The 72,089-nt window shown below is 39.5% G+C and overlaps 2 protein-coding genes across 2 annotated transcripts; one reads left to right on the top strand and one right to left on the bottom strand.

The window, feature by feature from the left end:
- Nucleotides 1–13,776: 13,776 nt before the first annotated feature.
- thoc1 (THO complex 1) lies at nt 13,777–44,798 on the top strand. Its single transcript, XM_079820039.1, has 21 exons — nt 13,777–13,860; nt 14,583–14,656; nt 14,813–14,873; nt 14,977–15,046; nt 15,141–15,259; nt 17,479–17,527; nt 20,932–21,027; nt 21,111–21,193; nt 22,791–22,864; nt 23,469–23,577; nt 23,977–24,111; nt 24,219–24,319; nt 24,420–24,486; nt 26,533–26,583; nt 26,713–26,783; nt 32,288–32,383; nt 32,476–32,541; nt 32,617–32,700; nt 32,804–32,951; nt 39,096–39,180; nt 44,424–44,798. Exons 1-21 carry the CDS (start codon nt 13,810–13,812, stop codon nt 44,699–44,701), a joined length of 1,968 nt encoding a protein of 655 aa, XP_079676165.1. The 5' UTR covers nt 13,777–13,809; the 3' UTR covers nt 44,702–44,798.
- usp14 (ubiquitin specific peptidase 14 (tRNA-guanine transglycosylase)) lies at nt 44,797–68,117 on the bottom strand. Its single transcript, XM_079820040.1, has 16 exons — nt 67,576–68,117; nt 64,481–64,626; nt 64,354–64,386; nt 54,761–54,865; nt 54,532–54,635; nt 54,376–54,434; nt 51,185–51,315; nt 51,011–51,091; nt 49,950–50,032; nt 47,242–47,356; nt 47,093–47,158; nt 46,893–46,985; nt 46,659–46,790; nt 46,496–46,556; nt 46,274–46,381; nt 44,797–45,605 (listed from the first exon to the last, which is right to left on the bottom strand). Exons 1-16 carry the CDS (start codon nt 67,589–67,591, stop codon nt 45,469–45,471), a joined length of 1,470 nt encoding a protein of 489 aa, XP_079676166.1. The 5' UTR covers nt 67,592–68,117; the 3' UTR covers nt 44,797–45,468.
- Nucleotides 68,118–72,089: the final 3,972 nt, after the last annotated feature.

Raw genomic sequence — 72,089 nt, 5'->3', positions numbered from 1 at the left:
TGTATCTTTACTGGATTTTAAGATGCCTGTCGTTGAACACACATCAAGGTGCTGGAAAACGTAATTGAGTACTTTTTTTGCTCCACACAGAGATAAGGTAAGGCTTCTGTAATTTTTGTAGTTAATACAAAATTAATAAAGAAAACAATGCAAATGATATACTAATACTATGTTTTGTTTCTACAGATGCCTCAATTTAAGGTGTCACTTCAGCCCGAATCAGAGGCTTCTGGAAAAGAGGACACACAACACATTTAATTAGTTGTTTTACACACAAAGTATCTCGTTATACGATTTGGAATGTTTCAGTTTGTGGAATGTTTGAGGATGTAAAATGTGAAAGCAACATAAGATATCAGTAATGATATTGTTTTCATTTAGATGTACTGTATGTTACAATGCACTTATCCTTGGCAAAAGGTTGACAAATAAAATGTGAAAATATTTTAAAATATGAAAAATGTTTGTGTAGTGTCTTACAGTTTTTGGTGTTGACAAATATAAGTAGTAATGTTTTATCAAATGTTATTGTTTGAATTGATATTTCTTTAAAAAAAATTCCCAGGGCAGTGTTTGTAGGAAAGTTTATACGTTTTTCCTTGCATTCTCAAGATGACAGAATTAAATGTTCCTTTAACGTTCACATTAACCTAGAAAAACACATTAATACATGAAAAAAACGCACATTTTAAACATTTAAAGAACATTAACTAATAACATTTTCATAATGTTTTCAAGATGATAGATTGGAATGTTTCTGTAACTTTCACATAAACCAAGAAAAAAGTTCTTAATACATGAAGAAAACGCACATTTTAAACATTTAAAGAACATTAACCAATAACATTTTCATAACGTTTTCAAGATCATAGAATGGAATGTTTCTGTAACGTTCACATTAACCAAGAAAAAACGTTCTTAATACATGAAGAAAACGCGCATTTTAAACATTTAAAGAACATTAACCAATAACATTTTCATAACGTTTTCAAGATGATAGAATGGAATGTTTCTGTAACTTTCACATAAACCAAGAAAAAACGTTCTTAATACATGAAGAAAACGCACATTTTAAACATTTAAAGAACATTAACCAATAACATTTGCATAACGTTTTCAAGATGATAGAATGGAATGTTTCTGTAACGTTCACATAAACCAAGAGAAAACGTTCTTAATACATAAAAAAACGGACATTTTAAACATTTAAAGAACATTCCGTAATAACGTTTTCAAGATGATAGAATGGAATGTTTCCGCAACGTTCACATAAACCAAGAAAAAACTTTCTTAATACATGAAGAAAACGCACATTTGAAACATTTAAAGAACATTCCGTAATAACGTTTTCGTAATATTTTCAAAATAATTGAATGGAATGTTCCTGTAACGTTCGCAGAGACCCCACAAAAAATGTTCTTAATACATTAAAAAAACTGGACGTTTTCAACGTGTACAAAACATTCCCAAATAACGTTTTCATAACTTAAAGGGAATGTTAACAAAACGTTCTGACAACAACTTTTTGTTAGCTGGGTACTTTCTTCATTCCAAATGCCTCATGTCGTTATGAAAATATTTGTGTATTGGAATGCTCAGGTAAGATGACGTAAAATTAGAACATCCTTCTGTCTGTGTCGACTTGTCTTCTTTGCTGGCTTCTATCACTTTCACTTTTATTCTTGTGCACTGACCTGTTTGCTGAACTGCAGATTCAACATGCTGAATCGGGCAAACGGCCGCCGAGGTGAGCCTGACTAGAGCCGACGTGTAGAAGAAACCGTAGAATCTAGCCATCGGCTTGGTTTGTCAAGGCCCTTAAAGTGGGACTTGGCAGTGTGCCGTACCGACTCTTATTCTGCCTGCCAGAATTGAGACCGCACTGAAGAGGGAACTGTTTGACCAATCAGATGAAAGGTGCATTTCAGCGTTGCCCATTTGCGAATGAAATAACCGATTTAAAAATAACCTATAAACCGATTTGTTTTGACAGGTGCGCTGTTTGAAAGAGGCTGATGCATCTGTGTATAATTAATGCATGGCGTGTGTGTTTCACCAGCTCCGTTTCCATGGGTACATTTGATTGATCTAATTCTGGATATTTCCAGTTGATAACTTAGCCTAAGACGTGTGATTAATAATAAGACCACACCAAGAAAAAAACATTATATTCAGTGATGCTGTGACTGTCCACTCGTGAAGTGACGCCACACAACAAAATGTTATACTGTAACCGACGCCTCGCTCTATTTTGGATCTTTGAAATATGTGTTCCCTTTCAGTCGGTCACGTTCGACGTACGTCGGAACTGACCGACGAATTGGGATCTGATCTCAGAGACCAATCTACTTCTAGTGTATTAAAAACGAGCCAATGGAGATTGGCATGCGATCCACGCATTCCACGCACCGCCCCGCAGCGCGGGTATAAATAAGGAAGTGGAATGCTTGATCATTGCTTTTTACTTCGGAGCCGAACAGTGAATGCTTCCTGTTTCTACGAAGAGTGTTTTACAAGAAAACGAGTCTCGTGAGAGGATCTGCTGCTTCCAGTGCGGGTGTGACGGCGCGTCAGCGAGTGCCGCTTCAGACGGAGATCAGCTGTTGGTTCGCTGGGCGTTTTCCACTCTGAGTGCACACACAGGCTTGCACCTTTGTACTGTGTGGTGCCGCGGTCATCTCCCTGAGTGCTTCAGCACATAAAAGAGCAGTTTCCTTTCTAAAAGAGCAACACGGTTTGACCCTGCGTCTTTTTCAAGATGTCATTCAAACCGTGTGTTTCTGGATGCGGTCGATATCTGTCCCCAGCTGACGGTCACGTTCGTTGTCTCACGTGTTTGGGCGTTCAGCACGCTGAGGCTGCGTTCGTGAATGACTCATGTTCCCATTGCGGGAACATGACCATCGCAGTTTTACGGTCCAGACTCCATTACCTCGAAAGAGGCGGAGCACCTTTGCGCATCCCCCGATCTAGTGGTCCTCCCGCTGCAAAGCAGAGGGCTGCTACTTTGGCTGATGGCCTTGGTGGGGACCTGAGGGTTACTGTGAGGGCTTCCCCGACGGGTCAAATGGCTCCTCGGGCCCCTCCCCCCTCCGCTGCGCCGGTGGAGCTTCCAGAAGAGCGCGCTGGCCCCTTCGGGTGTGACAGCGTTGCCCGAGTCCGACCCAGAGCTTACGGCTATGCTTTCCCGGGCCGCCGCGAGTGTCGGGCTCGAGTGGAACCCTCCACCGTGTCCCGAACCCTCGCGGTTGGACGATTGGTTTCTCGGGACGGCCCGTGCTGGTTCTCAGCGCCCCGCCCCGCTTCCTTTCTTCCCGGAAGTGCATCAGGAGATCACGAAATCGTGGGTAGCGCCTTACAACGCTCGCTCACGGTCGACTGACTCCTCCGTCCTCACTACCCTCGATGGTGGTGCGGCTAAGGGCTACGTGGGAATCCCCCCAGTCGAGCGGTCTGTGGCGATGCAACTGTGTCCCAAGACCGCTGCAGACTGGCGGGGTGCCCCGCGTCTCCCCTCCCGGGCGTGTAAGTTCTCGTCCGGTCTCACGGGCAGGGCTTACACCGCCTGCGGGGAAGCCGCATCATCTCTGCATGCCATGGCGCTCCTGCAGGTCCACCAGGCCAAGGCGCTAAAGGAATTGCACGAGGGTAGTTCCGACCAGGGTGTTATGCAGGAACTGCGTGCGGCGACTGACCTCGCTCTCCGGGCGACGAAAGTCACTGCACGCTCCCTGGGTCGGGCGATGTCCACACTAGTGGTCCAGGAACGCCACCTGTGGCTGAACCTGGCAGACATGCGTGATTCCGACAAGGTCCGGTTTCTCAACGCCCCTGTCTGTCAGGCCGGCCTCTTCGGCGACGCCATCAAGAGCTTCGCCCAGCAGTTCTCGGTGGCCCAGAAGCAGACGGAGGCCATCAAAAACATCCTGCCCCGACGACCCGCTGCTGCCTCCACCCAGTCGTCGTCGGCAGCACCTCCGCCTGCTCGTCGCCGAGGGCGTCCCCCTGCGTCCGCCTCCGCCCCTGCGAAGCCCAAGCAGCAGCCTCCACCGGGAAAGCAGGGTGCCGGACGTAAGGGAGGCGCCCAACCCGCTCAGGGCTCCGCTAAACCAGCCGGCAAGCGCAAGGGGAAGCGGCCCTGAGACGGGCAGCCCAGGGAAGACGGGAGCTGCTCTGAGGGAGATGATGTCCGCATCCTTCTCCCACCCCCCGGAGGAGGACCGAGGGGCTCTGACTGGTATTACATCTCTGCCGCTGGCTCTCCGGAGTCCAGCGGCACCCACATTTTCAATAAAAGAGCAGTTTCTATTTTCCCTGGGCCCCAAGAGGGCCAGGTTGGCAGTGCGCGACGCCCCCGGGCCTTGCCACTCCTTTCCTCCCCTCTCCCCCTCGCCAGGGGGCAGCAGTGTGGGCACCGAGAACGCCCCCGGGCCTTCTCACCCACACTCTGCCCCACCCTGGAATATTCGGACAACACTCCGGGCCGCCTCCGGGCCTCCCGAGTCGGGTCTGTCTATTCCACTTCGCTGCCCCACCCCGGGTACGTCTGTGGTGCCGTTGGTCCCGCTTGTACGGTCTCTGGGGGCTTTGGCTTCAGCTCCCCAGGCCGTCTCGCTGGCTCATCCGTACCATCAGACTCGGCTACGCGATTCAGTTCGCTCGCCGGCCTCCCAAGTACAGGGGCATCCTCTTCACCTCCGTGCGGAGCAGCGATGCCCAGGTCTTGCGGTCAGAGATCGATGTCCTACTGGCGAAGGACGCGGTCGAGCCGGTTCCTCCAGCCGATATGAAGGCGGGGTTCTACAGCCCCTACTTCATTGTACCCAAGAAAGGGGGTGGGTTACGGCCAATCTTGGACCTGCGTATCCTGAATCGGGCCCTGCACAAGCTCCCGTTCCGGATGCTAACGCAGAAACGCATTTTCGAATGCATCGGTCCCCAAGATTGGTTTGCAGCGATCAACCTGAAGGACGCGTACTTTCATGTCTCTATCCTTCCTCGACACAGACCGTTCCTACGTTTTGCGTTCGAGGGGAAGGCATATCAGTACAAAGTCTTGCCCTTCGGGCTGTCCCTGTCGCCTCGCGTCTTCACGAAAGTCGCAGAGGCAGCCATTGTTCCGCTCAGAGAACGCGGCGTTCGCGTCCTCAACTATCTCGACGACTGGCTTATACTCGCCCAGTCTCGGGAGCAGTTGTGCGAACACAGGGACATGGTGCTCAGTCACCTCAGCCTGTTGGGCCTTCGGGTCAACCGAGAGAAGAGCAAACTCTGTCCCGCGCAGAGGATCTCTTATCTCGGTATGGAGCTGGATTCGGTCAGCCAGACTGCGCGCCTCACGGAAGAGCGGGTCCGGTCGGTGTTGAACTGCTTGAATTCGTTCAAGAACAGGACGGCGGTCCCACTGAAATTTTTTCAGAGGCTCCTGGGGCATATGGCATCTGCAGCCGCGGTAACGCCGCTCGGATTGCTTCATATGAGACCGCTTCAACAATGGCTCCATGGCCGAGTCCCGAGGTGGGCGTGGCAGAGCGGCCAGTACCGGGTCCCAGTGACTCCTTACTGCCGCCAAACTTTCAGCCCATGGTCCGACGCTTCGTTTCTCCGGGCCGGGGTGCCCTTAGAACAAGTGTCCAGGCATGCTGTGCTCTTCACGGATGCCTCCTCCACGGGCTGGGGGGCCACGTACAACGGGCATGCAGTTTCAGGTCTGTGGACGGGACCTCAATTGCATTGGCATATCAATTGCCTCGAGTTGTTAGCGGTACACTTGGCACTGCGCCGCCTCAAGGGGCCGCTACGTGGCAAGCATGTACTGGTCCGTACGGACAGCACTGCGGCCGTTGCGTACATCAACCGTCAGGGTGGTCTGCGCTCCCGTTGCATGTTCCAACTCGCCCGCCACCTCCTCCTTTGGAGTCAGAAGCATCTGAGGTCGCTTCGTGCCATTCACATCCCAGGTGCGCTGAACCAGACAGCCGACGAGCTCTCTCGCCAGTCGACAACTCCGGGGGAGTGGCGACTCCATCCCCAGGCGGTCCAGCTGATATGGGACCTCTTCGGAGCCGCACAGGTAGACCTGTTTGCCTCTCCGGACTCGACCCATTGCCAGTGGTACTATTCCCTGACCGGGGGCACCCTCGGCACGGATGCACTGGCGCACAGCTGGCCCCGGGACCTGCGCAAATATGCGTTTCCCCCAGTGAACCTTCTTGCACAGACCCTGTGCAAGGTCAGGGAGGACGAGGAGCAGGTCTTGTTAGTTGCGCCCTACTGGCCCAACCGGACCTGGTTTCCAGAACTAACTCTCCTCGCGACAGCCCCTCCTTGGCCGATCCCCCTGAGGAGGGACCTTCTTTCTCAGGGACGGGGCACTCTATGGCACCCGCGTCCAGACCTCTGGAAACTCCATGTCTGGTCCCTGGACGGGACGCGGAGGTTCTAGGTGGTCTACCACAGGCAGTGGTGGACACCATCTCTTCGGCTAGAGCCCCCTCTACGAGGCGCCTCTACGCTTTTAAGTGGAACCTGTTCGTTGAATGGTGCTCTTCCCACCGGGAAGACCCCCGAAGGTGTTCGGTTAGTGTCGTGCTTTCTTTCCTGCAAGATGGGCTGGAGCGAAGGCTGTCTCCCTCCACCCTCAAAGTGTACGTCGCAGCAATAGCGGCGTATCACGACGCAGTCGAAGGTAAGTCCGTAGGAAAGCACGACTTAATCGTCAGGTTCCTCAGAGGTGCGAGGAAGCTAAATCCTCCTCGTCCAAACTCGTTACCCTCTTGGGACTTAGCTCTAGTGCTCAGAGCACTTCAGAGCCCTCCCTTTGAGCCTTTGCAGTCTGTGGAGCTTAAAATCCTGTCAATGAAGACAGTGCTTCTGACGGCATTGGCCTCCATCAAGAGGGTAGGGGACCTGCATGCACTTTCGGTCAACGAATCGTGCCTAGAATTCGGGCCGGCCAACTCTCACGTTGTCCTGAGACCCCGGCCTGGATACGTGCCCAAGGTTCCTACCACTCCCTTCAGGGACCAGGTAGTGAACCTGCAAGCGCTGCCCTCGGAGGAGGCAGACCCAGCCCAGGCTTTGTTATGTCCCGTCCGCGCTCTCCGCGCTTACGTCGACCGGACTCAAAGCTTTCGGACCTCAGAGCAACTCTTTGTCTGTTACGGAGGCCAGCAGAAGGGAAAGGCTGTCTCCAAGCAGAGGTTAGCCCACTGGATAGTGGATGCTATCGTCTTGGCTTACCAGTCCCAAGACGTGCCTTGCCCGTTTGGGTTGCGAGCACACTCAACTAGGAGTGTTGCTTCTTCCTGGGCGCTGGCTCAAGGCGCCTCGCTGACAGATATATGTAGAGCTGCGGGCTGGGCGACACCTAACACGTTCGCTAGATTCTATAGCCTCCGTGTAGAGCCGGTATCTTCCCGCATCCTCGCCCCCAGTGGCCAGTAGCGCTAAGTGCCCATTCTAAGTGTCGGCTTGCAACGCCACTCCCACCCTCTGGGCCGGATACGTGCGTCTATTTTCTCAAGTTGTGTTCCCCGGAAACGGCTAACCCTGTCGAGCTCCTCCGTCACCCCTGCGGTGCCAGACGTTGCGGCCGTCTGACGCCAGGCCTGCACCCGTATGCTTGTGAAACGTGTGTGTAGGCTGGGTTCCATATGTAGCGGTCCCCTCACGGCTACCCCATATGTGTATTCTTCCACGGTACCAGCTACCCTACTCGGCTAGCCCCGTGTCTTTCCCTTGACAGAGCCCGCTCTGTCGTCTCTGGGCGTGTTCTTTCCCCCCTGGGACCAGGCTGGAACCACCCCAGAGACTGCCATATGTTGCTCTACCCTGCCAGGTTAGTCCTTATGTGTATTCTGCCACCTAGCCTTCTACGAAGGACGTGGCTCCGCAGCGTACCATCTCCCGAGACGGGCACGCTTTCCCAGCGTTATCCAATAGTCACACTGAGTGGGTCTTGCAGAAACAGCAGTGACTGACCTCCCTGCTTGGAGCCCTGACTTACGTACCATCTAAGACGGTCCAGTGCGCTCAAGCAGGACGCTGGAAGGGCCAGCGCCCTGGCGTTTTGGTAGGGATCCCAATTCGTCGGTCAGTTCCGACGTACGTCGAACGTGACCGACTGAAAGGGAACGTCTCGGTTACGTATGTAACCCTCGTTCCCTGAAGGAGGGAACGGAGACGTACGTCCCGTCGCCAGGTGCTGTGCTTCCGCTAGGGGGCCGAGTCACTAGTTCGGCTCCTCAGCAGAAAAAAGCAATGATCAAGCATTCCACTTCCTTATTTATACCCGCGCTGCGGGGCGGTGCGTGGAATGCGTGGATCGCATGCCAATCTCCATTGGCTCGTTTTTAATACACTCGAAGTAGATTGGTCTCTGAGATCAGATCCCAATTCGTCGGTCAGTTCCGACGTACGTCTCCGTTCCCTCCTTCAGGGAACGAGGGATACATACGTAACCGAGACGTTTTATTTTAAGCGTTTGTCACATGTTGTCGATATACAAATAGGAATTATGAATGTGAAGTGAATTTGTGGTCTCGTTTCAAATGCATTGGTCAAAATGCTTGCATCGACTTCACTGTAGCCTATGTGCGCTGCTTCCTTTCTGTGTGTTCTGACCGGTAATGGAAAATATCAACTGCTTCCATTTCAGATCTGTTGAAGATGTTGCTGTTCATGTTTTTTAGCCCAGGACATTTTACAAATCCAGACCAGACGATGTTCTACGGTCATGATCGGAATAAAGAGTAGCCTATCAATGTCACACAGTACAGTTAGGGTGATATGACTTAACCCGTGATATAAGATTTTGGCCATATACCTATCCAAGTCACTCATCACAGACAGTATCAATGTCAGTAGGCTATACTTATTGTATTTCGGCCACACCACAAAGTGTCACTGTGGCCTCAACGCTTCGCCCTCGCCTACTCTAAGCTCGATTGCTATGTCTGAGGTAAACCACGCCCTCCTCATTACCCTACGGACAAAGAAATGTACAAATAAATAAATGCATAAATAAATAAGTGAAAAAATAAATAAAAAATAAATGTAGAAATGAATACATTTGGAAATAAAATAAGAAATTAATAAATGTAGAAATAAATAAAATAAATGAATAAATGTGGAAAAAAAAATATATATACATAAATAAGGACATTTTATTTTTTGCTTTTCTATGTATATTTATATATATATATATATATATATATATATATATACTCACCTAAAGGATTATTAGGAACACCATACTAATACTGTGTTTGACCCCCTTTTGCCTTCAGAACTGCCTTAATTCTATGTGGCATTGATTCAACAAGGTGCTGAAAGCATTCTTTAGAAATGTTGGCCCATATTGATAGGATAGCATCTTGCAGTTGATGGAGATTTGTGGGATGCACATCCAGGGCACGAAGCTCCCGTTCTACCACATCCAAAAGATGCTCTATTGGATTGATATCTGGTGACTGTGGGGGCCATTTTAGTACAGTGAACTCATTGTCATGTTCAAGAAACCAATTTGAAATGATTCGAGCTTTGTGACATGGTGCATTAAGGCCAATTTATACTTCTGCGTTGAGTGTACGGCGTAGTGTACGCCGTAGGCTACACGCGTAGCCGACGCCGTCATGAGCATTTATACTTCTGCGCTGTTGTCCGCGTCAATGTGCAATTACACATGTAGACGCTAGTTGGCAGTGTCCTCGGGCATGTTGGTGTAATCAAGACAACAGCCGAAGAAGAAGCAGCTTGTTGTGTTGAATCATGTGTTGAATTTGTACATTCATGTCGGAATATCAGCAGCAGTGAGAGAGCAGATTTTCTTGCAGCTTGAGTTGTTGTATCTAATACAAATTAAGCATCTCTTGTTGATTAGTAAAGTTAAATAAGGTGATCTGGCGCTGGAATGTGTTTGTGAAATCATGCAGAGCTCGTGGCCGCTGTTTTCAGTAGCGGTGGCTCGAGCAATCGATTGCTGTTGCGGAGACTTCATTCACGAAATGTACCCTAAGGTGTCCCTGTTCATATACAATAGATATACAATTACTGATTAACATCTTTGGTTTTAATGAGAAAATAAATAAACTATACTCAGCGGATCTATGTATTTATTTACTAGCATAAAGAATCGCTGAGAATATTACAAAATTACTACAAAATATTGTGTTATAGCAGACGTAAGGAACTATCATCCCATTTCTGGACACACACACACACACTCCTATCGCAGATTTTTTATTTATTTATTGACCTGAGGGAGGGGTTCTGGCAGACCAATCACAGCACTTGCGGTCCGCGTAGAATTGAGGCGTTGTTACATTTTTGGAGAGGTGCGCATCAGGGTACGCCGTATCCAACGCGTCTATGCGTATGGTACGCCGTACCTTCTGCGTGCACTCGACGCAGAAGAATAAATTGGCCTTTATCCTGCTGGAAGTAGCCATCAGAGGATGGGTACATGGTGGTCATAAAGGGATGGACATGGTCAGAAACAATGCTCAGGTAGGCAGTGGCATTTAAACAATGCCCAATTGGCACTAAGGGGCCTAAAGTGTGCTGAGAAAACATCCCCCACACCATTACACCACCACCACCAGCCTGCACAGTGGTAACAAGGCATGATGGATCCATGTTCTCATTCTGTTTACGCCAAATTCTGACTCTACCATCTGAATGTCTCAACAGAAATCGAGACTCATCAGACCAGGCAACATTTTTCCAGTCTTCAACTGTCTAATTTTGGTGAGCTCGTGCAAATTGTAGCCTCTTTTTCCTATTTGTCGTGGAGATGAGTGGTACCCGGTGGGGTCTTCTGCTGTTGTAGCCCATCTGCCTCAAGGTTGTGCATGTTGTGGCTTCACAGATGCTTTGCTGCATACCTCGGTTGTAACAAGTGGTTATTTCAGTCAAAGTTGCTCTTCTATCAGCTTGAATCAGTCGGCCCATTCTCCTCTGACCTCTAGCATCAACAAGGCATTTTCGACCCACAGGACTGCCGTATACTGGATGTTTTTCCCTTTTCACACCATTCTTTGTAAACCCTAGAAATGGTTGTGTGTGAAAATCCCAGTAACTGAGGAGATTGTGAAATACTCGGACCGGCCCGTCTGGCACCAACAACCATGCCACGCTCAAATTTGCTTAAATCACCTTTCTTTCCCATTCTGACATTCAGTTTGGAGTTCAGGAGATTGTCTTGACCAGGACCACACCCCTAAATGCATTGAAGCAACTGCCATGTGATTGGTTGATTAGATAATTGCATTAATGAGAAATTGAACAGGTGTTCCTAATAATTTTTTAGGTGAGTGTATTATACTATAAAATTTGTACATAAAAATATTAAGTCTTTATTTTTTTAATTAAATGCTTATTAGTTACTTTATTATTCATTACCCTTTCCAAGTAAGTTCAGTGCCACACAAGTAAAGAGCTATAGGGTTAACTTTAAGCTTGACCTATTTAAGGGTATAGGGGGCGATTTTGAACACAGCCCAGGCTTTTATAGGGTGAGCAAACGAGGTAAATGAGACACAGGTGGATGTAATCAGGAATGACGTGTCCGGGCAGTGAGTATTCTGGGTAATGTAGTCTGTGGTGATATGGCAATAGTCTGAGGTGGAGTGCCCTCTCGTGGACTACACGGGCACTCTCACTGGTGATCATGACAATATCATTGAATCAATGTTGAAAGTTAACACAAATGATTTTACATCTGGTTTGCATCCTGAAATAATGTTATTTCAATTATGAAAAATAGATCAAAATGGACATAAAATCAATATTATTTCAACCTTAATTAAATCACTTGTTTAACATTGAATCAAAATAAAAACAATATCAAATCAATCTTGCTTTATGTAGTACTCTTTGATGTAGTCTTAAGGTTTTTCTCTCAGGAAAAAGATAAGGGCCTTCAGGACACACTCTCTTCCCAAGTGAATGTTCTCAGTCTGTGACAAAGCAATGGTAGGCTAATTTGCCTATTTGTCTTATTTTACAAATTATCTGAATAAGGAATCAGATTTTGCAGATATGTGAAAGGGCATGGAAAATATAAACATTTACAAAACTAAAATAATTTGTATTAATTACTGACCAGCTTTGCAATTACAAAATGCATCTGAACTGTCATTGGTTGCCTTTTTAATTTAGTCTGAAAATAAAACATGCATCGACAAATTATAAGTTATCTTTATACCCATATTTAATTATTCTATATAAAAGGGATAGTTCACCCCAAAAATTAAAATGTGATGTTAATTTACTCACCTTCAGGCCATCCAAGATGCAGGTGTCTTTTTTTCCTTCAGTAGAAATGTAAAGAATATTTTTAGTTGATAGTCTATCCAAGTCTAAAGTTTGTTAATGAGGAAAACATCCAAGTCATAGGACAACATGGATTTTACTCAGACAGTATCCAACAGTGGTCATTCATATTATATATTATATATTACATATATGAGTGTGTGTGTGTGTGTGTGTGTGTGTGTGTGTGTGTGTGTGTGTGTGTGTGTGTGTGTGTGTGTGTGTGTGTGTGTGTGTGTGTGTGTGTGTGTGTGTGTGTGTGTGTGTGTGTGTGTGTGTGTGTGTGTGTGTGTCCCTTGATTAGCTGACATGAGACGCATCCACACAGACAGGACACTGACACACACACACACACACACACACACACACACACACACACACACACACACACACACACACACAGGACATTGGCATACAGCGCGTTCTCTTGTGTCTTGTCGCTTGGAAGCATTTACATGAATAAGAGCGTGATGATCATGTAACGCTAAGCAAAAATGGATATAAAAACGGACGCTGCGTTATTTGCGTTAAATATTGTAATTGCGTTAAGCTGAAAAAATTAATCGCCCGCGTTAACGCGTTAATTTGCCCAGCCCTAATATTTGTATTTGCATTTTTAATGTAATATGGCAATTGAATGCACTAAATTGGTTTAGTTTTAACAGATATTAATGTATGCAATTTTAGCAATAAAACAAAATCATTTCTAAAAAGGAAACAAATTAGTTGTTCATTTTCAGATACCTGTCTAATTTTCTCTTGTATATTTAGTATTGATCTTTAATAAAGAAAAAGTACTTATCTGATTACTCAATTAATTGATGGAATAATTGGTAGAATACTCCTAAAATAATCAACAGCTGCAGCCCTTGTACAATACAGTAATGAGTTACAATTCGGAAAGCAGAAAGACAAATTAAATAGACTCAAATAGTTAGTCTAGTAATAGTTAGTAATATATAGTATAGTAGGTTTCCTATATAGTTATAGTAATAATATAGCCTACTACTAGTTAGTAGTAATATTACATTTTACAGTGTAGCTAGCCAAACCTGTAGATGGTGGAGACGTGTTCTGGTTGGAGGCTATATTTTTGAGTTGTAATCACATCGAAAACAATTGCACAAAGCCATATTTAAGTATCTAGATTATTTTAGAGCTTAATGGGGCATAGCAATTGATGAAAAAAAAAATTATGGAAGTTCCTCAATAGCTGGAAAAGTGTAATGGAAAGAATGAAGAGATGAAATAACCTCATTGTTAATGATCTGTCAAGCTCTTATATTATATATTAAAATGATGTGAGTCATATTGAATCAGATTGCAGGGAAAGAAAAGGGGAAATAAAAAGAAGAATAGAAGAAAAATCTAATGAAATAATCAATCATTCAGTCCAGTAGGTGGAGATATCCACATTAAATGCGTATAGCCAATAAACGAAGAAGAAGGCGAACCGGAAGTAGAACGGGTCAGACACACAAAGCGCCAGTAAAGATGTCTCCTCCGGCTCACTTCGACTTCACCGAAGCTAGAGATAAATTTACGGTAAATTATTAGAGTAGTGTAATCACAACTAGTAACCGATAGATGTGTTTTGACATTACCAGACAGTTTTAAAATAAAAATGTGTTGTTTCTGTCTTGGGCAAAGTCGAAGCTTTATGTAATATTAGATTACCATAATCATGATATATGTTTATAATGCATTAGGCCTATTGTGTATTTACACATGTATGTACAGTAATTAGTTAGTGAATGCTTTAAAAACGATGATGATGATTGTAGAGGGCATGGTAATGCCGTGTTACTAATTGAAAAACATGATATATATATATACACACACTATATGTAAAAAACTGTTTTATATTTGACTATATTTAAAAATGTAATTTATTTCTGGGATCAAAGCCGAATTTTCTGCATCATTACTCTCTTCATTCATCCTTCAGAAATCATTCTTAATATGATGATTTTCTGCTCAAGAAATATTTATGATTATTATCAATGTTGAAAACGGTTTTGTGTACATTTTTTTCAGTATTCTTTGATGAATAGAAAGTTCAAAAAAACATTTATTTTAAAAGGAATATTTTGCAGTCTGAAAGATCATGTGATTTTATATATATATATATATATATATATATATATATATATATATATATATATATATATATATATATATATATATATATATATAATATGAAGTCATCATACTTTTAGTGCTTCTGTCATAGTAGTAGTTTTGTTTGTTTGTTTGTTTGTTTGCAGGCTGCCACTAAAAGTGCTGTGGATCTCAGGAACTGTAAACCCCTGACCACCACGTTCAGTCATCTGCCTGGAAAGTAATAATTGCACTTTATCAATATTACCATGGTTTTATTCCTAATTGTGCTGCAGGGAGTTAAAGTTAAACGTCAAAGATGTATTTGAATGGATAATAATTTTAGATGTGTTGCTGCTGATATGTTCTGTGTGATTCTTTGAATGATTCTTCACAGTGAAACTGAGAAGAAGGCCACTCTTGATCAAGCTCTGCGTGGAGTTCTTGAAGAGCAAATAGTGAGTCCACGGCTTCCTCCCTGGGCACTTTTAATATCACGTTCATCTTAGAACATTTGTGTTATTTTGTGTATGGGTCCAATGATTGCATTTTATTTTGCAGGTAAAGCAGAAAGTGAAAGTTGAAGATTTCCTTTCTCTGATCTACATCAGTATAGATGGCGTGACTGAAGGTGTGTGTGTGTATGCGCTACCACCTTTTTTTTGCTCTCTGTTAGTTTGTATGAAAAATGATATGCAGATCATGAATCTCTCATGTTAATACAGGCATCTGCTCTGCAACCACTCCTTTTCTTCTGTTGGGAGATGTTCTTGACTGTCTTCCTCTGGATCAGTGTGACAAAATCTTCTCCTTTGTTGAAGAAAATGTCTCTACATGGAAGTCTGTAAGTTTGGAACGTTTAGTTGATAGTGCTTACTTTTTGTTAGCTATAGATATAAATTAGTCAAATATTTAGAGGCCAAATACCAAAGAAGTGTAGAAACCTGTTGTCTTAGTTAGTTTTCTTATTCTTCTTCCACCATTGAAGTCTTTGGCGGCCAGTGGTGTAAAGTAACGAATTACAAATACTCTCGTTACTGTAATTGAGTAGTTTTTCTCAGGAATTGTACTTTATTAAGTAGTTTAAAAACAGTGTACTTTTACTTGAGTACATTTTAAGTGCTGTATCGGTACTTTTACTGTGCTATTTTCCCTAAACCTGCAGTCGCTACATTGTTTATTTTTGTCCTGTCAACGTGATTGGCCAAGGTGAATAATAAGTCCTGTCTCCATGCGTCACGTGTGTGACTCCCGTCATATCAACCATAGCGCAGGGAGGCGCGACCAGCCTAGAGTGAGAGGCACGCGCGCTTTATGAAAGGGGGTTGTTGCTAGTTCCTGTATGATGACTTAAACCGTGAAATTGCTCCGTGAGCCAACATACATCTTCATATCAGCGTAGTTTATCAACTGAGCGAGGAGAGAACGCGTCCAAAGTTAACTGTTTCTTAAAGGGGCGGTAAACTTCATTACAAATCATATATAAAACTCCAAAAATATACATACCAGCATAATAAAATCAAATGAAAATCAAAAAATATATTCAAAATAAGAGTTTTTAATTAATAATAAAGAAAAGATTTTGAGTAAAAATTATAATGTTGATTTTACACTCATTACAAGTGCATATTTTAATGTAATGTGTTCTCATGGCGATTTAAAATTGTAGTCCTTGTATATAGCAAATAACTTTCATAAAACATCAGGTTTATGTTTTTAATTACAAGCAAAAATAATCAGTGGTGAAAATTGTGAGTTACTCGATTCTGATTTCTGAAGTGTAGCCTATTCTTTTAACAGAGAAAACATCCATTGAAATTAAAGCAGTACAATGAATGCGTCTTGAAAAGAAAGGACTGCCTTTTTAACATAAAATTGTTAATGTACAACGCTTTGCAACCTTTTTTAATTAACCACAAGAAAACCTCTACAGTTGTCATAAATATTACCAGATTATTGGTTGCTTTCTCAAATATTACATGGCTGTATTTTTAGTGCTAGCAGTCAGAAATAAAACTTGGAGAAATATTGAAATACTGTTGATCTCATGTTTTTTTGTTCTTACTGAGAATCATCTTTAAAAGAGTAAGCTACATTTTTAATTTGCAGGGTATAAGGTGGAATAACATCCATAGCATAATACTCACTACTCTTGAGTACTTTTAAAAGGGCTACTTTTTGCTCCTACTTTGAGTAGTATTTAGGACAGGTACTTTTACTCTACTTGCACTACATTTTTTGACAAGTAACAGTACTTTTACTTGAGTATGCTTTTTCAGTACTCTTTCCACCACTGATGGCGGCCCATAGAAGCGCAAAAGTTGTGAAAATTTGCACACAGAAAGTGGACAGTTGTCCCATAACAAATTTGTATTCTCTATTCAAACCCTCTAAATTTGTTTTCGGAAAACCCTATGTTTTCAAATCTGTGCAAGATGTTTCAGGCAGTCTTCATTACATTTGGCTAATATCATCATTAGGAAATGCTGACAAAAAAAGTTATGTTTTTACATCAGCCTTTCTCACATTTGACAAAATTGACGAAAAACTTCTCACAAGCAAGACCATTAGGGTAGTCAACAGTTTCAGCAAAGTTGCTTAAAATAAACAATGTGTCCAAAAATCAGGAGACTTGTCTATTTGGATTCAGTGTGGCAATTTAAGCAGTATATAAATCTTTGGAGTTATACATAATTTTCCCATGTTGGCCATTTTGGGTATCAACAATTTAGAATTTTATAGTAAAATGCATTATTTACAATCTCATCAGTGGTTTATTTTCTGATTGGGCAAATATAATAACCTGACTGGTTGAGTTTTTGTGTATTTTGGGAAATATGTTAAAACGTAGAGTCTATGTTCTAAAAAGGGATGCTAACAAAAGTAGGAGTAATGGTACTTTTTGTATATGGATATGGCCATCTTAAACAAAATGAGATATTTACAACATTATTCATAATAATGGATTCTTTAACCAGCTGTAAATAATCATCAGAATGGTTTGTTCAGTGTATTTGTTTTGCAACTATATTTATGTGTTTGCTCTTTCTTTCATGTTCACAGAATACATTTTACTCTGCTGGAAAAAATTACCTATTAAGAATGTGCAATGGTGAGTTTCAAGTTTATTTATACTGTACTTTATCTAGTCCTAATTTCTCTAAACTGAATTTTAGCAACTAAGTGGAGAATAAAGTCAGTGAATGAGTTATTCCTGGCTTTACAGTATACTGTAAAAAATTATATGATTAATAAATTATAACATATGTTTTTACATTGCTTTTAACTCATCAAAAGAAATTAAGCAACTTTCAACTTTTCATGTTAAACAATATTCAACTCATTTAAGTCTGTTTAATATAATTTTATATATATATATATATATACACTTTATAAATTGGTAGTATTTATCTTTAAAAGGTGAATACTAAAGATTCAAACAGCTCCTTTATCTTGGATACAGATGTGGGCAGTGTTGGAACTAGGGGTGTGCGATATTGACAAAAAAATATCTCTATATTCTGGTATTTTTATCAATAATGGTAATTAGATTATATTTTGCTGAGTGTGTTATTGTGCTGGTACCTTGGCAGCTTTAGGACTGCCTTGGTCAGCTGACTCCTAAAGTTTTTGATATTCTTCATTTTCTGTGTGGTGGTCAGTTCGCAGCAATGACATAAATAATATTTTCAAAAAAACTTTTAAATTGATTTTTATCTTTCATGGGCATTTTTACCTTTTATTTAAAAAAAAAAGTGTTTAAACCCAATTATATGCATGCATCATCTTTTGTGTCAATTTCATACATTTTTATCCAATTTAAAGGGTTAGTTCACCCAAAAATGAAAATTCTGTCATTAATTACTCACCCTCATGTCGTTGGACACCCGTAAGACCTCCGTTCATATTCGGAACACAAATGAAGATATTTTAGTTGAAAGCTGATGGCTGAGAAAGGCTTCACACAGGCCTCCATTGGCATTCAGTACATTGACACTTCCAAGATCCATGAAAGGCACTTAAAACGTCGTTACAAAGTCTATCTCACCACAGTGGCTCTACAATAATCATACAATGCGACGACAATAGTTTTTGTGCGCAAAAAAAAATCAAAATAACACCTTTATCCAACTTGTTCTCGACTTCCGTGTATGCCTCCACGACGCATGCGCGAGAATATGACGCAGATCCGGCGTTCGGACGTATGACCCAGAAGCGATTTGTTTACGAGCAGAGGAAGACGCGCGTGTCTAAGCTGTTGGATTCTACATTGATCGTGCTTTAGGTCTCGGCGTAGTGCTCAAAATGGGGCTTAAGTGTGTATTTCATCGATTCCCGAACACCGGCGCTACGTCATATTCTCGCGCATGCGTCGTGGAGGCACACACGGAAGTCGAGAACAAGTTGGATAAAGGTGTTATTTTGATTTTTTTTTGCGCACAAAAACTATTGTCGTCGCATTGTATGATTATTGTAGAGCCACTGTGGTGAGATAGACTTTGTAACGACGTTTTAAGTGCCTTTCATGGATCTTGGAAGTGTCAATGTACTGAATGCCAATGGAGGCCTGTGTGAAGCCTTTCTCAGCCATCAGCTTTCAACTAAAATATCTTCATTTGTGTTCCGAATATGAACGGAGGTCTTACGGGTGTCCAACGACATGAGGGTGAGTAATTAATGACAGAATTTTCATTTTTGGGTGAACTAACCCTTTAATAAGAATAAGACACAATAGGGCTATTAATGCATTTAGATGTATTTACACATAATGTTTAATGCAGCTCAGAGGGACATTAATTCATTTAACCTGCAGTTACAAATGCATAAATGTTTTGATATTTTAAACATAAAACATTGAATATTGATATTTGATATTTTAAAACATGAAACTGTTGATGAGGGAGTCATTGAGATTCAACCGATTCATTCAAACGGCTGGTTCATTCAGGAATGAAGCTTTTGATTTTCTTAATTTATCTCAGTCATTGAATCATTGATTAGTAAAAAATGCTGAATCTTTAATTAATGAAATGCCCCTGTGTGTTGTTCAGAGACGCAATTACAGTGCTGAGGCTTTGTTTTGAACTATTTTCGTAATAGAATTTCGAAATAGGCAATATACAGGTGCATCTTAATAAATTAGAATGTTGTGGAAAAGTTAATTTATTTCAGTAATTCAACTTAAAAGGTGAAACTAATATATTTTATAGACTCATTACATGCAAAGTGAGATATTTCAAGCCGTTTGGCTGAATTTTGATGATTATGGCTTACAGCTTATGAAAATCTCAGAAAATTGGAATATTGTGAAAAGGTTCAGTATTGTAGGCTCAAAGTCTGACTCTAATACGCTAATTAATCCAAAACGCCTGCAAAGGGTTCCTGAGCCTTTAAATGGTCTCTCAGTCTGGTTCAGTACAATTCACAATCATGGGGAAGACTGCTGACCTGATAGTTGTGCAGAAAAGCATCATTGACACCCTCCACAAGGAGGGAAAGCCTCAAAAGGTAATTGCAAAAGAAGTTGGATGTTCTCAAAGTGCTGTATCAAAGCACAATAATAGAAATTTAAGTGGAAGGGAAAAGTGGAAGAAAAAGGTGCACAAGCAGCAGGGATGACCGCAGCCTGGAGAGGATTGCCAGGAAAAGACGATTCAAATGTGTGGGGGAGCTTCACCAGGAGTGGACTGAGGCTGGAGTTACTGCATCAAGAGCCACCACACACAGACGGATCCTGGACAGGAGCTTCAAATTACGTTAGAAGCGTTTTACCTGTGCTAAAGTAAAAAAGAACTGGTCTGTTGCTCAGTGGTCCAGCCCTCTCTTCTGTTGAGAGCAAATTTTGCATCTCATTTGGAAACCAAGGTCCCAGAGTTTGGAAGAAGAATGGAGAGGCACACAGTCCAAGATGCTTGAATTCCAGTGTGAAGTTTCCAAAGTCTGTGTTGGTTTGGGGAGCCATGTCATCGGCTGGTGTTGGTCCACTGTGCTTTTTTAAGTCCAGAGTTAATGCACCCGTCTACCAGGACATTTTAGAGCACTTCACGCTTCCTTCAGCAGACAAGCTTTATGGAGATGCTGAATCTAATCTACTTGACTACATCATGTAGTGTATGCATGCACTCTCTGGGTGTGTGTGAGGGATATACTCGATAATGTCAGCACGCAAATCGTTAAAACAACAATTACAATATTATCGCAGACAATATATATTGCACACCCCTAGTTGGAACAGGCTGAAATCATAGAAAGGAGTTGTAGTTTATCTGGAAATGGAAGTCTGTTTGATTGTCTGGGTTGAAAAGAAGGGTCTTTAATCTAGATTTAAACTGGCAGATTTCCTGCTTGCGAGCTCTAGGAAGACTTCCAGAGTTTATTTGCTAAATGCCTCCCACAGACGAATTTTCTGTTTTTGAGCCTTATTAACTGGCCATGTGCAGACACTGGAGTATATCTTCAGCAGTATTCTTTGAGAATGTGCTGCTGTATCCTGACATTACCACTGTTTGCCTACAGACCTCCTCAGAAGACTCTCGAAGTCTCAGAATACAGTGTTTTGTGGACGAATCCAACTGTTTTTAGCACGTCTCTTCCCTTTGTCTGAGAAATCAGGTATACTTTTGTTATACATTTGTTGTTTGTCTTAGTTCTTTGTTCAGTGGTTGTTTTTGACTGATGTTTTCCCCATGTTACAGGACTGAACTTACAGAGTCAGTTCAACCTTGATAACATCACAGTGTTCAACAAAAATGAGCAGGATAGCACACTTGGACTGCAGGTAAAGTAATGCTGACACATGTTGGCCTTGATTCACATAATAGCTTATTTTTGAATTCTCATGTGAGAAGAAACTGTTTAAGGATTAGTTCACTTTAAAATGAAAATTACCCCATGAGTTACTCACTCTCAAGCCATCCTAGGTGTATATAACTTTCTTCTTTCTGATGAACACAATCAGAGTTGTATTAATAAATATTATGACGCTTTATAATGGCAGGGACAGGTTTCATTGAGTTTGAAGCACATCCATCCATCATAAACGTAATCCACACAGCTCTGGGGGGTTAATAAAGGCCTTCTAAAGGAATCAATTGAGTTTTGTAAGGAAAATATCCATATTTAAAACTTTATAAAGTAAAATATCTAGCTTCCGGCAGACCACTTCAGTATTCAACTTACGAATAAAAGCGCAACTGGCGTGTCGTAGCGTAAGCGTTTTGGACTGCGAGAGGTGCTACACTTTCTTCGTAAGTAGTATACAGTAGAATATGGTAGGCGGTCTGGCGGAAGCTAGATAATTTACTTTATAAAGTTTCAAATATGGATATTTTTCTTACACATACGCACTGCTTCGCTTCAGAAGGCCTTTATTAACCACCCAGAGTCGTGTGGAGTATATTTATGAAGGATGGATATGCTTTTTTTGAGCTTCAAACTCAATGGACCCCGTCACTGCCATTATAAAGCTTGGAAGCGTCAGGATATTTATTAATATAACTCTGTTCATCAGAAAGAAGAAAGTCATATACACCTAGGATGACTAGACTAGAGGGTGAGTAAATCATGGGGTAATATTCATTGTAAACTGAACTAATCCCTGTGGTGAAAATGTAGTTTATATGTCTATGTGGTGTTTTTAATATGCTTTAAGACAAACCATGTGCAAATTCATCATTCAACACTATTGCTGAGTATTTTCTTCTTAAAACTGCAGTGAACCAAAGACATTCTCAAAAAAACGTTTTGAAATTGCCGGTGTTCCTTGTGTCACAAATATGTAAAAAAATCCCGCCAACGTGCAGTGGGGCTTTTCTCCACTGGCATTCTGTGATGTTCAAAGTGTTTCTATGGATGCTGATTATTTTTTATCCTGTAAGAATATGTGCATAAACTTGATGCGCAGCAAAAAGCCTCAAGGATGTGATTGGATAACTGGACTAACCAACCAACCAATCGCATTGCATCACATCTCCAATGTTGGTTTGATCATTCTGAAATGCCTGAGCCAAAGTCTGTCTTCAAAATTGTTAGCGTCTCGCATGATTGCATTCCCAAATACCATCATTCGAATGCAAGATAACATGACAGCGTTTATTGTGTTTCTTCTGCGTGCTCTGGGACCACAGTGTCTTCCCCGATTGCAGCAACTTCCATTTTATTACAGATATTTGTGCCAATTTCCCTATTTTGTTCTCTTGAAAACATGGGATGGAAACGCTGCTTCATTCGCAAATGTTTTATGGATATTCCAGTTTTGCGCATAAGTTAAATTAGCAACTTTGAATGGAAACATAGCTAGTTAGACACCTATAGCAACACTGCTCATTAGATGTGAGATTACTTTACGTGTTTTTTTTTTTGTTTTTTTTTTCAAGCATGCAGAGGTTAAGGAGGATGGGATGGAGGTGGAGGAGGGAGAGATGGGTGATGAAGATGCACCTGCTCCGTGGTAAAAGATATTTGTATTTTCACACCCTCTACGTTACAAAGTCAGTGGCTGCACCTGAAATCATTACTTCGTTACTATATAGTAGGGGAAAAACAGTATGAGACAAAATAATTATGTCTGAATTCAGTACTATAAAAAAGTACCCGGAATGACATATTCATATAGTAGGGGAAAAACAGTATGAGACAAAATAATTATGTCTGAATTCAATACTATAAAAAAGTACCCGGAATGACCTTATACTTCAGGTGAGATTCTAAAGTGTGCATACGATGGACACTTAACTATCCCATGAGGCCACGGGAGAGGATTTATGAATGGCTGAAGTGACGCAACTGATGCTGGTAGATCACATGAATGATAATGACAACATGTGAAGAATATAGTATGTCCATAATGGTGACTGTAGTATGTCTGGATTACATTCATACTTTGCGAGCACTAAAAAAGTATGATCCATATAGTAAGTAGCACTAATTCGAAATAAGTACCTACACAAGATAGTATGCGATTTCGGATGCAGTCCAGGTCTTGCTTTTGCTTTATTTTGCTTGTTATCAGACTCTTATTTATTAGTCTAATTCAGGCGGCTTTTGTTTTGTAGCTCCATTCCCATTGACTACAACTTGTACAGAAAGTTCTGGACCCTGCAAGACTATTTCAGAAACCCTGTACAATGCTATGACAAGTTCTCATGGATGACTTTCCTTAAGGTATATTTTATCATTTTTTATTATTAAAATCCATACCAAAATAAAAAAATCTTCCTCAAAAGCAGTTAATTTGAGGTAAATATTTTTATTAAGGGCAAAGTGCTGATAGTTCATGAATCAACTCTTGAAGGGTTTGTACTTAATTTTTTTTCTGGTCAAGCTCCTCTAAAAATATGGTTTTTAAATGTAATTCTAAGTCATTTGGTCTTAAATGGTTAAAGTTCTAAATGTAGACAAAGTATATGGACACTGGTTGTCCATTGTTAATGTAATTAACTACATTTGTGGTTACTCTGATAGGACACCTTTGTGAACATGAGGGGAACTGACTAGAATTGAAAAAGGATTGGTCCACATGTATCTTGTTTTAATGTCCCCTTAATGGTATTCTCTGTGCAGTATTCAGATGAGACACTAGCTGTGTTCAAGAGTTATAAACTGGATGACATGCAAGCGTCGAAGAGAAAGCTGAAGGAGATGAGGACCGCTGCTGGAGACCATGTCTACTTTGCCAAGTTCCTCACCAGTGAGAAAGTCGGTTCTTCCAGTCTTTCAATCATCTTTTCAATGAAAATAGCTGTTATTAGTACACTCCAGTCATTGACCTGATAACACAAGGCAAATTTCCCATCTTTCTACAGTTGATGGACCTTCAGTTGAGTGACAGCAACTTCAGACGACACATTCTGCTTCAATACCTCATCCTTTTCCAGTATCTCAAGGGCCAGGTCAAGTTCAAGAGGTCAGGGGAAATGGCAAGCTTATCTTTTCAAGCTGCAAGGATATGTTTACCCTGCTTTGTCAATAAATGTTTTTTTCTGCCATTTCTTTAACTTTTGCAGTTCCGGATGTGTTTTGAATGATGATCAGTCTTTGTGGATTGAGGACACAACCAAACTAGTCTATCAGGTTAGTCTTAACCCTAAGTATCACTGATTGGTAGTGTGTGGTACATACCCTTTGGTGCTCTTCACGTGGTGGTCAGAAATGACTGAATTTGTTTTTATTATTTCAGTGAAATCAATCTATTATATTTTTTAGTTCGATATTGTAAAAAAATACTTTTTTAATTCAATATTTTTGTATTTTATGGATTTTCCAAAAACGTTTTACTTTAAAACTGCGATAAAGTCAAAGCCATAAATCTAGACAAGTTGTGTTCTGAATTTGAGCTTGATATCTAAAAAAAATTGTTTGGGCACAGTACCAAACGTTTCCACTAGATGAAATTAGTTTCCCATTCATTTCCAATGCAGCCATTTTTGAAAAAAAATTTTTTTTAGGACCATTTAACTTTTTTGAATCATGTCCATGATTTTTTTTTGTGTTTGTGTTCACATAGCAACTGCCAAAACCTTTACCAAGTTTCGTACCATTCCGATGACTAAAAATTCTGTGAGGGAAACCTTAATTTTTCTGCCAAAAAATGACCGAAGAGCAGAGGGGGAATATTAGGAGTTATCAGGAATAACATTATCACCTCTAAAAGGTGAAGTGAATAACACTGATTATCTCTTTATCATTGCACCTGTTAGTGGGTGGGATATATTAGGCAGCAAGTGAACATTTTGTCCTCAAAGTTGATGTGTTAGAAGCAGGAAAAAGGGGCAAGTGTAAGGATTTGAGCGAGTTTGACAAGGGCCAAATTGTGATGGCAAGACGACTGGGTCAGAGCATCTCCAAAACTGCAGCTCTTGTGGAGTTTTCCTGGTCTGGAGTGGTCAGTATCGATCAAAAGTGGTCCAAGGAAGGAACCGTGGTAAACCAGCGACAGGGTCATGGCCAAGGCTCATTGATGCATGTGGGGAATGAAGGCTGGCCCATGTGGTCCAATCAAACAGACAAGCTACTGTAGCTCAAATTTCTCAAGAAGTTAATGCTGGTTATGATAGAAAGGTGTCAGTGCATCGCAGTTTGTTGCGTATGGGGCTGCATAGCCACAGATCAATCAGGGTGCCCATGCTGACCCCTGTCCACCGCCGAAAGCGCCAACAGTGGGCACGTGAGCATCAGAACTGATCACAGAGCAATGAAAGAAGGTGGCCTGGTCTGATGAATCACGTTTTCTTTTACATCACGTGGATGACCGGGTACCAGAATGCACTATGGGAAGAAGTTTGAGGTGTTGACTTGGGCTCCAAATTCCCCAGATCTCAATCCAATCGAGCATCTGTGGGATGTGCTGACAAACAAGTATGATCCACGAAGGCCCCACCTTGCAACTTACAGGACTTAAAGGATCTGCTGCTAACATCTTGGTGCCAGATACCACAGCACACCTTCAGGGGTCTAATGGAGTCCATGCCTCAACGGGTCTGGGCTATTTTGGCAGCAAAAGGGGGACCAACACAATATTAGGAAGGTGGTCATAAAGTTATGCCTGATCGGTGTACCTATGTTTCCAGATTTATGTGGCACATAATGAACACTGAAAAAGTGTCCTATGTTCCCCAGTTCAGTGGTCTGTTAACACACTGCAAGTAAACTTCTTAAAAGGTCAGGACTACTTTTTCCAGGGCCCTATCAACTTTATAAACTTCTAATCCTAACCTAAGGAAGAGATGACCTTTTGTGTTATTTTGAGTGCTGGGGAACAGAAAACTCATTTGACAAGTTCCACACTATCCCATGTCATATTAAGCAAATACAGAGCTTGAGAACATTCTCTTAAACTTCCCACACTATAAAAAATAAACCCAATAAAATGTACAGTAAAAAAAAAAAACTTCTGTGGTCACCAACACATTGAACTTACATTTATGGGAAAAAAACTGCATTTCATTTACGGATATAATGTTAACACATAGGCAATATGACCCTATGTTTTCTCATGAACCTTATGAATCTCGGGAACATTGGACCCTGGGGACATCAAACAGGCATGACCTCGATATTAATTACACCGCTGTGTCATACTGTGTTATTTCTATTCACCTACTTTTCTTACCATTGCAGTTACTTAGAGAAACCCCTCCAGATGGTGACAAGTTTGCATCTATGGTTGAGGTAAGTAGTATATGCAAAGTATACATGCGTATGGATTTTAGGTTTCACTCTGATCTTGTGATGAATACTGTACATATAGAATTTGCAGCTTTGTGCTCCAGAAGCTCATCTTAATTATGTCTCCAACAGCACATCCTGAACACAGAAGAAAACTGGAACTCTTGGAAAAATGAGGGCTGCCCAAGCTTTGTGAAAGAAAGGTATAAAATAAAACAGCACACAAACAGCTTTATCCCATTAAACATTAGATATACACTGCATTCATGCAAGGTTAATGATGACTTTATCATATTGTTACTTTATGTTCTGAAATTAGGGGAAACAAATATTTACATCATACAGCGCTATAACAGCAAATTAAGTACAGTAGATGTAATAAACTGTTTTCCATATAGACTTTCATTCATTTAGCTGATGCTTTACCCGAAGCGTTTTATAAATTATACCTATATCTTATACCCATATACAGTGAGGAAAATAAGTATTTGAACACCCTGCTATTTTGCAAGTTCTCCCACTTAGAAATCATTGAGGGGTCTGAAATTGTCATCGTAGGTGCATGTCCACTGTGAAAGACATAATCTATTAAAAAAATCCAGAAATCACAACGTATGATTTTTTAACTATTTATTTGTATGATAGGCTACAGCTGCAAATAAGTATTTGAACATCTGTCTATCAGCTAGAATTCTGACCCTCAAAGACCTGTTAGTCTGCCTTTAAAATGTCCACCTCCACTCCATTTATTATCCTAAATTAGATGCACCTGTTTGAGGTCGTTAGCTGCATAAAGACACCTGCCCAATACCACCCCCTACAATCAGTAAGAATCCAACTACTAACATGGCCAAGACCAAAGAGCTGTCCAAAGACACGAGAGACAAAATTGTACACCTCCACAAGTCTGGAAAGGGCTACGGGGAAATTGCCAAGCAGCTTGGTGAAAAAAAGTCCACTGTTGGAGCAATCATTAGAAAATGGAAGAAGCTAAACATGACTGTCAATCTCCCTCGGACTGGGGCTCCATGCAAGATCTCACCTCGTGGGGTCTCAATGATCCTAAGAAAGGTGAGAAATCAGCCCAGAACTACACGGGAGGAGCTGGTCAATGACCTGAAAAGAGCTGGGACCACCGTTTCCAAGGTTATTGTTGGTAATACACTAAGACGTCATGGTTTGAAATCATGCATGGCACGGAAGGTTCCCCTGCTTAAACCAGCACATGTCCAGGCCCGTCTTAAGTTTGCCAATGACCATTTGGATGATCCAGAGGAGTCATGGGAGAAAGTCATGTGGTCAGATGAGACCAAAATAGAACTTTTTGGTCATAATTCCACTAAACGTGTTTGGAGGAAGAAGAATGATGAGTACCATCCCAAGAACACCATCCCTACTGTGAAGCATGGGGGTGTTTTTCTGCACATGGGACAGGGCGACTGCACTGTATTAAAGGGTTAGTTCACCCAAAAATGAAAATTCTGTCATTAATTACTCACCCTCATGTCGTTGGACACCCGTAAGTCCTCCGTTCATATTCGGAACACAAATGGAGATATTTTAGTTGAAAGCTGATGGCTGAGAAAGGCTTCAATCAGGCCTCCATTGGCATTCAGTACATTGACACTTCCAAGATCCATGAAAGGCACTTAAAACGTCGTTACAAAGTCTATCTCACCACAGTGGCTCTACAATAATCTTACGATGCGACGACAATAGTTTTTGTGCGCAAAAAAAAATCAAAATAACACCTTTATCCAACTTGTTCTCGACTTCCGTGTATGCCTCCACGACGCATGCGCGAGAATATGACGCAGATCCGGCGTTCGGACATATGACCCAGAAGCGATTTGTTTACGAGCAGAGGAAGACGCGCGTGTCTAAGCTGTTGGACTCTACATTGATCGTGCTTTAGGTCTCGGCGTAGTGCTCAAAATGGGGCTTAAGTGTGTATTTCATGGATTCCCGAACCCTGGCGCTACGTCATATTCTCGCGCATGCGTCGTGGAGGCACACACGGAAGTCGAGAACAAGTTGGATAAAGGTGTTATTTTGATTTTTTTTTGCGCACAAAAACTATTGTCGTCGCATTGTATGATTATTGTAGAGCCACTGTGGTGAGATAGACTTTGTAACGACGTTTTAAGTGCCTTTCATGGATCTTGGAAGTGTCAATGTACTGAATGCCAATGGAGGCCTATCTGAAGCCTTTCTCAGCCATCAGCTTTCAACTAAAATATCTTCATTTGTGTTCCGAATATGAACGGAGGACTTACGGGTGTCCAACGACATAAGGGTGAGTAATTAATGACAGAATTTTCATTTTGGGGTGAACTAACCCTTTAAGGAGAGGATGACCGGGGCCATGTATTGTGAGATTTTGGGGAACAACCTCCTTCCCTCAGTTAGAGCATTGAAGATGGGTCGAGGCTGGGTCTTCCAACATGACAATGACCCGAAGCACACAGCCAGGATAACCAAGGAGTGGCTCTGTAAGAAGCATATCAAGGTTCTGGCGTGGCCTAGCCAGTCTCCAGACCTAAACCCAATAGAGAATCTTTGGAGGGAGCTCAAACTCCGTGTTTCTCAGCGACAGGCCAGAAACCTGACTGATCTAGAGAAGATCTGTGTGGAGGAGTTGGCCAAAATCCCTCCTGCAGTGTGTGCAAACCTGGTGAAAAACTACGGGAAACGTTTGACCTCTGAAATTGCAAACAAAGGCTACTGTTCCAAATATTAACATTGATTTTCTCTGGTGTTCAAATTAGGGCTGTCAACGAATATTCTAAATTCGAATATATTCGAATAGTTTTTAAAAAACGAATTTCGAAGGTGAAAATTAATATTCGAATAAATAAAAAAAAATGTGGGAAAAAAAACGTCCACGGTAGTAGAGGCGTGGCTGTCTGCTTTGCGAGTGGGCGCTAGCGCGCCTGAAGCCTTGTGTACTTTGGCCTGTCTCCAGAGCGCGAGCCCCCGCTGACTGCGCGCGCTCTTCCCCAAACGGACGAGGTGTTTATATTTGACGCGCTCGCCGTTGTGCTTTTCTTTGAAATGACAGAGGGCGACTCGGAGTAATTGTTCTATCAGGAAAAAGCGTCGAGAAGAAGTGGGCTAACACAGGTGACGATATTTATTTTAGTACACTTCACCGAAAACCACACTACAAAAGAATCATGTAAAACAGATCAAAATAAACCTTGATATTACTTGTGACATGAGAACAAAATGTATGTAGAAATGTAACGTTAACTTATACAACTCAATTTATGATATCTAAATGTTTCCTAATTTCACTAAACACTTCAGTGAGTTTTCACTTAGTTTCGTGAACTTTTCTTTAATAAACGGGCTTTTTTATGCTTTTGTAGGCTCGTTTTGTAAATATAAGCTACTAATTTGTATGTGCAAACTGGACCAGCCTTACTTTGCATCGCCCGCCACAAGCTCTCTGTCTGCAACACGACAAGACATAACGGAGAAATTAATTTTGTTCATTTGTAAGGACATGAGAGCGATCAGTGTCGTGGATGGGGCAGGCTGGAGTTCTGTCAAGCAATGAAACCGAGGTACTGACTGAATAGATATTGCATGAATAAAGGATAAATGCACTGGTTTGAATATTTACCGTTTCATGTCAAGGAAAAGTTCCATGTTTACCACAGCACAGCTCGCTCGGAGCGTTCAATAATATGCTGTAAAACGTATATTAATATTTGTTTCAGTCACTGAATGAAGCCTGCTATATTTGGGACAAGAGTCGCGACTTTAAATTGCTTGCACAAAACTCTTGATCAGCCTCAAAATGTGCTTGTTCATTTAAACCGTTATGCGCAGAGAGCGTGAGGGCGAGAGAGAGAGAGGTCTGCTTAGCCATTTGTTGATTTACTTGTTTTTGTGTAGGTAATACGTTGTCAAATATGTTTAAACTTAAATAGACTACCTATATAAGTAGTTATGTCTCTTTGTATTCATTTGTCCTGTTATTGACATAATGCGCGTCATTGACTACGTTTACATGGACAGCAGTAATCTAATTATTGACCTTACTCTGAATAAGGCAATAATCTGATTAAGGTGTTTACATGAGTTGCTTTTAGAATATTACGTTCATGTTCCCGTTTTACATGTTACAGAACATAGTTTGATTAATGGTACGTCATTACGTCCCCATGCCACACTACGCTGTCCGGGGTCCAATCATAGCGCGACTTTCGTAAGTCTGTTCAAATCAATGGGCTCAGGCAACCCACTGTAACTTTACCTGCGGGTGTTGCTGTTGGACAGTGTGACTTTATAAAAACGAGTGATTTTTATACTTTTTTTATGATATTATGATATATATATATATTAGTTTTATTTTGTGTAATATTAAATATTGTCTTTCAGGTTTTTTTAAGAGACCCATCTTGCCTCCTTCTTGACAGCCTACATTTCGAATAATAGTTTTGATAAATGATGAAAATGTGATGAAAAGGTTTCAAAATCGTGATTGTTTGGATTGTTTTTTTTCTGCCATCGAGCCACAAGCGTTCACTGAATGGCATATGGCTCGCGAGCCTAGAGGTTCCCGACCGCTGTTGTAAGCAGACAATTATGAATCTGGGATTACAGATACAAAATGATCGTATTTTACTTTTAAAATGAGCATTATTGCAACACAAAGAAAAAAAATATATAGAGGAGGCCGTGTCCGAGTGAGCAGAGTTTTTACGGTCTATGAGCAAGACACGCAGTCACGCACCATAGCAACGTCATGGCAACGACATTTCAGACTGAAAGATACGTAAAAGATAAACGGGAATTTAAGCGCATTGTTTTGTACGTGCGGTTATATTAATTATAATTCAAATTCTGTTTTATTTGTCACAATATTATTGATGATTGTTTAGAGGGGCACTTTATATAGGCTACTTTTGATACGAGCCCCCAAAGCCCTCCCCTCTGCACTTGCCTGGTGTGTGTGTGTGTGTGACCTGTCACAAAACGCGGCGGAAACTCCTTCACGACGTTAATAGTTAGATTAAGGTGTGTACATGTCTACAATGCACTTAGATAATGCGACTAAAACAGGCATACTCCACATGTCTTAATTCGATTTTTGTTTAATTCGAGTATGGCTTTAACCGGATTAAGGTAATTAGAAATCGCTGTTTACATGGTAGTTTCTTAATCAGAGTATGGTCTTAATCAGATTAATATCGGAGTATTGTTGTCCATGTAAACGTACTGATTGATAAAATGGGCAACCAGATGTTCGAATAGTTTGAATATTCGTGCTTTTTTTTTAGAGAGAATATTCGAACGTCATTTTTGAGCAATTTTGACAGCCCTAGTTCAAATACTTATTTGCAGCTGTATCATACAAATAAATAGTTAAAAAATCATACATTGTGATTTCTGGAATTTTTTTTTTTTTAGATTATGTCTCTCACAGTGGACATGCACCTACAATGACAATTTCAGACCCCTCCATGATTTTTAAGTGGGAGAACTTGAAAAATAGCAGGGTGTTCAAATACTTTTTTTCCTCACTGTATATAGGACTAAAATTTGTACTTTTACTAGCAAAGTAAATGTCTATACCACAGTATAATAATCCAATCTGTAAAGATTGAAACTGTTGTGAAAAGTTGGGTTTCCATTATGGTCACTACTATTTTTGAAGTTATGAATGAATATGTGAATAGAATATTTTGTTTCTCAGGCCAGTAGAGACCAAACCCATGCGCCCCAGCAGAAAGAGACAAGCACCAGAGGACTTTTTGGGGAAAGGCCCTGATCGCAAAATCCTAATGGGAAAGTAAGATAATAATTGATTGATTTCTGTGTAGCTTTGTCAAGACTTCGCTTCATATCTTATTTAGCATTTCTGCTGTTCTTGGCCTTCAACAGTGATGAACTCACAAGACTTTGGAATCTGAACCCTGACAATATGGAGGCCTGCAAGTCCGAAAGCAGGTGTGTGTGGGGTAAACACTTGCTTAAAGGTGCTTAATATGAGAAATGTTGTATTAATACAATGTTTGGTTAAAGGGAATTCATGCCATCACTGGAGGAGTTTTTTGTAGAAGCTATTGAACAGGCAGATCCATCAAACATGGTGGAGGATGAGTACAAGTACATTTTAATAATTTACTCTCTTAAAAGAATCAAAATTATTACAAACTTATGTATCACATTAATCATCAGTATAAATTAATTCTTTGCCATTTTCCCTCAGAGTTGTGCGCAACTCAAACTACGGCTGGCGAGCCTTGCGATTGCTGTCCAGGAGGAGTCCTCACTTCTTCCAGCCCACCAATCAGCAGTTCAAGAGTCTGGCAGACTATCTGGAAAACATGGTCATCAAACTGGCCAAAGAGCTTCCTGTGAGTGGACATCCACATGATCAAACACTAGCAGAGTTTTCTGTAATGAAGACAACATTCAAACTAGTGCTTAACCAATATAGGCATTTCATTGGCTGATATTCAGGGTTTTCGCACTGGGTAGTTATTAGGAACTCAGTTATAGGTACTAGCCACCAGGGCGACCCATTATTGTCTATAGTATAATGCTATTCAATCATTGCACTCAAACATGGAGGAGATGACTAATTTATGATGATCAAACCAGTTATTTCTGGATAATCAGCTATGGGCTGGAAATATTCCCTTATTTAAACAACTTCAATTTGATGCTAGCATCGTAACGTAAGTTATGCGAACATTATTGTTTAATAACATACATTTCCCCCAAACCTTTAATTTAATCCACCCAAAAAAGGACCTTAGTCGTAATTAATACTTATCACTTTAAAGTAGAGTTGTTCCGATACTAGTATCGGAAATATCACTGATACCACAACAAATTCTGGCATCGGTATCGGTGAGTACTTGAACTCATGTACCGATCCAATACCATTTTCTTAAACAAGACCTAGTTATTATGACCGCCAGCTTTGCCTAACCACTGCACGGTTCTTCTTCGCTGCTCAGAATGCATTACAAACACAGGACGTTGTGCTGTGTTGCCACAAGCAACCACTGTTTAGAGCAGCGAAGAAGAAATGAAAAAGCGTTAGCAGTATGTCCGCTGTTTAGCAGTATTTCGTCTCTGTGTGGATGGCGGGCACCCGCACACACGCGCACGTGACACTCGCTCGCTGTCTTTGTCCTCCCCCAGTTTCTCTACCTCTATGTGCGTTTTTACAGTCTATGGTCACTATACAGTATGAGGACACGAACGCATAAACCGTCATTTCATGAGAATTTACTGTGTCATATAATGAACACAGACACTCAAACGTGTTCACGGCAACCCGTCAAAATAAAAGTTCGGTTTAACGTGAAGACATTTTCAGAATATATTAGGCAACTGTTGTAGCCTACAGTAGATTTAGCTACGTCTCTATGAAATAATAATACGTCTCTACTAATAGTAATAATTATGCTTAGAAGGTTGTAAAGAGATTATTTTCTGATTAATATATAATTTTTTATATCCCTACATTTATTTGTTGTACTGTTTTTTATACAGTTATATTGTAAAACTAAAATACCTTTTTCAGTTTGCAGTGTTAGATTTGTAGCTGCATTTGAAGTTCTTTTTCGCTTAAGTAAAATAAACAATATTGCTTTCAAATGCATGTCAAGACAATAAAAATACTTAAATAAATACAGTAGTTCACTTTATGTATTTGTTCATGTTAAGGGATAAGTCTGAAGCACACCATAAAATAATTCTAGCAATTCATACAGGGCTAGTAGTATATACAGATACACACCCAGGTATCGGATCAGTACTCAGAATCGGCCGATACCCTGAGCCCAGGTATCAGAATCGGTATCCGGAAGGGAAGGGAAAAAGGGTATCGGAACATCTCTACTTTAAAGAGCATTAATTACACAAAGCTTAATGTTGTTTGTATTGTATTTTTGCAGTTCTGTGATAAAATAAGGTGATCAGACTCTGAAGTATTGCTCACATACATACAGTACGGCTTGCGCGCTCCCCTTTAAACCGTGAAATATGCGTCAGAATATTTATGACACCTTTTTTCTTTGTTTCACAATACTCAATTAATGATTTTAACTTGGGGTTGGTGTCTTTAGAAGAAGTATCTGCACTGAAATTTACAAAAAATAAATCACAACTATCCTGTGCTATGGGCACAGCCCATAAAGGCTGCAGCGGAAGTTTTTTTTATGCTACTTCTTGAAGCTTCCGCTTTTTTGAATGGTATGAAGGCCTATTGTGCTGGGTTAGAACCTGCTCTGAAGTAGGAGTTAATTTAGTCCACCAAAAGAACAAAAAAAATTCCCAGTTACTGCGGTGTAAGCACGCCAAAAAGCGGGTACTTCTGCCAATAGTTATAGGAACTATGAAAACGTTATTCCTGTGCATGCATGCATACATACATACATACATACATACATACATACATGCGTACGTACATATATATACACATACACACAGTGGGGCAAAAAAGTATTTAGTCAGCCACCAATTGTCAGGGTTCCCACTCGTCCTGGAAAACCTGGAAAATTGATGACAAATTTTTCAGTCCTGGAAAATTGGAGAAAATGTCCTGGAAAATCTTGTTGTTGTCAGGGAAAATTCTTTTAAAAATAGTTATTTCTTTAGCCGAGTATAAAGAGTTTTATCGCTGGCCCAAACAATTAGCGCTAGTTGCAGAAAGCACATGTTCAGGAATGCAGAGTTTGATACGTGTGAGTAGTATTTTGAATAATGATGTTTAGTCTTGTGTTGCCACTTGCAGCCGTTAGCTAATGCTATTAACTGCTCAAATGTATGCAGTGAATGTTAACTCGTAAGCTGCTTCATATCACATAATTTTGATATATAGTCACATTTGTGTGTTATATAGTCATAATTGAGTGATATAAACTCGCAATTCTGACCTTTCCTTCACAATTGACTTTTATGCGCAGATGCAAGTTTATATCTTGCAATTCTGACTTCTTTTCTCAGAATTGTGAGATCTAAACTGAAATTGCAAGTTATAAAGTCCAATTCTGAGGAAAAAAGAATTGCGACAATTTTCGCGTTTACATCACAAATATGTAAACTCGCAATTGCGAGAAAGTCAGAATAGCAAGATAAAAAGTCACAATTACCTTTTCTTTCTATTCTGTGGTGTAAACAAGCTTCCATAGTCATAATGTATGATTAAGAGCTCATATTGAAAAATGCTGGATTGTTAAGTAATGGCAATAAACTGTATGGCTTTTAAAGACTTAGAAAGCAATATTTGACATGATCCTTGTCTTTTATTCCCGCCGTAGTAAAATTGAAAATGTCCTGGAAAAGTAATGGAAAATGGTTGCTGAAAAAGAGTGGGAACACTGATTGTGCAAGTTCTCCCTTTTAAAAAGATGAGATAGGCCTGTAATTTTCATCATTGGTACACTTCAACTATGAGAGACAGAATGAGAAACTGTCTGAACACTGTCTGATTTTTAAATAATTTATTTGCAAATTATGGTGGAAAAAGAAGTATTTGGTCACCTGCAAAAAAGCAAGATTTCTGGCTCTCACAGACCTGTAACCTCTTCTTTAAGAGGCTCCTCTGTCCTCGACTTGTTACCTGTATTAATGGCACCTGTTTGAACTCGTTATCTGTATAAAAGACACCTGTCCACAACCTCAAAAAGTCAGACTCCAAACTCCACTATGGCCAAGACCAAGGAGCTGTCAAAGGACACCAGAAACAAAATTGTAGACCTGCACCAGGCTGGGAAGATTGAATCTACAATAGGTAAGCAGCTTGGTGTGAAGAAATCAACTGTGGGAGCAATTATTAGAAAATGGGAGACATACAAGATCTGGGGCTCCACGCAAGATCTCACCCCGTGGGGTCAAAATGATCACAAGACGAATGCTAATCCCAGAACCACATGGGGGGACCTAGTGAGTGACCTGCAGAGAGCTGGGACCAAAGTAACAAAGGCTACCATCAGTAACACACTACGCTGCCAGGGACTCAAATCCTGCAGTGCCAGACATGTCCCCCTGCTTAAGCCAGTACATGTTCGGCTGCATGGAGGCAATGGGCCAAACTACAAGCAACAGTGGTCAAATGTTTTCTGTAAGTCTCCACAAGGTTTTTACACACTGTCATTGTCAACAAAGGGTATATAACAAAGTATTGAGATGAACTTTTGTTATTGACCAAATACTTATTTTCCATGATAATTTGCAAATAAATTCTTTAAAAATCAGACAATGTCATTTTTTTTCTCTCATTCTGTCTCTCATAGTTGAAGAGTACCTATGATGAAAATTACAGGCCTCATCTTTTTAAGTGGGAGAACTTGCACAATTGGTGGCTGACTAAATACTTTTTTGCCCCACTGTATGTGTGTGTATATTAGGGATGCAACAATACAGTTAGTCCACGGTTCAATACATACTTCGGTTTTTAACCACGGTTTTCGGTTCGGTTTGGTTCTGATGGCTTGTCACATCAGTTTTTTGCTGTTATATTCTTAGGCGACAGGAACAGCAAGAGGTTAAGGAGAAAAAATACTATTTCTTTATTGCAATACTCTTTCTTTATTTTGCTTAAAATAATTGAAAAACCTTACTTAAACTTAAAACTTTACTTAAAAAAAAAACCTTGTACACATTCCTAGTGTATTGTATAATATAAAATAAATATATATATAAAGATTTACACTGGCAGCTCAGAGCTGTACAGCAGCATTTAAGTATGAAATTGAATGAATAAATGTAAAAATTAAACAATACATAGACTTCAGTATAAAATATACATTGATTCTTATTAAAGCTACTGTATTAAAGTTTTTCAGTCAAGAGCAGAGTGATTTTCTCCTTGTCTTTTGTTGTTGTATTAGCATTAAAGGGATAGTTCACTCAAAAATGAAAATTGTCATCGAGAAATGAATACAGGTTTGGAACAATATTATAGTGAGTAAATAATGACATAATTTTAGAGGTGAACTGTCCCTTTAAGACCTGCGTGCATCTAATATACAGACACGCCGATTTTACTTTCACTTTAGACATAACCGACTGTGTTTATGTTAACCTTCTGTGTATTTGATCGCAGCAAGATGATTTTAGCGCAGTAAGACGACTGCTTAGTCCAGTAATCACGTGTTTGACAAGCGTTTAGTGCACGCGCTCGGAAAAGCGCATGTTAAAAAACCGTGCATAAGCACGCGAATGAAATGTTTTACCGGCAAGAATTTAAAACGCATGCAAATAATGAACTTTGGTGATTATGAATAACTATAGTGTTCCGTGAGTATAACTCTACCACTAACGTGTGATGTGAATGTATGTCGCATTGTTCAGTATATTGGGATGGAGGCAAATGATAGAATGTGTAGAAAAATAATTAATTAAATGCAAAACCGGAAAAAAAAACGCAATTCACAAGCGCATATTGAATCGTGAATGCCGTACCGAACGGTTCAATATTATATTGAGAATTGTGGCATCCCTAGTGTGTGTGTGTGTGTGTGTGTGTGTGTGTGTGTATATATGTGTATATATGGAAAATGTCTTTGGTGTTTATCCTTTGGTTCTTCATTCAAAATATCCACAAAATCTAACATTTAAATACATTTTTAAATCTATGCATTCCATAATTATTGACACCACAAGCGTCACACATGCTTTAGTATGTGCTGTAAAACTGTCACCCGTTCACATGGGACTTGCATTGCATGTCGACTTTTTAGCGACAAACTGACATGCCAATGAAAAAGTAAATTATGGATTTTTTTTTTTTTTATAAATATGGTTATTAGTTTTTTATCGGCCATCCCTGGTTTAAACGGGGAGGCAACTGTGGCAATTTATTCTATGCTGGGTACACACTACAAGATATTCTGGGCGATTTTGGGCCAATTTCTCCCCTTCCGACAATCCTAGGTAAAGTCCCAATTGTCTTGATGGTTCTACAGATTATTTTCTCAGATTTTCCTGTGGTGTGTTAAGAGTGACTGAATCTGCTCTGAAGAATGTCAGAACTGCCCCGATCTCGAATTTGGGAATTTCCTGTGTTCATAGGCGGGAATCTGTTGTTTGTGATTGGATTCTTATGGTGCGCTTTCCTGATCAAATTGCAGCACTCTACACACTAGAGCAGGGGTGTCCAATCCTGATCCTGGAGGGCCACTGTCCTGCAAAGTTTAGCTCCAACCCCAATTAAACACACCTGAACCAGCTAATCAAGGTCTTATTAGGCATAGTAGAAACTTCCAGACAGGTGTTGAGGCAAGTAAGAGCTAAACTCTGCAGGACAGTGGCCCTCCAGGACCGAGTTTGGACACCCCTGCACTAGAGGAACAAAACAGTTAAATCTATATTTTCTTATGGTCATGTTTGTGGTTTCACATTTTGAAAATCTTATAAGCTTTAAAAAATCTTAACTTCAATTAATTTAATTAATTTCAAATATTTTGTTTACTATTTTACTCAAATATTCAGTATTTTATAAATTCAGAATTGTGACTGAATTTTTGTTTTTGTTCAAACAGAAAGACCTTCCTTCTGAGGAGATAAAAACCGGAGAGGATGATGATGATGAGAATGGAGATAACCTGTTGAAAGAGAGCAATGACAGTGAGTCTGTTGTTCTTTTTTATTATTAAACTTCAAAAGCAATTTTTATTGCCGTTGCCTCCACTGGATTGTGTTCACACTGGACTCTTTGGATCAGAATGGCAGTGTGTTTGCATTCAAAAGTGACACCTGTTGCTAGGTAACAACTACACAGGAGAAGGCAGCACAATGGATGCAGTTGCTCACCTCACTTTGTACTTTGGTTTTGTTTTCAAAGCGTCATCACAGAATGGCACTTGGGTCTGTCTGCTGTGAATGTAGTGTAAAGGTCCCAAGAAAGTGGTGAGCAGAGAAGAGGGAACAAATCACCTCAGTGTAGAACTTTAGTCCATTTTGCCATAAATTGTATCTACGTTGCAGAGGTACCGCCTCAGATCTTTTTTGACATCTTGCCATCAAAATGACAGCCATGTTTCTCAAGATGCACAACTGTATCATAAATCAAGACTCAAAAAAACTCAAAGACACTGATAGCAACTGATAGTGAGACTCTGAATGAAGTCAATTGGACCAATGATGCACTTTTGTTTTGTTGCATTACAGCGGCATTAAGTGGCCTAGGCCTCCAATAGCCATAATTAGCTGACCCTTCCTCCTCCCTACATTTGGCTGCATTGCTTTAGTATACAGAACCAAGCATCCAGGGGCCTCATTTATCAACAGTTCGTACGCAGAGATAATGTGTAAATCATTTGTGATGCAAATTTGTTGTTGTTAAACGTTGCGTGACTCATTCTGTGTTTGTGAAGTTCCTCTTTTTTGCCATAATTGTGGTGAGGGAAAAACACAATCACGTGATTTTTAAAGAGATGTGTGTTGTCACCATATATGGTGAACGTGAACGAGCATGGTACTTACGCACACGTGGGATTTCTCTACAATGATTGCTTACTCATGTGCGTAAGAACTGTGTACGCACTGTTGAGAAATGAGGACCCTGGTTATTTCAGTGGTTTCATTACGATCTGGCTAATGGCCTAGAAGCAATTTTCTGATGTAGTTTACGCAATAATGCTGCATTCACACTACAAGCGTCAAAATCCCATTAGTTTAAATGGAGAGCGATGATTTCCGGCAACACTAGTGACCATTAGCGACCGACAAAGTTGAGATCTGTTCAACTGTATGCAAATGAAGAGCGACTTTTGGGATTGACAATCATTAGGAGAGAAGTCAGTGGAGCGCACCTGATCTGTCGCCGAGACAAGATGGAGAAGCATATTTTAGCGGTCAGCAACTGTCCTATAATTTATGATATGTCTCCATGTACATGCTGACTCAGAGCCTAAATGGTTTTAATTTGCCCTCTTTCTGCAGGTAAATAGCCGCGATGGCAAAGAGAATTTACTGTTTCACGTTCATCTTTAATATTAGGCATTTTACATTTACATTTAGTCATTTAGCAGACGCTTTTATCCAAAGTGACTTACAAATGAGAGCAATAGAAGCAACTAGAACAGTCAAGGGCAACAGTATGCAAGTGCTATAACAAGTCTCAGTTAATCTAGCACAGAACACACAGGACAGAATTAAAAAAAAAAAAAATAAATTATAAATTAGACCGACAGAAAATGAATAGAATGATAAGTGCTATTCTTGATTGGTCAGGTGCTGCTGGAAGAGATGTGTCTTTTAGATGTTTTTTGAAAATGGCTACAGACTCGGCCGCACGAATTGAGATAGGCAGGTCATTCCACCAAGTGGGGTCGGTCCAGGAAAAGGTCCATGAGAGCGATTTCATGCCTCTCTGGTATGGCACCACAAGGCGTCGTTCACTGGCAGAACATAAGCTCCTGGAGGGTGTGTAAGTCTGAACAAGCGAGTTTAGGTATATTGGTTCAGAGCCAGTGGTTGCTTTGAAGGCGAGCACCAGTGCCTTGGATTTGTTGCGAGCGGCTATTGGCAGCCAGTGCTGACTGATGAAGAGAAGCGTGACGTGTGCTCTCTTCGGCTCGCTAAAGACCACCCTCGCCGCTGCATTCTGGATCAGTTACAAGGGTTTGATAGTGCATGCCGGAAGGCCCGCTAGAAGAGCATTACAGTAGTCCAGTCTGGAGAGAACAAGAGCTTGTACCAGGAGTTGTGCGGCCTGCTCTGATAGGAAGGGTCTAATCTTCCTAATGTTGTATAATGCAAATCTGCAGGACCGGGTTGTTGCAGTAATGTGGTCAGTGAATTTTAGCTGATCATCAATCACAATTCCAAGGTTCCTGGCTGTTCTGGACGGAGTTATGGTTGATGATCCTAGCTGAATGGAGAGATTGTGATGAAGTGCTGGGTTGGCTGAGACCACAAGCAGTTCTGTCTTTGCAAGGTTGAGTTGCAGGTGATGTTCCTTCATCCAGGCAGAAATGTCTGTTAGGCAGGCAGCGATACGAACACCAACCGCGGGATCATCTGGTTGAAATGAGAAGTAGAGTTGAGTGTCGTCGGCATAGCAGTGATAGGAAAAGCCATGTTTCTGAATGACAGATCCAAGTGATGACATGTAGATGGAGAAGAGAAGTGGTCCAAGCACTGAGCCCTGGGGAACTCCAGTAGCTAGATGATGTGACTTAGACACTTCACCTCTCCATTAGGGGTGCTCCGATTGATCGGCAACCGATCTCGATCGGTCGATAATCGCTTTGGGATGATTGATCGGCGGTCTCCAAAAAGGCCGATCTCATGAACCGATCGCATGCTGACGACACATAAAACCCGCACCTGCCGTGAGAGCTAGGGCATGATATGCAGCGACACCGTCTCATTCTCTTTCCGGCGCGGGTAAAATAATTATAATGCTGAAGGTGAGGTACAATTCATATTTCTATATTAAAAAACTTACGCAGTCATTTGAAAACTTTCTGTGGGACATAAGTTCACAAACAGCGCGCGTGAATCACCGCGTGCGCGCGCTCTCTCTCTCTCCCTTTCAAAATGCTGAAATGGCTTCACATCAGCGCATCATATCTGCACTAAAATCGAGCTGCTCAGTTGACACAGGATTTGCCACTTTGCACAATCGAGGCAGTGTCGCATCGTCACTAAAGCTTATCATTTGCATTTATTTTTAAGTCTTGCCAGTGTTCAAACCGCTCCGCACTCTCTAGAGAGACACACACACACACACAGGCCATCTCACAAAAAGATTGCAAGTACAAATTGCGCTGAAATGGTCAAATACACACAAATGTATGTACTAAATTACCGTCTTGACGAGTATGCACGTAAACCCCGTCGTGACTCGCGAGTGAACGTTTGTGCAACTGTAACCGTATCCGTGTTCGCTCTTAAAGTGACAGCTGTCGAATAAACTGCTGCTGTCTCTGAGTTTCTCTTTGTCTTGTGTTGTTTGATGAACCTTTACGACACTCACTGCTCTTGAATGACTAACTTTTGCAACCTTAAGTGTAAGGATTAAACTAATTTAATGTATTCAGGGAAGACCAATATAAATTTACATTTGATTTCTTATTAAATGTCTTTATTTCTTACTTCAATACTAATGTTAGACCTACCTGAAAAATTGTTTTTAAAAACAAAAATGCACTGCATGATCAAATATTTAGGTGAGATAATTATATACATTTATTTGGGAAAGATGGCCTACAGTAGCCTTAAGTTCTCATTTTCTAAAATAAACACTTGGTGGTTCTTCAAGATCTTGACTCAGTTAATTTAGAGTTTGTTTCATTTCTACAAATGGTGCAAACTCTGCAAGATTATAGATAAAAGATTGCCATTCCCCTGCCATTCTGTGACAAAGGAGCGAAGAGAATTTTATACTGCTTCCATTTATATTTATTGACTTCCTTTCAAAATGCTTGTTTGTAGTGGCAAGAAAACCATTTGTTGTCTACACAACATGGAGTAACATCCGTGAATGTCATTTAGTCTAGGCAACCAGTAGTGGGAACGCCCACTAGCGACCTCACCGCCAGCCACTGGCAACATGCAGTCACTTGTAGTGTGAATGCAGCACAAGGCTCTGTTTAAACCTGGTATTAAGATGCGTTTTGGTTGATCGGATCACAGAAAGATGAGGCAGACACATTCCCGTTTACACCTGGAGTTTTAATCCATCTATTTTGTCCACTTTCAACCACTTCTGTCCCGAGGAGGATCTATGTGTGGGTAAATGTATGGGATATTTCGGATCTTTCGATCTGATGGACGAAATAAGCTTCTGAAATGTATATATGAACGTGACCAGAGAAAGCAGAATAACATACGGAGAGCTTCAGCTCAGCTCTTTTTCTTTTCCAGACTTTCCTTCGAACATTACTATTTGATTGAAATTCTATTTACAATTTTTGTTTGGTGCCAGCCCCACACTTCTCAGGTTTCTTCAGGCCAGTGTTCCCCAACCCTGTTCTTGGAGGCACACCTCCACACTACGTTTACCAACTCTTCTTAATCAAACGCAACTCAGCTCGTTAATAGAGACTCCAAGAACAGAAATATATGGGTCTGTCTGTGTCCTGCCGTACTACAAACCACACCCCTGCAAGTTATTGCTTTCGAATTGCTTTCGAAGTATGAAATTACAGCTGTTAGTAAAACATAAAATAGACTTGTGGTAATTATAGCTAAAAAAACCTACCCCTTCTATTAATTAATTTTACTGTAGTTTCATAATTAAAATGGTTTAAAAACAAACTTGTCACAATGATCTGAGTCAATTTTCATTCTGGAATGAATGTTTAAGATGAGTAGTTTATGAAAATTCTTAAACATATGCATTCAACTCAGAAATTGTTTCTAGGATTTATGGTTAAAAAATTATTAGCATAAATATTGGTAACAATTTGAGCGGTTGAGATACTCTAGTTTTGGCCCAAAAACTCCTTTCAGCAGGACAGTGGAATTGATGTACATTATGAAGTCCAATTACAAGTGGTCACAGGAGGTGTTATGACCTTTGGTGTAAATCTGACTTGCCTGACTACTTGTCGGCTCAGCTGGTGTGAACAGAGCCTTACAAAGTTAAGGGGTTTACAACACTAGCGTACCATGTTTTTTTATGTACTACGTTTTGGTTGAAAAACTTAATTTGTGACCATTAAAAAGTATGTTCTGTATAGTATGAATGAAATTCGGACATACTACATCCACCATGTCCATTGCATCACTTCGCTGCAATTTAGAATTTAGCCACAAGTCGTGGTACTTTTTGCCTATAGCTTAGATCCAAAATCCATACTTTATTCTTAGCTTGGCAAAGCTAGTTTGATGACTAAAAGTGAATTTTCTTTTTCCAGGTCCCAGCATTCAGAGCAAGACAGTGACCAACAGTCAGATGGATGAGATCGCAGCTAAGCTTGGGTCCCAGTGGAAGACGCTGGCAGACCATCTGGAGATGAGCGAGAAGGAGATTCGTGTGATAGAGGCTGACAGTGAGGATGTAGAACTACAGGCAAAGATGTTACTGGTGGCCTGGCAGGACCGCGAAGGCCCTCAAGCAACAATGGAGAGCCTGGTCACGGCACTGAACTCGGCTGGATTCAGTAACATCTCAGATGGTCTCACCGAAACCTAACTCAACAGCATCTCCTTCTTGTTCAGTTTTATCAATTTGACAGTGTTTGTTTTTGCTGTACTTCGATGAGTTTTTTTTTTAATAAATGGTCATTTGAATTTAACCTTATCGTTTTGTTTGTAAAATACACACACGAGCGCCAATGGCATGTTTATTTTTTTTCACTGTTTATGAAAAGCCAGTAAACAACTTATTACAGAGGTAAATTCTCTTTGATTGTATGAGTATTTCAGGACAGATAAGTTTGCAGTGGCATTTGTTGCATGGTAGTTAGAAGACAGAAGCAGTAATTGAGCATCAATACATCCTCTCAAAGTGCTTTGATATGGAATCCACATTTGATAAATACATTTCAGTTCAGTTAACAGATCCTTGTAAATTATCTGAGTAAACTCCTGATGATGTAATTAAGCATCCAAAACTTGTGGCCAAGAACATCTTTAGATACCAAGTCACTACTGCTCCTGTGGTGGGATACTGTCTATTGAGCATGAACACCTTTGTACAGGCTTAAAAAAATATTCAATGCATATATAAAACATTTAAAAAAAAAAACATTGCTCCAAGAGTCCAATAAAAAGGATCAGGTCCAGCAATCTACCATCCATAAAAGGGGAAAACACCCTTAACAGACATGCCACTTGTGTTGATGCATGAAGAGTTCAGAAATTAAGGTCATGTTTTTAAAGACACAAATTTATTTGCACATCTATACAGACAGTGCTTTGAAAATGGCAATTATGGTTTAAGTTTCTTCTGTGAAAATGTTACTCAAGAATTTCCAGACGTCGAGGGCCATACAGAAGGACATATGCTATATGCCAATCTCCACCACCAGACAGCTTCAAGATGTCCTCAGGGGTCACCACGCTGACCTTATCATCATCAAACTTCATCCATTCATCTGTTCAGAGAGAGTGAAATATCAATACTAGCTAGAAAATCAAAACACCTTGTAGCAGGGATATCCAATCCTAAATAAAACTAATCAAGGTCTTCAAGGGAAACTTCAAGAGAACGAACATCATTGGTTCTTGCTGAAGCTCAAACGTGCTGCGTAACACGAGAATGCACCTCAAATGTGCTCTGTAAGCTTCCGTTTACCATAACTAATGTGTTCGTTGATGAATGTTTATATGTAATGTTTATATGAATAAAAGCCGAAATTCAATCTGTTTATCATATAAAGCAATCGAGTCTCTTCAGAAAATTTTGACTAAACCACTCAATTCATATGGATTAGTTTTACGATCTCTTTATGAACTTTTTTTTGAAGTGTCAAAGTGCCAGTTGTGTAGCTGTAAATGGAGGAACAGAAAGCTTAACTCGCATAACTCATAACTCCATAAAAATAAATCAAATAATCAGTTACTTTAAGGAGCAATGTAATATTGTAATGAATTACTTGTAAAAGTCACATTACCCAACACTAGGAAAAACCTGGAAGAGCTGCCAAAGAATGCTATCAAGTCACATTTACAGTTCCAAAGGAAAAAATAAAGACTATGCAAGTACGTTTTTACAAATAATGAATGCAAAAACTTGACCTGACATCGACAATACTTTCACTACCTTCTTTCCTTTTAACCCAGGCGACATAGTGGCCAGATGAACTGGATCGGCCCTGATGCGTCAGAACTGCCTGCAGGTCATAGTAACCGCTGTTGTTGGAGCCCAAGTCTATAAAGAAGAAAAGTTAACTGCTTATAAATCCATCTGCACAGTAAACTTTCAGAACCATGTTAAAAAATTAAAAGAACAAAATCCTCAAGTAGCTTTGCAGCGAGTACTCACCTTCAGAAAAACAGAAAGGTTCATATTTTGTTTCCTTTGGAACCCCAACCTTCTGACTCACCTGTTAAATGTGAAATAAAATGGAAAACAAAAATGTTAGTCATTTTACAAATGGCTTTTCAAAATACCAGACGTGTTCAGTATGACATCACAGGGCACTTGCTTTCGGCTGCTGTTGCATCTCCAATTTCTTGTCTTCCTCCTCCTTAAACTTTGACCTCATAGGAACCATCTTCTCCTGAAGCTCAGGAGTACACAGCTCATAGACGTCCAGCATAAGAGGAAATTTTACATCCTAAATGCAGCAAAATTACACAAAATAAGTTATCAAATCAATTAATAGATATTTGATTGACAACACTTTATATAGCAAATCACTCCTCAGCTAAAGACCTACCTTAAGGACTTTGGCATTCACAGACTCTTTTTCTTTGTAAAAGAACCGGACCATTTGCACAGTAAGGTATGCCGGGAGACGGCTGATTTTGGACTTGAATGCAAAAACATATTAAGTGACTGTTCATGTTATTATTGTACGATAAAGAAAACACTCCACTGCTGCCACAAAAGTCAGAAATGCCAAAAGTTAAAACATACCGATTTGATATAGAGGGCATTTCTTTGTAAGGATGGGGAGAACTTTGTGATGTCCTCCTGTAGCCTCTAGATATAATGAGAGAAAGGTAAAGATTAACAGGGATTGTGAGCACTGGTTGTACTTCCTATTGACAGGACGTTCCACTCACCAATCGGAGTCCAGTGGCGAGATATTTGACTTCCTGGTTGATGAAGCAGCTAAGCTGAAGCTGGCTCTCTGTGCCTTTAGTTGGATCCTCATCCTCTGACTCAGTACATTTCATACTGGATACATAAAGGTTAAGTACCATAAAAATGTCACACGTTCATATCTATGGGACTGGGGGAAATTTTTACTCGTTCCAGGAGTTCTCAGACTACAAAACACAAAATTCTCATTTAATTGCATGAAGTCTGGCCATCCCCTCAATATATAATTATGGCTGCTAAGCATAACAGTGCAGGGTAATGTAATGCAGTGAATTCAAAAGAGTCAAGTTAACAAATAGTCAGTGGCATTATAGATAATTCCCTCAAAAAATAAAAGTCTATCATCCTCCACATAATAATTTTCTTTGGGAGGTAATTTCTCAGTGAACCATAGTAACTTAAAGTCCAAAGTATACTTTGACCGTCCGCAATGGTCTAAATTTTGGACTAAATCCAAATCAGGTTCTGGAGGTGCAAGGTGAGGAAATGAAGCAGGATCACAGGTAAACATTAGGGTTGGCTACCAATTGAATTTTAAAATTATTCTGATTCTGCTTATTGATTCCGATTCTTATTGATTCTTAATTTCAATTCCAATAAAGTAAAATAAAAACAAAAAAACATGATGAATGTGAATTATTTGAATATTGCAAAACATCTCATTGTACCTGAATACCATGAACAAACATCAACAGGCTAAAGAACACTTACACAAGGAACATTTGCCTATGGTTTAAAAATAACATCGCAAAAACTACCAGACTAACTAATATACATTTTATGCATTATTAAAAACAAGTAAACACTCAGTAATTAAAAAAAGAACAGAAACAAATTAGCAATCACACAGATAAATACAACTGAACAATGATTTAAATCAGTGTCAAGTGTTTCAATCAAACAGTTTTTAGGTCTTCAGGTACAGGAACTGCAAATCAAAATTTGTCCGTTCAAGTGCAAAAATATGCAGAAGGAACTCAAGTTCGGTACTGCGCACTATATAGTAGGGATGCAACAATACAGTTAGTCCACGGTTCAATACATACCTTGGTTTTTAACCACGGTTTTCGGTTCGGTTTGGTTCTGATGGCTTGTCACATCAGTTTTTTGCTATTCTATTCTTAGGCGACAGGAACAGCAAGAGGTTAAGGAGAAAAAATATTTCTTTATTGCAATACTCTTTCTTTATTTTACTTAGAAGACTTGAAAAACCTTACTTAAACTTAAAACTTTACTTAAAAAAAAACCCTTGTACACATTTCTAGTGTATTGTATAATATAAAATAAATATATATAAAGATTCACACTGGCAGCTCAGAGTTGTACAGCAGTATTTAAGTATGAAATTGAATGAATAAATGTAAAAATAAAACACTAATAAGAATCCATGTATATTTTATATTGATATTAATGTAAAGCTACTGTATTAAAAGTTTTTTTTTTTTGTCAAGAGCAGTGAGTGATTTTCTCTATGTCTCTTGTTGTTTTATTAAAATTAAAGGGATAGTTCACTAAAAAATGAAAATTCTGTCATCGATTACTCGCGCTCAAGTTGTTTTAAACCTGAATAAAGTTCTTTCTTCTCTTGGAAATAGAAGAATGTTGGAAACCAACCAGTTGCTGGTCTCCATTGTAGGAAATAGTTGATGGTAGCCATTGACTTCCATATTATTGTCTGGTATTCAACTGTCTGTGTTCAACAGAAGAAATGAATACAGGTTTGGAACAACATTAGAGTGAGCAAATAATGACGTAATTTTAGAGGTGAACTGTCCCTTTAAGGACAAGCGGCAGCATGTTCACTAGGCTGCGCTGCTGTCAATTTAAGACCTGCACGCATCTAATATACAGACACACATCACACCGATTTTACTTTCACTTTAGACATGACCGACTGTGTTTATGTAAACCTTGTGTGTATTTGACAGTATTAGCGCAGTAAGACGACTACTTAGTCCAGTAATCACGTGTTTGACTGGCTTTTAGTGCGCGCGTTCAGCGCATGTTTACAGTGTATAAGCACGTTAATTAAATGTTTAACCGCCCAACAAGGCTTTAAAATGCATGCAAATAATTAACTTTCGGGATTGTGAATAACTATAATGTTCCATGAGTATTACTCGCTGACACCAGCATTGCAAGCGTGGCTAAACACCCCCTAACTTTAGTGCATAGTGATTGGATATTTGCTCATATCAGCGCATAGACTCACAAGCACACTCAAACAGAGCCTAAATAAACTGAGAACTATTTCAAACGGAGAGAAATAAAAATAATTAAATAAATGCAAAACCGAACAAAAGGCAATTCACAAGCGCGTATTGAACCTTGAATGCCATACCAAACGGTTAAAAATTATATTGAGAATAGTGGCATCCCTACTATATAGTATGAGGGGTGGCTTTCTGTACGCAATTTTTAGATGTGTGCGCAGCACAGACTCGATTAAAGTCATTAAAATGCACACAAAAAGAATCGATAAGAGGAAGCATCCAATTACTGACGTTAAGTATCTGATTCCAGAATTGGAATCAACTTTTGATTCCCAACCCTAGTAAAAATTGAAGGAACGAACAGGGGGGCATGCAGTTTATTAAGCTAAAAACAGCTGACTGAGAGAGCACATGCTAATATAGACTTGTACAACAGGCACTTATCAAAAGGATACGTAGTTTCAATTTCAACACCAAAAAACTGATCAATGAAATTCTTCTTTTTTGTGGCGGCAGCAGCTCCACTATCACTGTCAGTCTGTTATTCGACCAAAAACATGCACACAGAGAATATATATTAATTATTTGTAAAATAGTTTTTTAGTTTCCAGACAAATATGATAAAATGACCAATTTTTTTCACCAATTTCTCTACATTTGCGTAATGAAATAGTTTGAATATATTAGGGTTGTCACAGTACCAAAATTCCAGTAGTCAGTACCAATATCAGTAAAATTTCACGTTGTCAGTACCAATTTCGATACCATAGCAAGAACTATTTTATTATTTTATTGAACTATTTGAAAGGAAATAAATATAAATTAATAAATAAAAGTAAGTAAATAATACATTTTAACAGCACGTAGCCTTCAAATGTTTATAAGTAGACTGTTTATAAAAAGATAGAACCAGTGTCAGGTCTATTAGTTTGCATTTACACTCTAAGACTTAATGTACATCTACTTTGAAATAAAGTATCAGATTGCTTTGTCCCATCTGTTGCTACAGTTATATCACTGTCAATCATTGCGGTTTCGTATTCAATCGTGCAATTAAAAACAGATGTAAATCCAGAACCTTTACGGTGTACACTCTTATCAAAAAAGTATCACTATTATCAAAAAAGCGGTGTACACTGCACTGTGAATCCCTTATTTAAATTGTGTTTACACTTTGTTGGAAATAATGACAGGATTCACGAGCGTGTCGAGCAGATTCTGACTCTGATTGGCCATTGCGCTCAACAGATACGCCTGTGATTGGCTATAATAATCAACGCTTCAAAAACCCGTTGTAAACAAAACCTTTGACGCTCTTCACAGAGCGCTTGCACAGATCATCAGCAGGTACCAAATATCCCCAGTACTGAGTACTACAGGTACTGCAGAAATGCTGGTATCGTCATTTTTTTAAATGTCAGTATCAACTTGGTACTGAAGTATCGGTACTTTTGACAACCCTAGAATATATAGTGAAAAAAGTTTTTGGGAGACAAAAAAAAAAAAAAGAAAGTACCTCAGGTGGGGTTTCTAATTCTTCAGGTTCTAATTTCTGCTGAAGGACCCGCATCATCTGGACCCAGCACTCATTGGCATCCTGAGTAAATGGAAAAATACATATATACAAATGTTCCAATATGACGGAAACTATACTGATTAAATGTATTCAGCTAAAAACATGTGACCTGACCTGCTGAAGGTACTGGCCCTGGTCTCCTTTTTCGGCAAACTGTGGGAAGGCCATGTGCAGGAACTGCAGCAGAATGATGGGTGGAATGCTTGACGAGGTCTTATCCATGGACTCATACAAATCACGCAGAGCTAAGTGAAGAATTAACTTGATCAAACATGTGCTACAAAAAACTGTAAGATTCAGTATGGCTACACAGCTTGACTTTTTTAAGCATTACTCTTGAGCAGCAAGCTTGGACATACAGTGCATCCGGAAAGTATTCATAGCGCTTCACTTTTTCCATATTTTGTTATGTAATAGTCTTATTCCAAAATTTATTAATTTAATTATTTTCCTCAAAATCCAACAAACAATACACCATAATGACAACATGAAAGAATTTAGTTTGAAATCTTTGCTAATTTATTTAAAAAAAATTAAATTAAAAATCATATGTACATAAGTATTCACACCCTGTGCTCTTTGTTGAAGCACCTTTGGCACCAAATTACAGCCTGAACTCTTTTTGAAATTTGGCGCTACAAGTTTGGCACACCTATTTTGAGCAGTTTCTCCCATTATTCTTTGCAGGACCTCTCAAGCTCCATGAGGTTGGATGGGGAGCGTCGGTACACAGCCATTTTCAGATCTCTCCAGAGATGCTCAAATCGGGTTCAAGTCTGGGCTCTGGCTGGACCACTCAAGGACATTCACAGAGTTGTCCTGTAGCCACTCCGTTGTTATCTTGGCTGTGTGCTTAGGGTCGTTGTCCTGTTGGAAGATGAACCTTCGCCTCAGTCTGAGGTCTAGAGTGCTCTGGAGCAGGTTTTCATCAAGGATGTCTCTGCACATTGCTGCATTCATCTTTCTCTCGATCCTGACTAGTCTCCCAGTTCCTGTCACTGAAAAACATCCCCACAGCATGATGCTGCCACCACGCTTCACTGTAGGGATGGTTTTTGCCAGGTGATGAGCAGTGCCTGGTTTCCTCCATACATGATGCTTGCCATCAGTGTTAATTTTGACAGCAAATTTTGATTTAGTTTTAGTCATAGTATTTTGACTAAAATGCCATTTAGTTTTAGTCATATTTTAGTCACCTGAATTGTTTTTAGTTTTAGTGTAGTTTTAGTCGACTAAATCTACAGTAGTATAAGTCTCCTAAAATCTAATGAGTTTAGTTAAATTGTAATACATTAAGCATTTAAACATTACATAACCGACTGTCACTTGAACTGACATTTTGTTTTTGACATTAAAAATACACGAAAGAGAGCTCAATTCACTTTTTTGTTTGTTTTTTTAAAAACATCTATACAGTTTTTATAACTTTGTATTTCTGTTTTAGTTAGTAGGTAATATCATGTTAAGCTAAAATAAGTGTTTATTTATTTTTTTAATTTCAGTTAACATTTATTTAATTTCAAGTAATGAAGATTTTTTTAATGGTTTTATTTAACTATTATAACCCTGATACTTTATTGAATATGTGTCAAATACTGGTCTTTCCTCCTGACTATGAATTAAATGGGAATTCAATTAAATACGGTTTACTGTGCAAGCAAAAACAAATATATAATGCGTGACTTTTAATTATAAACAACCTGGAAATACACATTGACTCTTATTTTGAAATTATTTTGAAATTATTTTGGCATACTCCAGATGGGCTGTCATGTGCCTTTTACTGAGGGGTGGCTTCTGTTTGGCCAATCTACCATACAGGTATGATTGGTGGAGTGCTGCAGAGATGGTTGTTCTTCTGGAAGGTTCTCCTCTCTCCACAGAGAAACGCTGGAGCTCTGTCAGAGTGACCATCGGGTTCTCTTGGTCACCTCCCTGACTAAGGCCCTTCTCCCCTGATCGCTCAGTTTGACTGGGTGGCCAGCTCAAAGAAGAGTCCTGGTGGTTCCAAACTTCTTCCATTTACAGATGATGGAGGTCACTGTGCTCATTGGGACCGTCAATGCTGCATAATTTTTCTGTACCCTTCTTCAGATCTGTGCCTCGATACAATCCTGTCTCGAAGGTCTACAGACAATTCCTTGGACCTCATGGCTTGGTTTGTGCTCCGACATGCACAGTTAACTGTGGGACCTTATATAGACAGGTGTGTGCATTTCCAAATCATGTCTAATCAACAGAATTTAACTGACTCCAATCAAGTTGTAGAAACATCAAGGATGATCAGTGGAAACAGGATGCACCTGAGCTCACTTTTGAGTGTCATGACAGGCTGTGTATACATGTGAATTTTTCGTTTTTTACTTTTAATAAATTTGCAAAGATTTCAAACAAACTTCTTTCACACCGTCATTATGGGGCATTGTTTGTAGAATTTTGAGGAAAATAATGAATTTAATCCATGTTGGAATAAGGCTGTAACATAAAATGTGGAACAAGTGAAGCGTTGTGAATACTTTCTGGATGCACTGTACTGATACTAGAGGTCTACACCGAACCCAAAGAGACCCATAATGTGCTACACGGAACTGACCCCGACCCGTCTATTATTTCAAAAGCTGGACCCAGACCCGTGCAGATCCGAGAAATGCCAAAAATGTAGTACCCGGAACCGACCTGGACCCGTCTATTATATGATAGCTGGAACCAAACCCGGCGGGAAGACACAGACCCGACTGTCCAAACTGCTATTAGCAGTTCAATAAACAAGTTGCGAAAAAATATAACTTTGTCTCAGCCTACCTAAAGCCGTCGTCTCCCTTCCTTGTACCTGATTGTGAAGCATTACAATCCTTGCCAAGAGAAAAGTTCTATCCATTTTATTCCTCTCTTGTTATTACTGTAAAAGTCCACTTTATGTCACGGTGACGGATGACAAATGCGACTTTGCAGATTTGCATTTCGACTCGAGTTAACTCCCATAATAACTTTGACTGTTTGCCCTTTTTAACTAATAACGATTGCTCGTTCGGTGCCATGGCCGCTGACGTTAGCATTATTTATTTGCTGTAATCTCTGTGAGCCGAGTCTGACCACCAAAATTTTAAGATTAAACAAGACGGCTCATTCATATTATTTTTAAAATCATTACAGTCACTGCGGAAGCTCGGGTTGCCATAGAAACATGACACGCGCTTGAGACTGCACTTGCGCGTTAGCTGGAGCAACATGAAATATGAGCTTTTTTTTGGGGTCCCGGGTGCTCTGTGAAGACCTCTAACTGATACACAGTGAAAGTTCATCACCTGCTGTGATGTACTGGGAAGGTGCGTTAGCTCCAGATGACCGCAAGGCACCAGAGTACCTACAGATGGAGGCAAATTACCACAAAAAAAAACACATTGATGTTTTATACCACATAAATCTCTGAACTTGATATGAAGGACATGCCTAAATCGTACCTCCTGAGAGCACCTTTGAGCTCAGGCACAGAGCGTAGACACTGCACTGTTGCATTCATGTAGCATGTGTTGCCCAGATTTGTCAATCCACATGGCAACTCCATCTGAACATGACACAGATAGCAGAATGATTTCACAGCTATTGGCTTGTTTCTGTGATACCTGCTAAAATGCTTAAATAGCAGATCGTTCTATTATAAATACCAAGATCTGTTGGCTGAAATCTTACCGCAGATGCAAGCTGCTCCTCCGTCATGTCCTCCACAAACATGGGTCTTACTACAGGCTCTTCAGGGAGGGCATCAGCAGAGCCCATCATCAGAAGAGTCATCCCCTACATGGATCAAAATATACATTTAGCTGAAGAAAACTCACATTTAAAAGTCAACATGAAACAGTATTTGCAACACCTATTGCACTTGGGTAATGTGATGCATTATTCTACAGAGGAAACGGAGGAAAAACTTGATTAACAATAAAAATAAGAATAAAACAATTGTATTGTATGGTATGGTATGGTAAAATGTATAAACGATCACATTTAAAAAATAAAACACTTTTTGGGATACCATAAAAATAACCTGTACCCCATCTGAATTATATAACAATTAGGCCATGCCTAATTTAGTTATCATTAAAATCGCGCGTGATTATCACAATTTTGAAAACTTGCGGTTAATCCTGTCCAGTCAGCGTCAGTCTGGTGCAGGCAGCGCGCAAGCTGTTTTTTGAATGAGAAGAAATGGCAGAAGGCAGTGACAGCGCTGGGAGATTTGGTCCTAAAAGGACCAAATCTGAGGTGTGGTCATATTTTGGCTTTAACTAAAGTCCTGAGGGAAACTTAATCGAAGATGGTCACCCTGTCTGCAGAACATGCCAGAAGAAAGTCTGTAATAGGGGAAACGCCTCAAATCTGCGAACACAAGGCAAGCGGACTTCAATACCAAAACTACATCTGGTATTACTACCACTCACGCTAGCCACTTCGGCGGTTGAACTATAGTTGAATTATAGTCTTCTCAAAAGCCATCTGTTATAATCGCGTTGCGCACATAGACCGTAATTGCGCATTATAACCAGTGTTGGGAATAACGGCGTTATAGATAAACGGCGTAACTAACAGAATCATTTTTTTCAGTAACGAGTAATCAAACGAACTACTGTTTCTTCCGTTACAACGCCGTTAGAGTTACCGAGAAAAAAATTCCGCCGTTACTATAATTGAGCTCACTGAAGCGGTTTTCATCCGAAAAACCTCTATGTCAGTCGGACCTGCAACGTGTGTGTGCGCGCGCCAGCCATGCGTGTTGGGGGGTGGGTTAGGTGGTACACATAACTGATGATGATTGGTGGGTGGGAGACAATGTTGAGGTTGAGTTCACACACACACACACACACCTATGACACACACGCATATGCACATTCAGCGATGGCAAGTCTGGAAGTATAAGCGCTACTTTTCCCTCGTTGACGTGAAAGGTAAGAATGTTTATGTAACGTGCAACTTATCCCCAGGAAGAAAGAGTCTCTCCACGTCGGTGGCAAATTCTAATCTAATGAAGCACCTCACATCACATGCTGCCACAAAATTAGTGGCTAAAAACCCAGGTGATAACGCGAGCTCCACTACCAAAGAAGTAGTACTGGTAATATTTACACATTATTCTATAGTAGGTCTACTGATAATATTTACAATAATGTATTGAATCTGATTGGTTTCTCTCACATTGTCCCACAGCAACATTACAATAGTGTACATTAATGTACAATGTTTTATAATAATTTATTCTATTTAGTGTCCAATTCATTCATTTAATATATTTAATATTGGGGGCATCCAAGTTATTTTACATATTTGAACATTTGAAGAAAAAAAAAAAAGTAACAGTAGTAACTAGTAACTATAATTCAATTCAAATTTATTTTGTATAGCGCTTTTCACAATACACATTGTTTCAAAGCAGCTTTACAGAAAGTATACTAGAAACTATAACTAATTACTTTTTTAAAGTAACGTGCCCAACACTGATTATAACCAACCACACATGTTTCTAATAATCAGAGGCGTTCAGATTAGCCAGAGTTTTGTTCAGAGCGCACTCTCACTGAAATCTGCACTCAAATCATTGATGAACGTGCGATGTATGCAGGAGATTAAGTCATCATATCGTGGTTGACTGTTTTTGTTCTATTTCAGCAGCGAAAATAGTTTCTAACAAACAAAGCAGAACCACAGCGCATCTGGTATGACTGACAGTGTTCGAGATTTGCGTATTTAGGGACCGTCTTTAAAGTTACATACATTGGTATTAGAGCCCGACCTATATATCGGCGGGCCGATATTAGGCTTTTTCCAAACTATCGGTATCTGCATTTATGATGGCCGATAAATGAATATAAAAAAAAAAAAAAAAAACGGCAGAAACACCGCTCAAACACATTAGGGGTTGGCGTTTCAAACACATTGAGTGTTGGCGTTTCATAGTTGGTCCACCAGAGGGCACTCTACAACGTGCCGGGTTGGCAACACCAGCTGATCCAGATGAGCTCTGCATTCACAACACAGATCATCCGTGAAGTGCATGTAAATTGGCAACGAGACATACATTGCTTGAATAACAATTAAAAAAACATCCCCATCAGTTCTCTTAACTCAAATAACATGACAAAATTTGTAACTGCTAAAATGTGTAACTGCCAAGTCCAGTTTTGCTGTTACATGTAAGCCAAGAGAGCTGGTAATCACGTTAGGTTGTTACAGTTGACTGACTAAGTTGAACTCGGACAATGTGACTGAATAAGATGCATTTCTTTAATAGTCTGACAGTTTGACAGCAAGAGACGCATCATCTCTCCCCTGCCTGTTATTTTGAAAAAATGTACATATTTCTAAATTATGACTTATCATAGACGCTAACCACAATGCTAGCTAATGCCATGGCTATCAGTGGGAGACCGCTAACATTAATGTGCCTTGGAAATCACAACAAACTTATTCTGCCTAAATAAAGTAATGATTACTGTATTTAACTACTATATTTGAAGTTCCAGTCCCTGCATTGTAAATCGTAAGTTAAGCACGTGAGGAGTGAACGAAAGTGCGTGACTTCGTTCAGACGCTGCATTAACAAATAATGGATTTACTGCATCATCATAAGTAGTAGATTTTAGAAGGCAGGCAGCAAATGATGATTGAAAATGGTTTGTTGTAGCTTGATGGATAGAATTAAAAGAGTGCATGTAAAGGGATAAGCAAGTTGACATTGTAATTATAAGGTAGCTCATATTTATACTGTATACAGTTTATATTTTGCTGTTGTTGTTATTTATCAGAACTTCTAGAACTTAACTGAATATTTTTTTTTCCAGTCTAGCTCAAAGTTATATTTATAAAGCTTACCACATCTATTAATACTGGTAACTTTGATTTTTTGTTTTGTTTTTGTTATTGTGTTTTCGTCCAAATGACTTTAAGTTTCATATCTTAAGTTTGTATTTTTATAAATTTTATTTATCAGAACTTTAATATATTTGTATGTTCCTCTGTTCTGTTGTGACAATAAAACAAACATGTTTATTTTTAAACTGCATTATCATATTTTAGAGAGGCTGAGTTATCATGAATAACTACAAATAACTAATGTATAAGGGAAATCTGTTTAAGTGTTTTTTACGCGTTTCTGTTATTTTATTTATTTATTTTTTAATATATATATCGGCTGATATATCGGAATATCGGATTTTTAAATGACCAAATATTTGTATCGGTATCGGCCTTAAAAATCCTTTATCGGTCGGGCTCTAATTGGTACACACGTTTCTAACTTCAATAGCATTTGAAGAGAATGACGTACAGTCATAAAACCAGCTGTAAAGTGTTCATCTAGGTGTCAGGTATGATGCACACCTTTTGGATTTTTGATATTTAATAAAATAAACTGTCAAATTATATGAAAATATGGATATGCATTATTTCACTAGGATACTGTTTGGGCTCGTACACAAAATATGCTAGATTTTAATGTGCCATAGCTGATAGAACACTGATGAGAATATTACTTGAGTAATATATATATATATATATAATATTAGAGATTACATTTACACCAAATTATTATTTATGTGTTATGTGTTGCTATAGACCAATTTACTGTTTGTAAACATACAGGTTGCGTGCGCAGCTAGGTTGCAGAAAACCAGGGGGAGATGGCGTTTACGTATAGAAAATTACATGGATACGGTACAAAATCATTAGATTTAAAGATTATAGGTTATTTATAGATATATATTTATAGATGACTAATTATAGATTATTAGATGTTATTTTCAAAATGTTGTCCGCATATTACAATAGTTTGTCACCCAGTGATAGGGCTGTGCGTGACAACCGCACCACTGCGGTGGCTGAGTATCACCTGCGGTGATCGGCCAAAACACTTTTTATTGTATGTGAATGCTGTTTTACGTGAATATTACAACCCCAAATCAGAAAAAGTTGGGACAGTATGGAAAACGCAAATAAATAAAAAAAGAAGTGATTTCTAAATTTACTTTGACTTGTATTTCATTGCAGACAATATGAACACAAAATATTTCATGTTTTGTCTGGTCAACTTCATGTCATTTGTAAATATGCATCCTTTCCTGTCATTCAGACCTGCAACACATTTAAAAAAAAGTTGGGACAGGAGCACTTTAGGGCTAGTAATGAGGTAAAATGGTTAGATAATGATGTGATTTGAAACAGGTGATGCCGACAGGTGATTGTAATTATGATTTGGTACAAAAGCAGCATCAAAGAAAGGTCTAATCCTTTAGGAGCAAAGATGGGCAGAGGATCGCCAGTTTGCCAAAAAATACGTGAGAAAATTATTGAAATGTTTAAAAACAATGTTCCTCAAAGAAAGATAGGAAGAGATTTGGATATTTCACATTCAACAGTGCATAACATAATTAAAAGATTCAAGGAATCTGGAGGAATTTCAGTGCGTAAAGGACAAGGGCGCAAGCCTAAGCTGAACAACCGTGATCTCCGATCCCTCAGGCGGCACTGCATCAAGAATCGTCATTCATCTATAAGCGATATCACCACATGGGCTCAGGACTACTTTGGCAAACCTTTGTCAAGTACCACAATACGTAGTTACATCCACAAATGCCAGTTAAAACTGTACTGTGCCAAAAGGAAGCCCTATGTTAACAGTGTCCAGAAGCGCCGTCAACTTCTCTGGGCTCGGAGGCATCTGGTATGGACCATCACACAGTGGAAACGTGTACTGTGGTCAGATGAATCAGTATTTCAGGTATTTTTTGGGAGGAATGGACGCCATGTGCTCCGGACAAAAGAAGAAAAGGATCATCCAGACTGTTACCAGCAACAAGTACAAAAGCCAGGGTCTGTCATGGTATGGGGTTGTGTCAGTGCCCTTGGCAAAGGTAAATTGCACTTCTGTGAAGGCACCATTAATGCTGAAAAGTACAAAGAGATTTTGGAGCATAATATGCTGCCTTCAAGAAGACATCTTTTCCAGGGACGTCCATGCATATTTCAACAAGACAATGCAAAACCACATTCTGCACACATTACAAAGTCCTGGCTGCGGAGGAAGAGGGTACGGGTACTTGACTGGCCTGCCTGCAGTCCCGACCTGTCTCCAATAGAGAATGTGTGGCGCATTTTGAAGCGCAAAATGCGACAACGAAGACCCCGTACTGTTGCCCACCTTAAGACTTGTTTGCAGGAAGAATGGGACAAAATTACACCTGAAACACTTCATCACTTGGTGTCTTCAGTCCCTAAACATCTTTTAAGTGTTGTGAAAAGGAATGGCAACATTACAAAGTAAATGCTTTACTGTCCCAACTTTTTTTTTAAATGTGTTGCAGGTCTGAATGACAGGAAAGTATGCATATTTACAAATGACATGAAGTTGACCACAAAACATGAAATATTTTTTGTTCATATTGTCTGCATTGAAATACAAGTCAAAGTAAATTTAGAAATCACTTCTTTTTTCTTTTTTTTTTGCGTTTTCCATACTGTCCCAACTTTTTCTGATTTGGGGTTGTATGACACGAGTGAAGCACAAACATTTATTTCCAAATTAAATATTAGGTTTGAAATTAAATGTTACATCACAGCCATGGAAACAGATATTCATGCTGAACGAGAGAGGTAGGCTTTGTGAGCTGAGCCAAATTTAAGCTTTGCCTGCGTTTTGCAATCTGGTCACCCGATTTTCCACGAATTTAACAATAGGCTTACTCCATTTTATTCTCTCCAGTCGGCGGTCGTGCCGGCGCAATCGGCTCTCTTTTTTTCTTATCAGTGCCAAAGAGACTCAAATAACTCTGTCGTTTTTTATCATTCAGGCAAGTGTTATACATCATTGAACATAAAAAAAATAGAAGCTTAACAGATTATAGTCACAATAAAAACAAAATGTTTTGCTTTTTGCAAAATAAAGAAAACAAACATGATGCGCGATCTGCAGCCTCTCTCTCAAAGACGTTCATTCAGTCTTCAGAAAAGGAACTCTAGCTTAGTGAATAATTGTCTCACAAACATAAGACATATGTCTAAAGAAACGTTGAGGTCAGGTTTTAAACAATGTAAACCAAATCGAAAACAAATATGCTGTGTTTATGTAATCTGGTTGAAAAGTGATAGATGTCAGTCTTTCGCAAGTCACTTCATTATTCGCTAATGCGACCACGGAGCACGCGCTCTTTCAGATTCAAATACTGACGATCCACGCATCAACGGCCACACATCAACTCATACAAACACGTGTAGTGAAGCGCTGTAACGTTACTTCAGCTACATCGTTTTGACATGCGTTGAGCAGTAATCCTGGATTTTTTCTCCTCATGAAAAGCTGTTCATTTCTGAAAGCAACGGTTTCAGGGCTGATTGTAAGGTAGGCTTTATTCTGTTAAGTTTATTCTGTTAGCATCTGTGATTATTAAACGCACAAAGACCGTTTAAATATGAATCCTGCTGCATGTCATACACGCAAGACTGTTTAGACAAGATTTATTTGGCCTGATTTTGGACAGATTATAACGTGTTTATTGTAAAAGAGCCTAGTGTCACATCAATAAAGCTTTTATTCGCAAATGTCTGCTCAGATGCTATAAATATAGTACCAGTCAAACGTATTCTTCTTCATATTGATGTTTAAATATTATAGCCTAATGTTATTTTTTTTATTTAATATCAAAGTTTGTTTTAATCGCGTTAATAGCGAGTTTTGTAGAAAGTGAATTGATTTCATTAAAGTGAATTTAGTTTTGTATAAATTGTATCTTAATTTTAATAATTTATTATAAAAAAATTAGCATGAGACTACTTTCAAAAACAAAAAAAAATAGTACAAAAAAGTAGAAAAAAATGCTCTTAGTAATTTGTATCTTGTTTCTAGTCTAAATATTTAAACATTCTTAAATCAAGATGAATTGACTAGATACGTACAATTTTAATTAAATAAGAAGAGCATTTTTTGCAGGTTAGTCAAATCTTTTGATCATTTAAAATATAATAGGCCTTTTTTGACTACATTCTAAATAAATGATTCTGGAGTTTTGTTGTAGAAAGTGAACTGCTTTCTTTACAGTGAATTTCATTTTGTATACATTTTATCTTAATTTTAATTATTTATTATTAAATTTTTAAGCATGAGATTACTTTCAAAAACATTTTTTTTGTACAAAAAAAAATGTAGAAAAAATGCTCTTAGTAATGTGTGTCTTGTTTCTAGTCTAATTATTTAAACATTCTTTGATCAAGATGCATTTACTAGCTAAGTACAATATATAATATATGTCCTGTTGCTCTCATTCACACACCTAAATTAAGCTCATTCATTATATGCGGGCTATTATGTTCTATTGTCCTCTCAGGAAATACTCATCATTCATTAGATATCACGCCTCCTCGCATACGGGCTTTGTGAAGAAAAACTGTCTTACAAATTTTAGATCAGTATATTGTTTTATGTGAATGAGTAGGCTCAATGATTCTCACACCAGTTTAAAGCAAAAACTCTTGGCAACAACTACCATGAGTCAAAAGTCTTGTGGACACATATGTATTGTGTTTTGAGGCCTTCATTTTAAAACAAATGTTTTTTGTTTTCTCAAAAACCATGCATAAACATTTTTCTCTCAAAAATACACATACATACATGTACATACATATTGCTCACATATTATGGTAGCCCAGTTTGTGCTGAACACAGTGTAACTACACTTTTGCCATTAATGTGTTTATAAGCAACTGAAAAAAACACAAATGTCAGAGCATGTCAAAACTTCTAAAGGGCCCCAAAACAGCTCAGACTCCTAGGAGTTAAACTTATAAGGTGTGTCAAGTTTATGTTTATAGCGCATTTCATACACGCCAGATATTTTTAGTTTGGCTTTCTCTTGCAGCGCATAATCAAACAAAGCCTAAAGTTCTAGAACCTGCAGAAGATAAATTTGCTGTTCACAACTTTTACTACAGTTATTAGTTTTGGTACATCAGGAGAAAATTAAGATTTTAGAAAAACAATGCTCTCTGTCCTGCTCGTGTACATCCCTTTCAGCGCAAAGCGGCATATATGAGCACCTCTGTGGGGAAATATAAAACCAATATATTAACTAATATTTAACTTTCTTATATAACTTATAATACAATTTTTTTCTGATATTTATTTAAATGTTTTACAGGCTGTAGTATTGTTTCACTGACGGAAAATGTCAGGGCTTAAAAACTGAAAAAAATATCAATCGGTTCACTCCGAGCAGAATCGATATTATAGCGTTTCCGTTTTTGCGTTCCTCAATAAAAATTACTGTTCCGAAAACGGTTTGATTTGAAAAAATACCGGTTAATAACGTTATTTTAATTTAGCCTATACTTTAAACAAATATGTATAAATAGACTTATTTTCACTCAATAATAATATAACGCATGGTAATTAAACTTGAATATTTGTTTCATAACATTTTTAAAACCACAACAGAAATACATGCATTAATTACAAAGCATAAACAGCGGACCTGTTTTGGAGCGTTAGACAATCGAAAGTGGCCTCTTATGCCTAATTCTTTTCTGTTGTAAGTGCTATATAAATAAACGGAACTTGAACTTCTAACATCACACTCTGATGTACCGTATTTCTTGGCACACTTGTTTTACGCGTATTTGTCACTGGCACCTATTGTTGCGGGTGTATTGTTGTAATTTAAAAGTCTAGACCCTGAATATGAGATGAACCAGTTTGTCCTAAATTCTGAACAATACGGTAATTTAATTATGTACTTTAGTTTTCTTTGTAGTCGTTCATTATGAAGCACCATGGTCCTGGAGGAACAAGGTTTTGTTTTGTAGAGGCTGCATAGAACTGAAATGATAATAAAGCTACTCTGAAGTAGCAAAGTTATCAATAAATCTTAGCAATCATTTTGTATATTGAATCGGAGTTGAGGTAATAAGAATTTATTTATACGATTTATGAACAGCTGTAACATTTACATTGTTTTTGGAAGTTTACCAAAACCTGAAGTCACACGATTTGCTGCTACGCTAGTCAGTCAGGTGACTGGTCGCTGTTCTAGTCATGAGCGCGATTGACCATCAACAAACGTGCACAACAGGACCACAAACATGTATTAAGGAACTAATTTGAATGTTTATTTTAAGTTGTACTGTTGGATAAACTATTCTGGATCTTATGATTCCATATTTAATTATTAACCACTGAATTCTGATTACAGGACAACTCTTTAAGTACATTTTTTGAATCTACCAGAAAATAGATTTCGCCACATACTTACATTTTTCAACTTGATATTTCCCCACTCATCATCCTGGAAAACAAAAGTAAAATAAGTCACATAGCTGCAATAACAGAGCAGAGGACAGCAAATATGAATACTCTCCATTACAGATAACCGCCACTACCTTCAGTGTTCCTCCTTTCACCATGACTTTCTGTCTCTCTGGCTGAACCCCTGTTAGTGCGAAAAGCTGGGCTTTGAACACCATGGGTGGCTCCTCTGTATTTAGCTCCACCGCATCAAACTTCTCCTTTCCCCATTTCACATTCACTAAAATATTCAAACAAAGAAAAAAAAATCAAGACATAAAAAAAATTAGTGACACAGCAAAATTATTCAGTACCACGCATCTACACATTGCGGACAGCCTATAGAAAGAAAAAGTTTACGGTTTTAAAGCAGGGGTACTCAAAACCATCCCAGGATTCTCCCCACCCAGTACTGCACAGTTTAAATGTCTCCTTTGAATTAACTCATCAGTAGAGCTGCAAAACCTGAGCTTGCTGTTTCCAACTGCCTTTTTTCAGAGGCCGTGATTTCCACAATTATAAACATGAGAAATCTAGTCATGTTTATATTTAAATGTTTAAAAATGCGATGTACATTTATAATACTACATTAGTCAGATTATATTGGTGTTAAAACTACAAAAAAACACAGCTGAGAGGGTGTTTCTATTACAGCGCCTGAGGGAGTGACAATAAACATATCTTTCTCTCTTCTGACAGCCGTAATCAAGCCCACTATATTTTTTCCCTCTTATGGATAGTCGTAGAAACATTATTGTGGATTTTTCTTTGCTATAGAGTGGTGCAGGTATGACATCACTTTGTTGGCAAAAATGTGGAAGTGAGTTAGCATTTTAGTGCTTTCAGTTCTATTGTCCCGAAGTCAATGGTTTTTTTTTAAAATGAGATTTTGTTTAAATGGCTGAAATAAGGTCTGTGGTAAACAAACTTAAGACACTTTCACATTTTATGCTACGGCATAAAATACAGTATTACCCCACTCAAGATTTTTTTGAAGCCGTTACGCGTCTTGAAAAAGCAGTTGCTAACAAGTGGCTAAATGGGACTAGAGGCTGTCGAGGAGATTAAACGTCATCACGCCAAACAGGTAAAATCAGTCTGCTTTTACAGCCTCATTATGCTCATTATTGTGCTCTTACACCGATCAGGCATAACATTATGACAGGGGAAGTGAATAACACTTATTATCTCTTCATCATGGCACCTGTTAGTGGGTGGGATATATTAGGCAGCAAGTGAACATTTCATCGTATAAGTTGATGTGTTAGAAGCAGGAAAAATGGCCAAGCGTAAGGATTTGAGTGAGTTTGACAAGGACCAAATTGTGATGGCCAAGTTGGCAGCGTCAAAGCATCTCAATCCAATCGAGCATCTGTGGGATGTGCTGAACAAACAAGTCCGATCCATGGAGGCCCCACCTCGTGACTTACAGGACTTAAAGGACCTGCTGCTAACATCTTGGTGCCAGATACCACAGCACACCTTCAGGGGTCTAGTGGAGTCCATGCCTCGACAGATCAGGGCTGTTTTGGCAGCAAAAGGAGGACAAACACAATATTAAGTCATAATGTTATGCCTGATTGGTGGATAAACTTCAAACATTCTGGGAAAAGGTTTTTAGTTTAAAAAAAATTAAAGTTGTCGGAAGCTTAGTGATGATGACATTGAAGTCGAGCGACGTGTAGTTTGTTTATAGCTTAACTTTAGCTTTTTACTTTTGGTAACTGCATTTAGACTTCAAAATTCATAAAAGTTGTGTTTATCTATGAAAATTATCTTGATGGATAAAACGTGCAAGTATCAAACTTGTGTTGATCACAGAGCTTATTTTTGCGATAATCGGAAAGCCTATGGAAAAATCCTATTGAGTTTTTGTCGAGGGAACCAATGAAATGCTAACTGCCGGTTGGCCTACAAAGTGACATCATACCTGCACAACTCTATTGGAGCAAAAGTCTCATTCATCAGGACACTAGTAGTTAACCATCCATAGCTATGTTTCCAAAGTTGCGTATTTAACTTGCTCGTAAAATTAGAAGAATGCATAAAACATTTGCGAATGAAGCAGCGTTGCCATCCCATGTATTCAAGAGAACATAATCATCACTTCCTGGGAAGTTGGCGTAAAATATCTGCAATAAAAATGGAAGTTGCTGCAAGAAAGAAACTGTGGCTCTTTTTTCCTCCATCATAAATGAATTGTGTCTCAGAGAACGCAAACGAAACACAATAAAATACTGTCATGTTATCTTGCGTTCTGATGCCATCAGGTCCATAAGGGAAACATCCAAAATGTGTAGAACTGAAGAGACTCCAGGAACAGTTTTAAACCACCTGCTTTAAAAGAGACCCAAAAGTGAACATTCAATCTTCTACTCACCTTCATGTCTTTTGAAACAATTACATTTTTATTTCAGCTTAAGTGGAATATTTTTAGCATAACATCTTGAAACTATACACTTCAAAGAGAGAGAAAAAAAAACCTTGGAATACAGTTGATTATTTTTATGATGCTTTTTCGCCCCCCATTTCTGAGGTTTGACAGCCCCAGTCATCCTAGGGTGAACTGTTCCTTGAAATGTTTGTTTGAAACCCCATTAACACAACGGACCTATGAGACTACACACAAAACATACTAACCACACGAGACACTACAAAAAAATTACACATGAAAGATTTATCACTGGAAATCCATAGCAATGAACAAGTAAATCTACCACACCAGATATGAAGCACGATGGATACAAGCCATGATGCATCAATTTTCATGTCTACAAGCTGTTCTATAGCCAATTTTACAAAAAAAATATAAAATGTAGGCATAAAGTCCGTCCCTACTGTTCAGTAGTACTGCATATTGACTGAAAGTACAATAAGTTTTAAAAGGCATTTAAATAAAGTGTGAGCCGCCTAGCCGGCATAACATGCTGCATCACTAACACTCAAGTCTGAACATTTACATTTCACATCATAAATAGCCATATAAAAAACGCAACGCCCTAACACAAGTCCCACCAGAACGCTTGTTATGTGACTTCTGCTTCTTGTTTAGCTTTCTCTGTTTTTAAACAGAAACCACCAACTGAGGCCTGAAGCTAATGTCTCATGCTAACGGCGCTGCCTCTTCTCACACATCTCTTATAGTTTAAAGACGAACTATGATTTATGTAAAATCATAGTGTGAACAGACCTGTAAATACGGGCATCTTTCTGTTTGCTTGTCCTTTAAACAGCTCTACTCCAAAGGCCGGATTTAAGTCGGGATGCGGAAGATTTGTGTCTTGTAACTTAATTCAAACGGCAGCCCACAATGACGCTGCAACTGCATGATGACCAGATCGATGAGCTCGGCTAGCGACTAAGTAAACCTCGTGCCAAATTACTATGACGAAGGCTTTGGTTATGAATATATTACAAGGTCTTTCAGACCTGTCACAGTAAAACCCTTATTCATGAATAATATTAATTCCATAATGCTGACTTTGCGTGGTTATATCTTCCAATTGCAAAGACTTGGATAATGAATATTAAAAACCAAGCAGTCCCACTTAGTTCACTGCGCCATTCGAGGGAGACTGTTTGACGGATAAGGATTTTAAAAAATAATAATAAATAAATAAAACTGGCAAAAAATGATAATTTGAGGGCTACGTATTAGAGTGTTGTGTATGAAATGCAATAACACAGTGGTTCTCAAGCTGTATCCAGCTGCAGCCCCGCAGCACACCAGGGGACGTTCAAAGCTCAAACCGGTGCGCAACGTTTTGCTACGGTTTCCGGTTGAACGTCATGTTTCCTGGAAACGGTGTGCAACGGGTTTGAGATGCGTTTTCTCTCGTTTGGTGGGTGCGTCAAATATGTCAGTCCAATCAGCAGCAACATGTATTTAAACCACGCGGTATTAAAGAGACAGCTCACACAATGGGTCCAAGTAAAGATCTTTACAAATGTGTCCGCTGCAGCTCAGTATACACGACAATTTAAGGTATTAGAAGACATGATTGTCGTAAGAGTTTTATATATATATATATATATATATATATATATATATATATATATATATATATATATATATATATATATATATATATATATATATATATATATATATATATATATATATATATATATATATATATATAATCAACATGATCATTTATTTATTTATAAATTTAGCTTAATTGCAAGGCAAGTTTATTTATATACCAAATTTCATATATGGTAATTAAGTGCTTTACATAAAAATGAGAAAGAAAATACAAGCTATTAAAAAAGTAAGAACTAGAAATAAAATAAAATAAAATTACCAGGAGATTAAAAAAAAAGGTTCATTGAATGGGATTGGGATGTTGTCTTTTATTCTGGACGGTAGGGCAGTGCCTGCATGTATTTGTTCAGGTTGTATTTTACTGACTGAGAAATATCTTTGGAACACATTCATTTTTTTTGATTGATCGATTTGAATTTGGTATTCAGACTGATATTGAATGAATGTGAACAAAATTGATTTGCCATACTTGTAAGTGTGTGTTCATTTAGAAAGGTGCACCTATAGGGATCTGTGAGCTTTAACTTTTGTACAATCTTTTCCATATTGTACATTTTTTTCATTGATGTTATTTTTCTTGTAATTGTTTATTTGAGGGTTTACAAGGAATTTATTCCCTTTTCTATAACAAGTAAACAGTCGGCTGACATCACAAGAAGTCTTGATTTATTTTATCTGTACAAATCTTTAAATTTAAAGTATCTCAGGCTCCCTAGACGAACCTAGTGGTCCACAAAATTAACCTACCTACTGCACAAAGGTGTTGCAGGTGTTACACAAAACTTGGCGAGCCAGCCAGGAGCCTGGTTGTACAGATAATTCAGAACGAACTTGATAAAGGGGTTTACTGATCTAGTTTTAGAAATGGAAGTATACAGTGCACACTGAAGGCATTTGCATCCGCAACGCTGTGATAATCAGTGGTCTCACTCACACTGAGAGCGATGAAGAAGTGCTGATGGCAGATTATGGCTCAATTGAACGATTCATTCGTATTGATGATCCTGAAGCAGCAGGTGAAGCGGCAGGTCAGATACCTGTCTCTTCTTTTATACACATATCCTTTTCAATTATTCTTTTTATTATATCCATAACCTGAATAATCAAGGATAATCAAAATAAATATCTCTTTCTCTGCTTTCATATGTAATCTAGAGATGATTGTAATTCTGTGTGATTTCATACCTTTATATATTTAGTTTGAGGATGATTTTGTAGTATTAAAACTAGTCTCCCCAGATGCTCTGGGTTGACCTCCATGCATGGCTCCCTCTCGCGATAGTTATGACGGAGTCGTTGTTTGGGTATTGAGTGTTCTCTAGATAAGCGGTCATAATCCCCTGACATTAATTAGAGTGTGATGCCCTAGTGCTTGTATGTGTGTGTGTCTTTACAAGTTCTGTGCAGGTTTGTTGGAGCTATCTGATCGGGGCCTGACCCCCTCCCGACAGGCAGGCGCCCTTTACGACGTCCGAGGCCAATCTCACCCTCCTGGATAGGATGTTGTGACGAGCATCCCGACTAAACTACGCCATTCCGGCATATCTATACATGTGTGACAAATGTTTAGACTTTTAGGTCTCCGTAGCGAATTAAGGCTTAGGCCATCTGTTATTGTTGATGTAATCAATGTCCTTGTAACCAGTATAACTGGTGGGGCAAAATTCTCTGTGAGTTAGAGTCTGGCCTGCGATTCCACTAGAGACTCTGGCGCTGGCTTCTGCTGATGAAACTGCAAACTATTCTTCAGTAAATTTATTTAATTAATCTAACTCTTGACTCCTGGTCTTCATTCAACATATCTGGTCTCTGGGTCTAAAACTGTGTCCCCAACAATCCTGAGACTGAATTTCACAAACAGCTCATCGTTGAATTCAGACATGACTCAGCAATGCAGTCATTAGAACCTTCTCTTACCTGTACTTTGCAGAGCCCTACCTCTTCTGATGTCACTTACAGTATTAAGTCCCTTACCAGTGTATATACACCTGCAGCCAGCAGCAGTGCAACACAGACTTTCATTGAAGGGCTACGAGAAATCTCAAAAGTAACAGGCAAGTCCATGGAAGAGCTCTTGCAGCAAGAGTTAGCTAAACTAAAAGCCTCTGCTGTATCACTTCCACAAACTGAGTTCACAGCTAGTGAGTCTGATCATGAAGGTGATTTGAAAAGAATAGTGGAGTCAATGCAGACTACGACATTAGCCCCACGTGATGTCACGCCTTCAAATGAGTCAGTCCCCCTCCAGACAAAGTCCAATGTTTCTCTGCCACAGCTTGGTGCATCACTTTCAAGGCCTAATGCTGATGCAGGCGCACCATTAAAAATAACAGTGGGTGATGTGACTCCAGCTGAAGTGCAGCGTTTAGTCGTGGAGCATATTGTGAGAAGTGACGATACCCCTGCACATTCCCTTGCTTCTATGCGCTTGAGACCCTTCTCAGGAGATTCCTCATACTCTGCTAATGAGATAGACTATGATACTTGGCGCACAAATGTTGAATTCCTCTTGACTGAGCCCCACACTCTCGGATGTGCAGCGCTCACGACGAATGTTAGACAGTCTCCTTCCACCTGCAGTTGATATTGTGAAGCACTTAAGTCCTCATTCTCCTCCAAGTGATTATCTTGAGCTCCTAGATTCAGATTTTAGTACTGTGGAGGATGGAGACGAGCTCTTTGCAAAGTTCATGAGCACATTCCAAAATGCTGGTGAGAAACCGTCGCAATTTCTGCACAGGCTACAAAAGATCTTGAATGCAGCCATAAAAAGAGGCGGTGTTTCTGCTGATGAGCGTGACCGGCATCTGTTGAAACAATTCTGCAGAGGATGCTGGGATAATGCTTTAATAACTGAGCTCCAGTTAGAGCGGAAAAGAAACAATCCACCCACATTCTCTGATTTACTGCTGTTGTTGAGAACAGAGGAAGATAAGCAAGCCATAAAAGCAGTGCGGATGAACCAACACTTAGGTATTGCCAAGCAATCCTCTGGACCCACAAGACGTTTTTGTGTCAAATCTTCACTCCGTCAGTCCTGTGTCTTCTGTTGAGGAGTGCGATGAAGTGGGAGAACTAAAGCGACTGGTAGTTGAGCTACAACACCAGATTGCCTCAATGAAACAGTCTAAGAAATGTAAAGAGTCTAAGCCAAAGGAGCCCAGTATGCAGTCAAGATCAACCAAGAAATTCACGCCAAAGCCAAACAGAGAGGCCAACCCGCAACATAACAAGCCAACTAAGCCAAGACCCTGGTATTGTTTTCACTGTGGGGAGGACGGCCATATAGCATCCCAATGTGAGGGTGATTCAAATCCATCTCTGGTCGATGCTAAGAAACGCCAGCTGAGAGAGAAGCAGTTGCAGTGGGATAAAGGTAACAAGTCCCCTGACTCCCAAGATTTAAACTAGTTCCAGTTCCTGTTACGGGACAAAGAGGAACTGGAGAATCTACTCAGCGTCCCAGAGATACCCTTACCATGTCTGCCTCAGCTGACCATAATCCCACTCGTGAATGCAAAAGGCTTCCACCTGGCCTTATTGGAACGAAATGCACAGCAAGAGTGATAGTTGCTGACAAAGAGATTAATTGTCTTCTCTACACTGGGTCACAAGTGACCACTTTTCCTCTTTCGTTTTACCAAGACAACTTTACA

Source organism: Gobio gobio, assembly GCF_949357685.1.
Source record: "Gobio gobio genome assembly, chromosome: 6".
Classification (NCBI taxonomy): domain Eukaryota; kingdom Metazoa; phylum Chordata; class Actinopteri; order Cypriniformes; family Gobionidae; genus Gobio; species Gobio gobio.
The sequence above is the reverse complement of the archived record's forward strand: the minus strand, read 5'-3'. Positions and strand labels throughout refer to the sequence as shown.

Coding starts and splice junctions, on each gene's coding strand:
- thoc1 (XM_079820039.1), top strand. CDS start 13,810: ATGTCTCCTCCGGCTCACTTCGACTTCACCGAAGCTAGAGATAAATTT. Junction 21,194..22,790: donor ATAGCACACTTGGACTGCAG/GTAAAGTAATGC, acceptor TTTTTTTTCAAG/CATGCAGAGGTTAAGGAGGA. Junction 39,181..44,423: donor GTTGAAAGAGAGCAATGACA/GTGAGTCTGTTG, acceptor TTCTTTTTCCAG/GTCCCAGCATTCAGAGCAAG.
- usp14 (XM_079820040.1), bottom strand. Junction 51,316..54,375: donor TTCCCAGTACATCACAGCAG/GTGATGAACTTT, acceptor TTCTTCACTTAG/CTCTGCGTGATTTGTATGAG. Junction 50,033..51,010: donor AATTAGAAACCCCACCTGAG/GTACTTTCTTTT, acceptor GTCGAATAACAG/ACTGACAGTGATAGTGGAGC.